At 40.9% G+C, this 71,183-nt stretch overlaps 1 protein-coding gene and 3 pseudogenes across 1 annotated transcript; 3 read left to right on the plus strand and 1 right to left on the minus strand.

The window, feature by feature from the left end:
- Nucleotides 1-2,595: 2,595 nt before the first annotated feature.
- On the plus strand, nt 2,596-29,143 carry LOC120592471 (zinc finger protein 345-like). The gene is made up of 5 exons (XM_039850176.1): nt 2,596-3,982; nt 4,086-4,212; nt 5,509-6,724; nt 27,549-27,644; nt 27,852-29,143. Exons 1-5 carry the CDS (start codon nt 3,842-3,844, stop codon nt 28,609-28,611), a joined length of 2,340 nt encoding a protein of 779 aa, XP_039706110.1. The 5' UTR covers nt 2,596-3,841; the 3' UTR covers nt 28,612-29,143.
- Nucleotides 16,766-20,054, plus strand: LOC120592467 (vomeronasal type-1 receptor 1-like; annotated as a pseudogene).
- Nucleotides 29,144-36,940: 7,797 nt separating the features above from the next.
- On the plus strand, nt 36,941-41,478 carry LOC120592468 (vomeronasal type-1 receptor 1-like; annotated as a pseudogene).
- Nucleotides 41,479-42,243: 765 nt separating this feature from the next.
- Nucleotides 42,244-42,362, minus strand: LOC120592506 (uncharacterized; annotated as a pseudogene).
- Between the last annotated feature and the right edge of the window lie 28,821 nt (nt 42,363-71,183).

The raw sequence follows: 71,183 nt of genomic DNA on the forward strand, positions 1-71,183 counted from the left end.
TGTGTGTGTGTGGTGTTTTGTCTCAGAGACTACGTTGTGCTTCGGATGTCTATGATAGTATGTCTCCATAAAGTGTTAAGGGTGAAACTGAAAACTTCTGTCTTCTTTCCCTTTTGTCTGTGGATGTAGGGTTCCTTTTATTGAGTCTGTAACATTCCATCTGTAGTGAATATCTGTGGCCAGTGCAAAGGTTAAACTTCATCTCCTTCTTAGAGAAATTGAAGTTGTGTTAAATAGAAAAGTGATAAAAAGTTTGTACAAATTGGAGAGCAGGAATGACCAGGAATTGTAGATAGGTTACTGTCTAAATGTGGTCCATAACCAGATGGAAAAGTGCTTTGTTAGATCCTGAAATTAGCACCTGCTTTGGATCTATTGAATTTGCTGAAATTTCTAAAGTTATCGCATCTTCTTAGAGAGCTTTTGATCAGTGATCATTTCGAGTGTTTGAACTGCTTAAATCCCAGCCAGAAAAACCGTGGGGTGGGGATTTTCCTATTACTGTCCTTTAAAGAAAAGTATACCTAACTTAGTCCTTAATCCTCCATGGTAACTACTTTGATCAAAGAAATGAGATGGGACTTTATTTGTCCACGAATGACTGCTGTCCTAATGGACTTGTTCATTTCGGTTTCACAGGGATTCACAGAACTTTCATGGAGTCAATTCACCTTTTTATATTTTAATTCTTTGGTGTCTTTCATCTTACATAAATTGTATATTTTTAAATACTCTCATTTGATTAAATTATTTTAACTTATTTTTTGCATTGCTTATTATTTGCATTAACTCTTGTGAGAAATGTTCTGTATAGTTTTTTATGTGATCAAAAAAATTTGTAGAGCAGCAAATAAACATGACACCTCAGATTTCCTCTTTATATTTACCCTTCCAGCTACTCTAAATGTCCTCTTTACCTCTTTCTCCAAGCTAGTATGCTCATTGTGCTCTTGAATGAAAAAGAATCACGTTTTGGAGACAATAAATATCCTCAGAGTGACCAAGGTTCAAGCATAGTCACATGTTCAATTGGATTCTAGCTTTTCTCAGGCAAGCAAATTCTCAAATTTTACTGAGATCTTTCAATTTTTTTCTCTTTTCACTGATGTTTCCCCAGAGCTTTCCACCACTATCTTGAAAGAAATATATACACTTTATTTAAAACTTTCTGCAATTTCCATTTCACAACTGTCTTTCTCAGACAATCCGAATCCTCCCACACAATGCTACGCCTTCAAAAATAGGAGAAATGACCATCATTTCCCTGCAAGGTGATGCCATCATACGTTCAGATGCCTCCTTTGCACATGTGCCATGACTATGAACACTGCAGCCTCTGTCCCATACCTAATCAGCATTTAGTTGCTCTTCATTTGCAATACATGTCAGATTCCTGAAAAGAATTAAATATATATATTAGAATATGGAGGGAAAAATGTTATATGGATAAAACTGTTTCTCAATTGGTAGGACACATCACTGAATATACAGGCAGGAGAGACATATTCAATGGAAACTAGAAGAAGAACTTCACCCTATCCACCTGCTTCAGCATGGCCCAACGTCCTTCTTTTACCTTCCTGTCATGGCTCTGTCCAGAATCTTTTCTCTTGTTCTTGACCCAACATAGAGAAACTCACAAAACTGACTCTAGTGATTCAGATTACATGCATGTGAATAACAGTCAGATGATGTTTACATGTTCATCTCCAGCTGGATGACTATGGATGGCAGGTCCATTTGTATCGGTAGCCTCTGGGAGACTGCTGAATTTCGTGGGGTCTGAAATAATGTTTTGGTGATCACTTGCAGACAACACTCTCCAGAAATATGCCGTGAAGCCCCTTTAAGAAGTAGCAAAGTTCTCCACAATCTTGTTAGACTCCTTGGCGGTGCCTCTGGGCCTTTAGGATGGGTCCTGGTGGGGGACACCTGCTGCCTTGTCTTCTAGATCGCTGAGAACTGCATTACCTAGAGGCCTCTGCGCCGAGACACAGTGAGCGCGCCTCCTGTTGGGGCGGGGCTTCCGACCTCTGCCTTAGGGCGGCCATTTTGGCTCCTGTAGAGTCTGTTCAGTCTCTTGAGCGTTGGGTCGGATCGAGGTGCTGGATCGGGAAGGCGCGAAGGGGGCAGTCATCTGTTTGAGGCTCAGCGGCGCCTCTTGGGTGACCAGGGCCGGGACCAGGGCCAGGACTCGGACCGCGATGTCCGGCGCCCCCGCCCCGCCACACAGTCCGATGGCGGCAGTTGCGCCAAGGTGCCCGGCTCAGGTGAGTGCGCGTCCCCGGACCTCACCGCCCTCAGCTCCCCGAACCCTAAAGCCCCGCATGAGGGCGCTGCTCCCGTCCTGCAGCCCAGGCCCAGGCGTCCGGGATGATGAGGTGCTTGTGGGTGACGTCAAGGGTAATGGGGTGTGGGAGAGTCACAGGCAGAGGGGCCCGCGGTATAAACACGTGGAGGGGCGAGTAACTTGGATGGACTCGGGAACCTTGGATCTTTCTTGTATCTGCATGGAACAGTGTTCGGCAGAGTCACGTCTGGGCTGTCAGGCTGAAGACGGGAGATGGGCGGGGCGGGGGGGGCTGTTGGAAGGGTGGTGTGCCTCCCTGCTGAGGACCCTGGGAGCGGTGTATAATCAAGAAGAGAAGAGGAACACGGTCTGATTTAGGGTTTTGAAAGTTTCCCAAGAGCTACGCAGAGCGGGAACGGATTGGAATGGGAGTGATGAGGACAGTGAGGCACAGGGAGGTTGAGTCCTCGTCAGAGATCACAGAGCTGGTGAGGGGCAGCACTGCACACTGAAGCACGGAGTTTAGTCATTCAGCCCAAAGTCACTTGTCCCTCAGGGCTGGGCAGAAGTCCAGAGGAGGTGTTAGCCCATTGAAACACATCATGGTCCCCAGCTTCTATTGCATGTTGTACCTAAAGCTGAAGAAGCACTTATGGAACCTACACATGGAAGTGGAGGGTGTTCCAGGCCCCCGCTGATTCCAACCCCACCCATGTGAACTTTGGGGTTGTGGTGTCCTGGGGCCTTTGCCTGCCTTTCTCCCAGCTATTGGTTTTGGGGACCTGGGAGAAATCCCCTGGACTCCTTCCGAGTCCTAGCTGAAGGTCGTATTGAGGGATTTCTATTCTGGCCACCAATCGAAATGGTATAGAAGGTTATCCCAGGAACAAGGAAGAGTAAGCATGAAACCAATGCAGAGGCATAAGACTGACTGAAATAAGATGGGTTTACTAAAATTTTGTGGTGAGCTTTGGTGGAATGTGGGCTGTTGCAGTCTTGTTGGTGGATCAGGTCACAGCAATTGTGGTCATTTGTGAGAATCACTACGCTTGGTATGGTATCAGTGTGTCTGGGCTTTTAACAAGGGTTTGGTGGAGAGGAGGGTTGTGGTACTGAGGGGACAAGTGCAGCATAGAAATGGAAGAGGGCCATGGGTATCTGAAATTCACATCTAGTTCTGTGTCACTAATGTTGAAGCAAAGAGTTAGAGACATGGGAGAGGCCTTCAAAGCAGCATCCAGGGCTACCCCTGGTGTTGGGATCCATTGGAGGGCTTGGGTAGTACTGGGTCCTGTTTGAATTTGCCAGGCCCTCTCTAGATGCCATATACTCGGAAATATTGGCTGAGTCTAGGGAGATGGCCATGGTGTGAGGCAGGGAGGTGGTGGTGGCTGTGGGGTCTGAAGATATGAGAGAGATGCATGTAGAGAGAGGGAGTATGAATTGATGGCTCCTAAGTCTTGATACTGGAGAATTAAGGGTGATAGGTGACTCCAAATTTTATTGTGTTATGAAGCATAAGAACCTAAAGGAAATTGCCTAGTGGAAGGCATGGGACCCTGCAGCCTACTTCCTGACCTTAGATGGTGTCTATTTGCCTGCTTACCTGTAGTTGCTGAGGGCCGAGCACAGGAATGGAACCATGAGGAAAGAGCAGCACCAATCACATCGAGTCCTGGTATTTCCTCTAAGGTGGGGAATGTGGAGGAAGGAATGGTGTAGGGTAGGTCTGTGGGGAATGGATTGTGGGTCCTCAGGAGAAAGGCCGTGGTTTCATCTGTCTCCATCATGACAGGGCAATGTGACTTTCGAGGATGTGGCTTTGTACTTCTCCCAGGAGGAATGGCTCCTCCTTGAAGAGCAACAGAGACGCCTGTACCACGATGTGATGCTGGAGAACTTTGTACTTATATCCTCTCTGGGTAAGACCTTCATGCTCCCCTGTGAGCTGGACTAGATTTTGCCTTTCCACTTTTTCCTAGGTGTTGCTCTGTCCTTTTTATGTCCTGACCATGGACACTGTCTCCTTTCTCAGTTCCCTGGGTAGGTGCTTTCCTTGCTAGGGTTGTCTGCACTGCCCTCTTTTTGCCCTTGCAGCCCAAATGCTGCTGCCCCAAAGCCTGGTAGAGGAGGATTCTGGGTAAGTAGTCTTACAGTCATCTAAATGGATCCCACCTTGCTTGTCCTCTCCCTGGCTGGGGGACTTTCCAAATCCAGTACCTACGTACCCCAGGTTTTGCTCCCTTCTCCTAACTGACAGTTCTCCATGTCTGCATTTGTCCAGAATTGCCATCACCAGTGTGGGCACTACTTCCTTGCACCATTAGCTGTTGTGAGATCTTCATCCGAGTTTCTTTTAATAACATTTAGTTTTCTTTTTGTAGTCCGTTATGTGATAAGTTGCTCTGGGCTGGTATTGGCCACTGACCTCTCCTGCCTTTCCCTTAGGACTTGCATTATCCAAGTCCCATGTAGTTGCTCACCTCTTGCTGGAGGAGAGAGTCCTGAGTGCCTCACAGAGTGGATATCACTCCCGCCATGGCAGGATGGGCTACAGGGGGCCTGGCTCTGCTGAGCGGCAGCTGAGAGAGGACATGACCTCAGGGCTATGTTTACATGATACAAGGAACCTTTCAAGCTAGTGTTTTGGTTCCATTGCCAGTGGCCATATTCATTTCTACTTTTTTCTTCCCCATTCTTCATTCTTGGCCAGCCTGACATTTTTACTGACTTTTAACCCCTGGCTGCTCCAGCTTTCCTGCCTCCACCTATTAACCCATTCCTCTTCACTGCTGCCTTTGCAGTGTTCTCCAACACTAGGTCACATTTCTAACTGGTGTGCATATATCCTTTATAGCCCTTGAACACCAGCTACCCATTTATAGTCAGATTTTTTTGTTCCTGGGCAAAAACTTCTGTGCAACACTCACATGTCAGCAGCAGCCAAGGTCATTCTCAGAGGTATAGTTTGGAAACTGCTACCCCTCCATTGCGCTGCATCCAATCCTTTCATCTTTCGTCTTATAAGGCCACTCTGTGTCTATGTCCTTTTAGAATCCAGTACTCTAAAGCAGCTCCTTCCTCATTCTGACCCCAAATCCCTCATCCTGAAAACAACCACATGTATTTATTCTTTGGTGTGTCAGATAAATATTTGTGATGTGACTCCCACCTGTCCCCAAAGACAACATGTACTTCACTAGCATTTCTGTTTTCAGGTTGTTTATGTGGTATAGAGAATGAGAAGGCACCTTCTGGACAGAGTGTTTCTCTGGAGAGAATGCCACAAATGAGGACTCCAAAGCCAGATCCATCAATCCAGAAGGCTCATCACTGTGAGATGTGTGTTCCCATCAGGGAAGGTATTTTGTACCTGACCAAGTATCAAGGAATGAATACTGGGCAGAAATCGAACACTCGTGTGGCATCTGCAAAACAGTTCTGTTTTTATGCATGTCTTCACCTACACCAGAAGGAGCACAGTATGAAGAAACTTGACAGCGAGGATGTGGACAAGGCCTCCTTTATGAAGAGCTATGAAAGTCATTCGTTGTGGAAGCCTTTCACCTGCAGGGAGGTTGGAAAGGATGTCTTGGCCAGTGTGGGTCTTCTCCAGGCCACTCCCAAAGTGGCACTGAGTGTACTCAGCAGTGCTGAGTGTACAGAGGCCTTGCACCATGGAAAAAGTCTTTACAAATGTGATCACTGTGGGAAAGCTTTTCGCCACAAACGTACACTTACTCAGCACCGGAGAATTCACACTGGAGAAGGACTATATGAGTGCAGTGAATGTGGGAAAAGCTTCGGCTACAAGCACACATTTGTTCAGCACAAGACAATCCACACTGGAGAAAAGCCTTTTGAGTGCAGTGAATGTGGGAAGGCCTTCAGGTTCAAATATAAACTTGTTCAGCACCAACGTGTTCACACTGGAGAAAGACCTTATGAGTGCAGTGAATGTGGGAAAGCTTTTGGATGCAAATCTAAACTTTCTCGGCACCAGAGAATCCACACCGGGGCAAAGCCTTACAAGTGTGCCGAATGTGGGAAATTCTTTAGACAAAGCTCCAGCCTCGTTCAACACCAGAGAATTCACACTGGAGCAAGGCCTTATGAGTGTGGCGAATGTGGGAAATCTTTTAGCCAGAGCTCTATCCTCATTCAGCATCGGAGAATTCACACTGGAGAAAGGCCATTTGAATGTGGTGAATGTGGCAAATCCTTTAGACAAAGGTCCAGCCTCATTCAGCACCAGAAAATTCACACAAGAGCAAGGCCTTATGAGTGCACCGAGTGTGGGAAGTCCTTTAGCCAGAGCTTCAGCCTCATCCTACATCGGAGAGTTCACACTGGAGAAAGGCCTTATGAATGCAGTGAATGTGGAAAATCCTTTAGCCAAAACTACAGCTTCATTCAACACCATAAACTCCACACTAGAGAAAGACTTTGAGAGAACAGCCAACATGAGAAAGCCTTTGGTTAACATTCTGCTCTGAATCAACACCCAAAAGTTCACAGTCCAGCTAAGTTTTATGGCTTTAGCAAATATGGAAAAGGCTTCAGCAAAAATCTAAGCTTATTCAGTATGGAAATTCCACATAAGGTAATTAATGGCTTTAAATCTTAAGAAATGTGCTGTCTCTGTTCATTGTGACAGGATTAAAGAATCTCTATGAGAAGCCATCTGCCATGAGTTCCAGATATGTGAGAAGTTTGTGGGGGCTGCATTTCATATTCTCACCTGCTCAGGACCCTTGTTAGAATTATGCCAGGTTCTGAGGTGGAAGTCATTTTCCATCTACTACCTGGTAGATCTTTGTGGCTTGTATCAGTCACCACAACATGCTCAGAGGAGACAGATGTTTGTGCCCGCTCCCATTCTCTAGAGGAAATTGGACCGAGCCCCTGGGGTTTCCCATTCACTTCTCTCTGACTAGTTATGGTGTGGACTTGCCTCACTTTGGACCCTAGGGGCCCAGTCTGAGAACTGCTGGTAGTTTGTAAAGTATTCCCTTCTTTATGGCATTGTTGGTCTTATGTGATATTTCTGATGGGTTTTCTAGCCTCCAAGACCAACCTGGGAACTGCCTCACATTCCCCTGGAATGTGCAATAATAAATCTTAGTTATTTAAGTCACCTTTAATTTTAGTGATATTCATTGTGCAATAAGCTGAAAACAGTTGGGTTCTGCCCCTGTGAAGGGGTGGAGCGCTTTTGTGCAGGCATGAGAGGGAACAGTATGCTCTCACTACAATTTTTGCCTAATCTTCATTCCTTTTGTGATAAAGTAAAAAATATATGGTGTTTGTCAGTTCCTGGCACGGAGCTTCAGAAACCCTTGATATTTCCTGAGTAATGAGAGCATCTTTGATAATGGAATAACTCAAAGAGCAGGCCAGTAAAGAACTTCAGGAAGGGTGCTGGCTGCCAGATTAGAAGGTTAGAACTTTAAGCCCCACTCCTGACATCTGGGATGGAGCTGGAGATTGACTGTAATCACCAATGGCCAATGATGTAGTCAATCAGGACTTTTTAATAATACCTTGATAAAAACAAACAAAAAACCCTAGGGTTTGGGGAACAGCTGAGTTGGTAAACACATCCAGTCCTAAGGGAGGTGCACCCTGACTCCACTAGGATAGAGGCTCCTGTACTTGAGATGCTCTGGACTTTACCCTGTGTGCTTCTTCATCTGGCTGTTGGCTTGTGTTTTTATAATAAACTAATAGTAAATGCTGGATTTTCCTGAGTTCTGTGAATCATTCTAGTAAACTTGAGGGGTAGGAGCATGGGAACTCCAAATTTGTAATTGGCCTGACAGAAGCGTGGGTAGCCGAGGGACCCCATTTGTGGCTGGCATGAAGTGGTGATGGTCTTGTGGGACTGAGTTCTTAACCTGTATGGTCTGCACTAATTGCAAAGAATATCACAATTAAATTGAATTGTGGGACACCCAGTTGGTATTGGAGAATTGGTGCTGGAATGATATACTTGGTGTCAGAAAAAGCTACACACTACACAAGGCCTTCCAGGAAAGACTATAGGCTTCTGTGGCCTGAATGCCAGGATGTTTTGTAGACCCAAAGATGCTGAGGAGGGTACAGTCATGACAACCCACAATGTTTTTGGAAGTGCAATATGTAGAGCACAGTCATTTCTCCCAGTTATAGTGAATGAAATCAGAAGCACTTGAATTATGAGACATGAGATTATTAAAGTCTGATTATCTAAAATGAGTTAGGAAAATATAAAATGCTTAATCTTTCTCTGGCTCTGAAATTATTGTGAGATAACTAAAATATTAAAACCCGTTTTAAAAATTCTCATATCAGTAATTATCATTAAACTTGGAGGTAAAGTGTGGATGATCTCTGCATGGAAAAGTTATCGAGACCATAGATAGTGACTTCCTCATTGCACAACGTCCACTTACACTTTTACCAGCCCAGAGAACCTTTGCTCAGTCTCTATCTCTTAGAGCCTCACCAGTTCTGTTTGTTTTAAGGAAGACACATTGCAAAGTTGAGCTACAGTTCTAAGGTTTTTAAAAAATTCTAGGACTTTTTTTTTTTTTTACCTCATATCTGCAGTCTTTGATCTGACATCCAGAATGCTAAGGGCTTCTTGAAATCTTATTTTTGCTTTGTACAGTAACCACACTTCGATTCTTAGGTGGATGCAGTAGCATCTCCATGGTGTGGCATAGGCTGTAGTGTAATACATAATTCCTATTTATGGTTTGAATGCGAAATTTCTTTTCAGCACAACACTAGATTTCAAGCACCAGGGAAGTGTACTTGCACCCGACCCCAAAAACCCTGAGCCCAGTTGCATGTGCCAGCAGCCACTTGCAGCATGGAGCATAAACTGGCTGCAGATACAGGGGAAGGCCAGACCCACCACCATCTGGGGTCACAAACACACTCTATTCTTTAGAACCAGCTTGCTTCCTGGGCTCAACAATCACTGCTGTAACATTTCACTACTCCCACTGGCTAAAAAGACTTCATATTTTGGTTACTTACTGCCTCACATGACTTAGTTTGGGAAATACCCAGATAATCTAGGACCTCTCTTCTAGCCTGAATTATCCTAATTATCTGTAAATGTTCAATTCACCTACTCCAAGAGCTGTCATTACAAAGCTTCCCAAATCCTAGTCAAGGACTTTACCCTAATCCTCCAGCTGTTGTCTATTCTAGCAGCCCCTCGTCCTCTTGTGTTACTTGCCTGTATTAAACTTAGTGTTCAACACCTCCTGCCTCCTAAATCTAATATCTTTTATGGGCTCTTGTGTTAAAATGGAAATGATGTCTCTCCTCAGTTTTGGGTTGATTTCTCCATTAATGCCACCTAAGGATGACTTCATATCTTACCTTCTGAAGGTTTTTTTCTTCCCCTTTGGTTTATCAGATTTCTTGACTAGTAAATCATCACTGATCTTCAGTCCCTTTTAATCTTTTTTACAAATAACCTCAATAACGTTTGTGTCCTTCATAAAATAACTACCCTTGTATGTTTTCTGTTCTACCATTTAGCTCCTTCACCCATTATGGCTAAACTTTTATAATCATTTTCTTTCTCTGACCACTTTCCACCACCATGCTTTCCCTCAGCCTGATTAGACTCACCATCTGCTACCCGTTTCTAAAATGTGCATCTCACATCTTTATCCTATCTAAAATGTTCATCTAACATCTTTATCCTTTTGCAGTCTACTCTCAACTCTCCAGCCAACATGACTCTTTCTATGTATGAATCAGGTAATGTTCATCTTTGATCAAAACCCTGGAAGGGCCCCTCATTTAACTTAGAGAATGTTCAAAATTCTTAAAAGATTCTGAGGAGTTTCACAGATCTTTAGCCCATGTTTCTTCTGACTTCCTCTTTTAAACTCTATTTCACCTATCTGGTTCCATGGACATTGGCACCTGGCTTTTCTTGGGACATGACACTAGCCGATAACCTGTGCTTGGATGGAATGCACAGAAGTGCCACCTAGCTTAATTTTTTGTCCTTTTCCAAGTCTTGCCTGAAGTATCCACTTGTCTATGAGGTTTCCCATTACTACCCTATTTAATATTGTACTCTCTTATTCCTTGCTTAGCCCCCAAATCCAACTCCCCTCACCAAGGTGCCTATCATCATATAGTATATTGTATAACTTATTATTGTCTAATATCTGTCTAAACTTCAATATAGGCAGGTTCTTTGCTAGCTCCCCCTGTCCCCATACATTGTATACACCAAGAATAATGTGTGACGTACTTTAGGTGCTTAGCATATATTAATCGAAGCATTGAATAAAAGTTTATATTCGTTTTTAACAATTTAACAACTTTTACTTAATTCATTATTTCCCTCTGCCTTCCAGTTGCAATTGGGCAGGGTCCTCAGAAATTAAAAAGAATCATATTTGGGAGGCAAAATCATCAGGTTGGCCAGAAACAGCCCAGTCTTGAGCAAAGCTTCCTTCTTTCACTTCATACACCTTAGTGTCCTTGTCTGTCATTCCCACCGATGCTTTTCAGACAACTTTACTTTGTTTTTTCCTGGCTGTTTCTGCTTCTCTTTCTTTCTGAATGCATGAATTAATCACTACTAATAGCTTCTAGGAATTTGTATATTTCACAATTTTTTTTTTTTTTCAGAGACAGTCTCCACCCCCATGCAAACACTGTCACTACAATTATAGGTGACACTTTCCAGCAAGGAGATGAGATCATGGTGTCCCAAACCTTTATCTCAGGGATAAAATGCCCCCTTTGCACATATACTCCAAATATGACCACAACATCTGCTGTCCCAGCAGGGAATGATATTTGGTAAGTGGAGCTGCCTTTTATTTAGATAAAGAAAATCTTAAAGTAATATGATATTGCTTAGAAAACATTTTTAGATACTTTGTGTGTGTATAAGAAACAAAAAGAACAAACTAATCAAAAACAGACTCACAAATATAGAGGACAATTAGGTGATGGACAGAGGGGAGAGGGGTCAGCGGGGATGGGAGAATGGGGTGAAGGGTTAAAGAAGTACAAATTAGTAGTTGTTAAATGGTCATGGGGATGGGGAGCATGGCATTGGGAATGCAGTTAGCATTAATGTATTGGCTAGGTGGAGAGCCAGAGGAGAGAAGGAGCAATTAGGGGGATCATTTTATAAACTGTATAAATGTCTAACCAATGTACTGTATACTTGAAACTAATAAAATAAAAGTAAAAAGAAAATAATGTCTGGGTCAGGAAAAAAAGAAACACGTGTGTAAATATAATCTTATTTTCCTGGGGTGATAACATGGACACAATACATGCAGGAGGGATATTTTCTGAATGCTCCTAAGAAGTAGAAACCTGACATTCCTATCCCTAAGCCTGTCTGCCATATGTCCTCTGCCGTCTCAGTCATGGCCTTCTGAATTTCTAGGGTTTGGGAGCCGAAATCATCAGGTAATATTACTGCGTTAAAACCTTGACCTTTAACTAGGTGTAAAGGTCCTTTGATATTCCTCGAACTTTAGCAGTTGCTTTGAATCCATTGTGGATTCTAAAGCCATCACCCTGGCTTAACCTCACAAGCAGTAACAATTAGGTGTGTTCAAACCACCACGATCCCAGAAAGAGGAGCTCTTGGTAAGGATTGTCCTGCCACTTTCCCAAGAAGTAAGATGTGCCCAATATATTTCCTACTTGTGCCTCCATAGAAAGCAATTTGACCAAAGAAATAAGATGGGGCTTTATTTGTACATGAATGTCTGTATTTCTTAAAGGACACGTGGAACCAGAATTCACAGAATTATTGTGGCTATATTATTTCCCAACTCTCACTCCTGTTCAATTGACATACCTAATTATTATTCAAATTAATTTTTATGATTTATCTTTATTTTAATTATGATTCATGAGCAAGCCTCATATTTTCTTTTCTCATTTGGATTTGTTAATCAATTTTTTAAAAATTTACCAGTGATTTCATAAATTTTTTAATTGGCATTATAAACTCTGTACCTTTTTCCTAAAACATACTTGAACACAGGTATATGCACATACATAAAATAAATGTTTTTTTCTCGTTCATGCTCCCATTTCCCTAAACTCCCATGACACTGGGTTTGTGATCTGTTATTGATTACTGTATATCCTCCTAGAAGTGTTTTGATTCATTAGCATTTACTTAATCTGTACTTTACCAAGATTCCAGTGTTTCCAAATTTTAATACCAATTGCACAATTTATTATAACTTATTGCTTATTAATGTAAACAAGTGAAATTTTATAAAAATGAAGGCAGTTCGAACCCTGATTTAATACTCTGGAAAGCCTCTAACATTGAGGTGGTTATACAAAGTTGCTATCTATACTACAAAGCGACAATAATCAAAACGGCATGGTATTGGCAGAAAAACAGACACATGGAATAGAGGAACAATTGAGAGTCCAGAAGTAAACCCATATTTATATGGGCAAATAATTTTTGCCAAAAACATACAATGGAGAAAGGAAAACTTAGGAATACCTAGGAATAAATCTATGGAAACATGTAAAGGATCTATATAATGAAAACTATAAGACCCTGTTTTAAAAAATCAAAGATACAAAGAAATGGAAAGATATTTCGTGTTCTTGGATTGGAAGAATCAACATAGTTAAAATGACCATATTACCTAAAGCATTATACAGATTTAATGCAATCCCCATCAAAATCCCATTGGTATTTTTTAAAGAAATAGAACAAAAAATCATTAGATTTGTATGGAAGCACAAAAGATCCCGAATTGCCAAAGCCATCCTGAGAAAAAAACAAGGCTGGAGGCATCACTCTGCCCGACTTCAAATTATACTACAAAGTGACAGTAATCAAAACGGCATGGTATTGGCAGCAAAACAGACATACGGACCAGTGGAACAGAATCGAGAGTTCAGAAGTAAACCTATATTTATATGGGCAAATAATTTTCGACAAAAGAGCCAAAAACATACAATAGAGAAAGGAAAACCTCTTCAATAAATGATGCTGGGAAAACTGGAAAGCCATCTGCAAAAGAATGAAACTAGACTGTTGTCTATCATCACACACCAAAATTAACTCAAAATTGATTAAGGACCTGAATATAAGACCTGAAACAATAAAATGCATAGAAGAAAACATATGAACTAAACTCTAGGACCTTGGACTGAAAGAAGATTTTATGAATTTGACATCAAAGGCAAAGGAAGTAAAAGCAAAAATAAGTGAATGGGACTACATCAAACTAAAAAGCTTCTGGTCAGCAAAAGAAACCATCGACAAGATAAAGAGACAACCATCGGAATGGGAAAATATATTTTCAAGCAATGCCTCCCATAAGGGCCTAATATCCAAAATATACAAAAAACTCATATAACTCAATAACAACAACAACAAAACGACCCAGTCAAAAAATGGACAGAGGACCCGAGAGGACATACAAATGGCCAACAAATATATGAAAAGATGCTCAACATCGCTAGCTATTAGGGAAATGCAAATCAAAACCACAATGAGATACCATCTCACACCTGTTAGAATAGCTATAATTAACAGGACAAGTAATAACAAATGTTGGAGAGGATACAGAGAAAAAACCCTCATACACTACTGGTAGGGCTGCAAATTGGTTCAGCCACTATGGAAAACGGTATGGAATTTCCTCAAAAAACTAAGAATTGATCTACGATATGATCCAGCAATCCCACTACTGGGTATTTACCCCAAAGACTTGAAAACCCATATCCAAAAAGATATTTGCACACCAATGTTCATAGCAGCATTATTCACAGTGGCTAGGACATGGAAGCAACCAAAGTGTCCTACGATAGATGACTGGCTAAAGAAGCTGTGATACATATATACAATGGAATATTACTCAGCCATAAGAAGAGATGAAATACTGCCATTTGCAACATCATGGATGGACCTTGAGATGACCATGCTAAGTGAAATAAGCCAGACAGAAAAAGTTGAAAATCAAATGATATCACTTATACATGGGCTATAAACCTAAAATCAACAAACAGGACAAACAGAGACTCATGGACATGGACAGTAGATTAATGGTTACCAGAAGGTAGGGGGAGGGAGGTAGACAGGGTAAAGGGGGTCAAATATGTGGTGACAGAAAGAAATCTAACTATGGGAGATGAACACACAGTGTGTGTGTGTGTATGTATATATATATATATATATATATATGTATATATATGTATGTAGGTATGTATATATGCCTTACTGTTAAAGTGTATGTATATATGCCTTACTGTTAAAGTTTATGGTGACATTGGTTAACAAAATCCAATCAAAATGATTGGATTTTGTTAACCAATGTCACCATAAAAAAATTAATTAAAAAAAATTAAGAATAAAACTACCATATAATTCAGCAATTCATCTTTGAGTATTTATCCAATGAATATGAAAACACTAATTGAAAAGATAAGTGAACCCCTATGTTCCTTGCAGCATTATTTATAATAGCCAAGATATGGAAGCAGCCCAAGTGTCCACTGATAGGTGAATGGATAAAGAAAATGTGGTATATATGAACAATACTACTTAGCCACAAAAAAGATGAAATATTACCATTTGTGACAACATGGATGGATCTTGGGATATGCCAAGTGAAATAAGTCAGATGGAAAAGGATGGAAACCATATGATTTCACTCATATGTGGAATATAAAACAAATGAACAAACATAATAAAACCACACCGAACTCATAGGTATAGACAACAGAATGGTGGGTACCAGAGGAGAAGGAGGATGTGGGTAAAGGGGGTCAAATATGTGGTAATGGATGGAAACTAGACTTTTGGTGGTGAGCATACAATAGAGTAAACATATTGAATTATAATGTACACTTGAAATTTATATAATATTAACCAATGTTACCTCAATAAAAATTAATAAAAAATGAAAAAATATTGCTATCTAATTAAATGTGAATAATGGAACTGAATATTTTTAACTAATAATATTTTATAAATCTAGAAAGATCCTACTCTTATACCATTATAAAGATTTTCAAATGGAGAAACCAGAATTAATTCAATTCACTTTATATTTGTCTAGATAGTCATGTGAGATTCCAATAAAATTTATTATTTTAAGTGAAGATGTGAACCTGAATTAAATATTTGGCAAATGAGTGTATTTTTACATATAAATGGTGTCTCATTTAAAATTTTTTATGCATTTGCCTGTTAGTTTCTGAGAAAAATCATATTTTATATTTGGTATTTTTTTCTCTTCAGAAATGTTTACTTATATAACTTTCAATGTTAGAAAATATACAATCATTTATCTGATTAAGAAAATCAGATAAATGGTTACTTAGAATATAATTAATTGCATCCCCTTTCCATTGTTCTTATGTAAATTTTTTTCTGTTATTCTGTTATATCTTTGTTTTAATTTTTTCATGCCTTTCATTTTATATAAATTGTACATTTTCACACACGTCTGTTTTATATAGTGCTTACTAAGTACTCATTACAAGTCATGTTTTCAAAAAATATGTATATTCCTTCCCATATGGTTTATCTGATAGGTTTAGATTTTTCCATTTATATGCTGGTATATAAGTGGTTTTATTTGTCTAAATGATTTGCAGTAGAAATTTAGCTTTATTTTTCAGATAAGTGCAAGTATTTTTATAATATGTATTGAATAAACATTTATTTCCCAACCAATGTTAAATTCCTTTAGTCACACTAAATTTCTACTATTTTTCATGCCTGTAAATCTTTATCTATTTCATATACAAAAATATCTGATTTTATGCCCATATATTTATCTGCCTACCTCCCTACATAGTCAATACTTTGCAGCATTTTATGGATTCTCTATTCATAGTCTGTTTCATAGCCTGTGCACCCTTCCTTTATGACATTCATCACAGACCTGTCCCTTGTAGGGTCCTATAGTCGTTAATGATTATTGCCTCAATTTAGGTGATGTTCCACTTCTGTTCTCTTTTTCTCTATTTAAGTAGAAACTTAAGAGAAAGTTTCTTGGAAAAAGTTTAAGTAGGAAAAAAGATATTAATTCCCTCTTTATTTTCCCTTTTTCAATATTTTGATTTGGTCTTCTATCATCCACCAAATATAAAGTTTTTTTTTTTTTAAGTAAAATTGTTTTTTGAAAACATTTGTTTTAATTCATTAAAATTACTATTTGATGCTGAAAATGTCTCACACTTTGCCATTATGAATCTTTCACGTTAACTGCTGGGTCCTGTTGACATAACCCAAGTGGTTTGAGGTGGCTCCTTCGTTTTCTTATACAATAAGGAGTTCTGAGGTCATTTTCTATACCCCAGATGTGGGTTTATTTATTTCTTCAGGAAGCTGATTTCTTTTAATAAAACGGTGTGTATGTGTGTGTGTATATATAGACATATATGTGTTTGTGTTTGTATATATAGAACATCACAGAATTAAAATACCAATTTTTTACTCAATATTGTAACTGCAATAACTTGCTCTTATTTTGTTCACATTTATTGTGATAGAATATATGTTCAAATCATAATGTTTAAAAGTAATTTCTTTTGGTTAAACCCCAACTTGGCACACATTTAGGTTTATTTCTTTATATTTTGTTTATATGTTTGAGTTGTTTTCTATTTTTGCTACCATATATTAGAATAAATATGTAAAAAATTTTAAACCAAAGCCACAAACCAGATATATTGAAAGTAGTCTAACTTCATACTTACTTCTCTACTCTGTCTCCACTATCACCTACACGTACTCATTTTTATAATTTTTAAATACGTTCTATTTAAAATATAACCGTATGCACATAGATAAATGGATAAAAATTAGGACAGTAAAGTTAACTGCACACAATATTCTGACACTTTTTATTTTTTACTTCATTGTATATCCTGGAAGTGCAGCAGTAGAGAAAACTTTCCTCATCAAGCTGACTGGTACTCCATTGTGAAAATGTACCATGATTCATTCAATCAGTCTCCCCTTGCTTGAGAGTGGGTTAGTTCCAATCTTTGTTATTACAAATAATCCACAAGGTTTTATTTTGCATACATGAAAGGCATGTCTAAATATTTACATTGAATTGAAAATTTATGTGATCAAAGAAATTTTCTTGGTATAACAAGAGTAAACAAATTTTCTATTTTGGTCTCCAGATTCCTGTGATTCAAATAAGATCAGCTATCAATATCCTCCTTTTAAACTGATGAAATGGTTTCTACTAACTTAAATTTGAGTATTATTTTCTTCACTCAGACTGGAGTTGGGGTCCTTGAAAATTCCTCACTTCTTTGTCTTTATATTTTTACTTTGCTCACTAGGCACATGTTGAGACCCACTGACTTGATTCTCATCCACCTAGTCATAGCCAACAACTTGGTTCTTTTTAACAAAGGAACTCCTCAGAGAATGGCAACATTTGGGTAGAAATATTTTCTGGGTGATGTTGGATGTAAATTTGTCTTCTATTTACACAGAGTGGGCGTTTCCCTTGGCACTGCCTGCCTCAGTGGTTTCAGCCCATTAAGCTCAACCTTAATACATCTAAGTGGATAGAATTTAAAGATTAGATTCCTAATGTGCATTGGCTTCTGCCTGTTTCCTCTGCTGGATCCTGCATCTCCTGTTAAATATCTTTATTGCCGTGAATGTTACTGGACCAAGAAAGAACAGAAACATGAGTATGGAGAAAACTTATAGATACTGTAATTCACCCATTCCAGACAAACTTGTTGTCTCACTACATCCAGTCATCTCCTTCATTGATTTTTATATATTTCTGCCTCATGGCCTGGTCTAGTGGTTTTATGGTCTTCATCCTGCACAGGCATCAGCAGCGAGTACAGCACATTCACAGCAACAGCCATGCCCCTAGAACTCCCCATGAGGCCAGAACCACGTGCACCATCTTGGTCCTGGTGAGCATATTCCTCTCCTTTTATTTTCTCTCTTCTATTTTGTCTTTTTAGGTAGCCCTGATTGTGAACCCAAGCCAATGGCTGTTGAAAACCTCTGCACTGGTATCTTCAGGCTTCCCAGTGTTCAGCCCCTTCATGCTCCTTGACAGTGACACCCATCTCTCAGTTTGCTCTGCCTTCTGGTGAAGAAAAATAATTTTTTGAAGTATGGTTTCTGGATAGTAAGTTCCCTCTAAAACATCTTATCATTTATTTAATCACTTATTTGTGTCCGTAGGCTCATGTCTTATGCCAGATAATATGCCACCACATTGAGATTCAGTATAGAAAGAATAACAAAAATAATCCTGGCTTCATACTTATAAGATTGCCAAAAAATGAACATAGTATAAATTGTGACTCAAAGATGACTTTCTAAAATTATGTAATGCTATTTATTGGAGAAAATCAGGCAATAATGATGACATATGAGAGTAGAAAGAAACACACTTCAAACTTTGAAGTGACATCTAGAAGATTTATTTGCATTGCCAAAGCATATTGAGCAAACGGTGTTTCAAGGAGAAACAAAATGACCTGGGAATACTTTGTTGGGATGGCACAGGTGGACTTCACAGAATTGAAGGAGGCTCATGGTGTTTGGCAAAGAAGTTTTGATATACAGTGTGTTGAGAAAGGAAGGAAGTAAAGTAGGTGGTAGCTTCTTCTTGCAGGTGTTGGAGGTCATTGTAATGATTAAAACTTTTCATAAGAGAGGCCATGGGTTTCTGAGAACTTCTGTCCAGTCAGTAAAATAATCAAAATGGCTTGTGATAAAAAAGAACAAATAATTCAATAGAAGTAAATTTATTTTAGTACACAGTCTAGCTTACCACTTTTTACCTTAGGTTACAATATTTTTTCATTAAAAAAATAAGTAGTAAAATAATGCATTTCTAATTTACTGATGTTTAGAGGTCAGATATGAGTCTCTCCTTGACCTATCTTTAGTCAGGCTTCTTTGAATCCTCTGCCTCACTAGGCCTTGACTTTTGGACTTCTGTGCCAATCTTTGCATTGACCAATTTTAGCAAGAGTCCTATTTAGTTGATTTAGCCAGAATCCTCTTCTCCTCAATATCACTCTCGATATCTGATTAGGTTCCTCATCCCCATCATCTCCCAGGCACCTTGGCCTGCCTTCTCCAAGAATCCTGTCAAGTCAGTTTAGCAAGAATCCTCTCTTACCCCTGATGTTTCTTCTTAGTAATTTCCATCTGCTGATTTGGCTATAAACCCCTACTTGTTCATGTTGTATTCGCAATTGAGCCCAGTTCAATGTGGAGGTCTCTTTTCCCCCATTGCCATCTGATTAAAGTCTGCTTTTATTACTTTAACTACTGTCCAGTTCTGTTTTTTTAAACAGATCTTGAAAATTATCATTTTTTATGGAATAAAATGAATCTTTAGAACATTTTGCCTGTCATCGGTGCTTAAAGAAAAATTTAAAGAATCTTATTTTCATTTCATGTTTATTTTCCATCTTTAAATAATCATTTGACTTTTATTACCATTAAATTTACAAACATTGGTCATTAAATATCTTACATGTGGCTAAATGTAAAATTCTGCATTTCTATGATGTCTAGCTAAAATTATACTGAAAAATTAATCGTTATTTTTTTGAAGTTATGTAAAATAGTTTAATGTACATAATGTACCTAAATATAAAATCTGTACCTAAATTATCTAAATATCACTCTAATCCAATATATTTAAGCAATATGGCTGTTATGAATGACAAATCACAATGAAATAAATTTCTGGCCTCTAATAAATTCAAGAACATTTTATCTCTTAGAGCTGTTTCTTCATTAGCCTGATGTCCCCTAATCAATTGAAAATCTGCACATTTTGTTTAAGGAGTTTAATTTGTGTTAATATTTTTCACAGGCTTATGGTTTTACATAAAGACTCAGTGGTTACCCTGAATGGGGCTCCATTACCTAAGAGTATAGAATCATTTAAAAGAACAAAATTATGTGTCCTAAATTATCCCAGGGTTAAGTAACTGGCAATTAGAAACCAGTCTTATAACCCAGAGTCCATTGGAATTATTCTAACTAGCCAGTCTTCAGCTGTTTACTCTACCCTGCCTTGCCTTTCTGACAGAAAACACAATAAAGGCTCTGGCCTATGCTTTCTCCTGGGTCCTGCTTCTGCCTCCTAACCAAAACATGGTGTTCCTTCTGTGGCTTTGCGTGGTATGTTATGCCTCTCATTTCTAGGGGAATTGTAATAGTAAACTTTTCTTTCAATGGCATTGGCCTATCCATGTTGTCACTTAACAACTTTCATAAATCAAAACTTGGGCGCAGATCAGCCTCCTTTGGCTGTATATTGCATCTCATTGCCCTGCTTCTTGGTGCCCTTCTCTCTTTTCCATTGTACCTACCACATTCTAACATTCTATGTAATCCAGTTTCTTTTTTTCTCATCTCTTCCTCTGTCTTTCTTAAATGCAGTGTGAGCTCCTCAATGGCTGGGGTCTTTGTTTCTTGTTTTCAGATTTGTTCCATGCACTTAAGGCACCAACACAGCCATGTGTTCAATTTCATTCTCTCACTTCTAAGATTTCAGTGTTCCCAGTTCAAATTTTGCTGGTTTTCCCCTGTCATAGATATATATGTTCCTCAGAGCCACTCCTGCACATATCTGTGAATAACTTCACAATTATTAACTTTCAGTAACTCGAACAATTCAAGGATGTTTGTTTTTCTTCCTTTTCTTTTTCTCCTCCCCTTGCCTCCCCTCGCCCCAGTTTGTCATAAATAATCTCAACTCCCAACCTATAATTGCAAGTGAAATGAGAATCACTTCCCAGAAAAGAAATGAGATCATAGTGTTCTAAATCTTTATTTTTGTGTTCAGATGTCACCTCTGCACATTTGCTGCCACTAGGACCATGTCAGCTACTGTCCTGACACACAAGAGCACTTACAATGGTTCTTTTCAGATAGGTGGCATATTCCTAAAAGGAAATAAATATATCTCAGCTTTTGGGCCAAAAAATATCTTTTGGATTAAAGAGTGCATCTCCCTAGGTTGGACACCATTGGTGACTATACAGGCAGGAAAGGTGCCTTCCTTGACCTCCTATTTCAAAGTGGCCCCCTCTCTGTCTTCCTTTCCATAGCCCTGTCAGGAATCATTTCTGAGGAAACCAGAGTGTCAAAAAAACAACAGAGCCAGTTTAACATGGAGCCAGAGATGCCACCCCAGAGGAACTGCCTTACACTCTCATGCTTCAAAGCTTTGGAATGTTAAAACAAAATAACCTTGTGTTCCAAAGAACTGTTTACAAAGATAACAAGAAAACAGGTATTATGACTGCTGGTTTGATGATACTGGACTGAAATTTTAAAATATTGTTTAGAATTAACATCACTATGTTATCTGCACCAGTAGAAACGCCTTCCTTCTATTGATATAATTATTCCCCTTCCCTGTCTCATAAGTACTCCTTGCCTTGGTCTTCTAATCAGAACATTATTTGGGTTTCTGCCTGAATCATTGATTAGAGTAACTATTACTGATCTCAAATAAATGCTTGCAGTCCCTCACTTTGAAAGGCCTTTAATTTTTAGGTTAACAACAGGAGGCATTCCAGTTAGTCACTTGCTTCAGGGACCCCCAACCTCCGGCCTCCTTCTTCCGCTCCACAGCCCTATCTGCAGATTATTCTCTTACTCCTGACCCAAGTGAAGCTCACAAAAACTACTTAAAGATTTGATCTACACGTATTTTTTAAAAAAGGCAAATAAGAATGCACTCGCGAGTACATGCAGAGTGACATTTCAGGTGGCACGTCCATTTATTTTATCCTGTAGCTTTGGGGAATATCTGAAAGAATATTTGTAAACATTCTTACATCCCTGCAGACGACACTGCGCCGTAACCCGAGTGCGGACTCTTGAAAGAGGTCCGAAGCCCGCCGCGTCCTCGGAGTCTCGTGACGCCATTTCCGATCGCCGCTCGCGGTACCACGCGGCCTCCTCCCGCGAGTTAAGGCGGTCTGTACGGAGCTACACCCCAGGGGGCACTACATTACCCAGAAACCTCTGCGCCACGCGGTGGCGGACTGTTACGGGAGTTTCTGTCATGCGGTAAAAATCTGGGCGGGACTTCCGGCGTCTTCCTCACGGTAGACATCTTGTCGGCTTTTGGAAAGGCCGTGGGAGGGGAGGTTTGTGAGCTCTGGTTTGGTTCTGAGGTGACAGAAGCGAGAAAGCGCGAGAGGACATCCGGCCCCACTGCAAAGAGGCCGACCGGTGGCAGCGCCCGCGAAGGCCTGAGTCTGGGATTCTCACGGCTTCGCACGGTCCCGACCGTGATGGCGGCGACCGTGATGGCGGCCGCGGGGATGAGCCCGGCGTAGGTAGGTGTTGTGTTCCCTGGACCTTGACGCGGCCCGACCCTCACCTCCGAATCCTGAGGCTCCGAATGAGGGTGCCTGATGACGGCACTGAAGCTCAGGTTCCAAGGCATTTGTGGGTGGAGCCTCCGTTTCCAGTACGGTCGTTGCAAGGACGTTGGGAACGGTGGAGAGACAGGATCTAATTAAGGGTTTTAAAAGTATCTCAACGTTTGCTCGGGGAAAACGGACTAGGGTGAGGTGGGGATGATGAAGGTGGAGTCTAGGAGACTGGGGAGGAGTCAACGGACTCCATGAGTATGGTGGTGTGGTGGCTGTAGCAGATCAGTGGCAGGAGGGCTTGCGGATGGAGAACTCATTAAATTCTGGAGTAATTGTGCAGATAGAACTAACAAGATTTGATTGTGTCATTTACCGCTGTGAGTGAAAGTAAAGAATGAAAAGCTATTCCAAAAATAGCCCTCCACTCCCTCGACCACCTGAAAGAATGGAAATTGTAACTTGGAGCAGGGAGCACCCTAAAGGAGGATCAGGAGTTGGATTTTGGACATGGTAAATCTGAGGTGTCTCACAGTAGAGATGTCACATGGGCAGTTGGACATGCAGATTTAAGGGAAGAATATTAAGGACATTATGTGGTTCCCAAGGTGAGAGATTGGAGAGCAGGGGAGAAGGGGTGAATACCCCAGAGATTACCTCCAGAAAGGAGTGAACTTGGCATATGAAAGGGTTCTAGCAGATGTCAGCAGGAGGAGAGGGCTATAGGGTATTAGGAGCCTCTCCTGGGTTGGAGAGCATGTTGTGTGTGGTGCTGTAGATTTGCCACATTGTGTACTCTGCTTGCCCCCATGGGTGCTGCCTGTGGAGCAGAGGAAAAGTCAGCCAGACTAGTGGAAGAGCCTCAGAACAGTATAGGGTGCCAGTACATCAGTTCCCCAGTTCCTCAGGTGAAGAGAGATATACATCTCTGATGAAGGGCCACCAGTAGGCTCACTTTAAGAGGAGGCTGGTTTGGTGAAAGGACTTGTGAACACTTGACATAAGCAGGCAGGCAGTTAAAAATTAAAAATACGTAGATAAGATAAATCAGATTTATGTTCATGCTTAATAATTGAAGTGCTTGCCTCAAGGCATTTGGTTACAATAGACAGTCTTAAATGTCAAATTTTCTTAAAAGCTTTAAAAGCATACTCAGAATTTCAAAAACCTGTCACTTCATTTTCACCAAAAACATTTGCAAAGTGTTAAGTTCATGGACAGTAAGAGCTAAATCAAAGGTATTTGATGTGTATTAACATGTCTATTAGAAATAGCAGTCCTATTAGATGGGTGCCACTATTATCGTCGCTTTTGCAGATGAGGACATTGAGATACATCTTTGTTCATGGTCACAGCTGATACGAGACAGCACTGAAGTGTGAGCCACTGAGGTTAGATGATCAGAAATCATCCTTGCCAAAGAGCAGGACAGAAGTTAGGGGAACAGTTAAGTCTATGAGACCCCAGTGTTGTAACCTATCACTCTTGGTTCCCTCTTCCTGCACGGTTGCTGTGGTTGCAGAAGTGCTTATGATCCTGTATAGGTGACTCCAGAGTGTGCTAGTCCTCGTACAACTTACCCCCACCCTCATGATCTTGGCAACCCAGTATGGTGAATGGCAGTGTCTTGGGACTCAAGCTACTATCTACCTGCCATTGTGTTTGAATGTCACCAAAGGTCTTGTACCCTGACTTCTATTCTCAAATTATATAGAAGGGTTTCCATTTCTGGTAAGCAATGGGATGAAGTATGGAACAGTGTCCCAGGCACAGGAATCACCATGTACAAATGCATCACTTGAGACTGCACTGGGAGTATTCAGGAAACCTCAAGTTTCCATATGTCTGGTGTGATCAGAGAGCAGGGGACAGGATTCAACTTTGGAATGGCAGCCTTGGAGCTAGATTTCTATTCTGAGAGTAGTGGGAGCTATGGAAGGTTTGGAGCAAAGGAGGGAGTGATTTTCTGATGTGGAGGGTGAGAGAAAGAAGGGGAGGAATCAGGGATGACCCTACAGTTTTTGGCCTGAGAAGGTATAAGGATGGAAAAATCCTGAGTTGAGATAGTGAACAAGTTGGTGATGGGACTAATATCAGGAGTTAGGTTTTGGCAGTGTTGAATTTGTGATACTCCAAAGACATCTAAGTGGCAGTATCAACCAGGACAGCTGGACACAGGTTTGGAGTTCAGAAGAGGGATTCAAGTTGTAGACATCCACAAGGTGGAGCCAGTATGTGGAGTAGAGCAGAGCTGTATGTCAGAATTAGAGAGCCTGTATGTTATTGTGGCAGTGCCATTTAGGGGTCTGCTAAGGGAGTGAGACACAGCAGAGTGGGAGTAAAAGTTACCTGAAAGGCAAGAAAAGGGAAGTTGGTGTCTGGTTGGCAGAGAAGAATAGGATCTAGCAGGCAAAGTCTTCTAGGGAGAGAGTGGATATGAAATGGCTGCTGGGGTGTAGCAGTAATAGAGATGAGATGAAAGTGAGGCCAAAGCTGGTGCTTATTTTCCTCTTCGTGCTTTCTTGGCTTTTGTGGTGACCTTTGGTGTGATGTGGGGAGTTTCAGTCAAGCTTGTATATTAGCTCAGGGACAGTTGGGTCATTTGGCAGAGTCACAATAAAAGGCCAGTGGATGTGGGCTTTGAATGAGAGTTTGGTGTTAAGCCTATGACTGATGAGGCTATAGTGTCCTCAATGTGCAATAGCGCAGTGGAAAAAGGCTGGGTTTATCTAATATCTGTATGTGGTTCTGGATTGCTGAAGTTGAATCAAGGAAGAGAGGATTTAAAAGCTGGGTTCAGAGATACCCATGGAAGTGGGGCCATCAGCTGGGGCCACATGTGATCCTGGATGCATTAACCAAGCATTCTCTAGATGCTGTGTGCAGATTTGCATGTGGGAGGTGCTTGTGTTGTGGGTATCCATAGATAAGAGGGAGCTGTGGTCTAAAGAGTGATACATATGTGGAGATAGAATCTTAACTCATGGTCTGATGGCTCTGGTATTGAGGGCTTTAAGGAGAGTGCTGACCTCAAATTTGTGTATGAGAGGCATAATTTCTGGACTCCAGGGAGACTAGCTGACAGGAGAAGGATTGGGCCCTGCATGCCAGGCCCCAACTCTAATGTCTGGCTACCTGTCCACCTGCCTGTTGTTCTGGGCTGTACAAAATGAATGGAAAATGAAAAGAGTATGCACCAGTCACACAAGGGCCTGGTATCTTGTCTGAGCTGTGGAGTTGGGGAGAAAAGTAAGTATATGGTGACTAGACCAGGAGTTCTGGGGAGAGAGGCAGCCTCTGTGCTTAGCCGTCTTCTTAATGCATGTCATGTAACTTTTGAGGATATGTTTGTGTTTTTCTCCTTGAAGGAGTACAGCCTACTTGATAAGGCTCAGAGACTCTTAGATCACAATGCAGTGCTTTCTGTGTTTTGCATTTACAGCCGTCCTGGGTAAGGCCCCATGTATTCCAGTTTTCTGGGCTGTGCTCAGCTTTCTTTTTTCCCCCAGAGGCTGCCATTTCCTTCTCATAACTGGACATAGGCAGTGCTGTTTTTTCTTTCCTTCACATATGTTCTCTGGGTGCCAGGGCTCAGTTGTGTGTACTGTTTCCTCCACTCCATTTCCTCTGCCCAAAACCTCTGCTAGGAAGGGTTTTGGGGTAAGGAGTCTTGTGGTCGGCCTATGGATACTGCCCTGCTTTGCCTCTCCCTGGCTGGATGTCTCTGTTCACCACATTCAGTGTGACACCCCTGTGACACCCAGATTCTGCCCCTTTCCTTTAATTGATATTTTCTTGGGCCAACCTGTGTAATGAATTACAATTATGGTCATTGCTTGTGGGACTCATTGGGTTGTTCCTGCAAGACATTTCTGATGCTCATTTTGTAATGTTTTTCTTTTAATCGCTCCTTGGGGCAGAACTGACTCACTTGCCATCTTTCCTCTGACTGGTATTTTCCAGATGCTCTGTGGTTGCTGAACTATAGCAGGGGAAAGGACTCTGAGCGCCTGACCAAGAGGTCATGACTAGCCACAGCTGGAGGGACTCAGACAGGCCCTAGTAAGAGCTCGCGGAGAATGACTTCAAGACTGGGTTCAGATAGCACCAGAAACCTGCCCTGTGCCCACTACTGTTTGGTGCTTAGGCTATAGGCCGTAACTTATTTCTATTTTTTCCTCCTTGTTCTGGACACCTTACACACTAGTCATTTCTCTTCTGACCTCTGACCCCCAGGGCTGTCCATTCCACTCACCAGTGCTCTCTACTCCTCCCTCAACAGTGCTTTCCTATATTGGATGATGCTAATGTATTGTGAGACATACATATATCCTTAAATAGTTCTTCAGTACTTGCTAATTTTAAATTGGATTTTTCTGGGCCTGGACATAGATTTTTATGTAGCACTCACTTGTTAACAATAGCCAAGGCTCTTTTAAAAGTCATTTGCAAGGAGTGAATTGGAGATCCTGCCTGCGTCTTCTTCCTGAGCTACATCCCCCATGAGGCCTTCCTCATTCTGTGACCCTTAGAGCCTAGTAAGTCATGGCTGCCCTTTTCATTAACCTGATCACAAGTCTATCATCCTGCCACTAACCCCATGGATTCAGTCTTGGGTGTGTTAGACACACATTCGTGATGGGGTTGCCTCTCTCACCAGAAGTCAACGTACATTTCAGTAGCATTTTTCTGTCTTCAGGTTGTTGGTGTGGAGTGGAGGATGAGGAGGCACCTGAGCAGAGCATTTCTGTAGAAGTATCACATGGTCATACTGCAAAGCAGGTTCATCAATTCAGATGGCTCACTCTTGTGACATATGTGGCCCCATCTTGAAAGGTATTTTGCACCCAGATGAACATCAGGAAACGCATCATGGACTAAAACCTTATACATGTGAGGCATGTGGAAGACAATTCTTTTTCTGTACAAACTTTCACCAGCACCAGAAGCAGTACAATGCAGAAAAACCCTTAAGAAGAGACAAAGGCAAAACCTCACTTATAAAGAACTGTAGAGTTCGTGAAGAACCTCATCTGTCAGAGAAGCCTTTTATATGTGAAGAGGAGCAGAATAACTTCCAGACAGGTTTGGGTAGTCATCAGCAAAAGGCCACCCACAGCAGGAGGAAGACAAGGAGCATTGAGAGTGTGGAGGCCTTTCACATCGGACAGATGCATTACAACTGCAGTGAATGTGGGAAGGCCTTCAGCCGCAAAGACACACTTGTGCAGCATCAGAGAATCCACACTGGAGAGAGGCCTTATGAGTGCAGCGAGTGTGGGAAAGCTTTCAGCCGCAAAGCCACACTTGTGCAGCACCAGAGAATCCACACTGGAGAGAGGCCTTATGAGTGCAGCGAGTGTGGGAAATCCTTTAGCCGTAAGGATAACCTTACTCAACACAAAAGAATTCACACTGGAGAAATGCCTTATAAGTGTGGTGAATGTGGAAAATACTTTAGCCATCACTCCAATCTAATTGTACATCAGAGAGTTCACAATGGAGCAAGGCCTTATAAGTGCAACGATTGTGGGAAAGTCTTCAGACACAAATCCACACTTGTTCAGCACGAGAGCATCCACACTGGAGAAAATCCTTATGTTTGCAGTGAATGTGGGAAATCCTTTGGCCACAAATATACTCTCTTTAAACACCAGAGAATTCACACTGAGGCAAGGCCTTTTGAGTGCATTGAATGTGGGAAATTCTTTAGTCGAAGCTCTGACTTTCTTGCACACCAGAGAGTTCACACAGGTGAAAGGCCTTTTGTGTGCAGCAAATGTGGGAAAGATTTCATCAGAACCTCCCACCTTGTTCGGCACCAAAAGGTTCACACTGGAGAAAGGCCATATGAGTGTAATGAATGTGGGAAAGCCTATAGCTTAAGCTCCCACCTCATTCGGCACCAGAAAGTTCACACTGCAGGAAGGCTTTAGGAGTGCTTTCAACACAACAGGAGCTTGGTCATTACCCTTTGAGAGGGAGACATCAATCAGATGTTGAACTTCGTATACCTAAACATTAACATTGGGGAGGTACCTTATGAATGCCGGGTACAGGGGAAGCTTTCAGGGGCTGTATTGCACTGTCAGACGTGCTCAGGTTCCTTGCCTGATTTGTGTCAATACCTATGGCTGAAACCATCTCAACTCTACGAGCTTAGTCACCCTAATATCCTCAGAGAAGGCAGAACTTTGTATTCTCTTTTCAATTCTTGGAGGAAATTCTAATAAACAGTTAAATGGGGGGTCCTCATTCCCTCCCCACTGACTGTTAAAGGTGTGGACATGACCCAAGTTGTGTTCTGGTAGCCAAAAAAAAAAAAAAAAGGTTTGCTTTCTTCATGGCTATTGTTCGTCTCGTGATAGTTGTGACAGATTTTTCCAGCCTCCAAGTTACCAAGCCTAGACTTGCCTAATGTTGCTCTGGTATGTGTGATAATAAAGATGTTATTTATGCCATCTTTAATCTTGGAGATTCTTTGATTCTTTTTACTGTTTGAAGTTTTTTGAAAACAACTAGGACCTGCCAAACCTAAAGAGGTAAACTTTGTGGGGGACTCCAACTCTCCATGCCTCAAATGAACAGTAAGTTGGCAGAGAACAATTCTCAGTCCAACTTTGGTGTTCATTTCCATTGCTGACAAAAGCATCTTGGGTTAGATTTCAGGGCTTGGTGGGGCCAACTTTGTCTATTTCAGTTATTTGAAGGTCCAGATGTCACCTTGCAGAGGGTGCTATTGTAATGACCTATACTGTGTTTGGGAACAACATGAATTAAGTATCTTGTTCCTAGCATATGTCCCATATTCTCTAGCACTGTTGAGGGGTGATGAATTCCACATGCCCCAAAGGCCAGAATCTAGTACACAACTCACTGGCTGTAAGACCTACTGTGTCAAGGAAGGACAAGAGTAATACAGAAACTCTAGGTGTGAATAATAGGGATTGGAAAGACTACAACAAATAGAGTGATTGTGCCATTGTGAAAACATATTCATAAACATTCCAGCCTCTGGGGCTATATGAGATCTAGGTGTATGGAAAATAGATTCTCCAGGGCTATCATATGACCCAGGTCAGTGTCACAACAAAGAATGTAGTTTTCCTTGATTCCTGTTCCTCTCTGGGCTCTTTACCTGTTGTCTCTGCTGCATGGGCAAGTGCCCCAGGACTGACAAGAGATAACTATGGTCCAAGGATGTAGATTTTTGTGACTAGCCAGTTCCTGGTGACTCAGGGCAATAGCCTTCATTCCTTTCCAGTCTTTCTTGCTACTCTGGAAGAGTTTTTGACATGGCATTAGGAGTGAAGTAGTAGAGTCAGTATACTGATGCCCAAATCTGGTTTTCCAATAGAAGTAGGAGACCCAGACATTTAGGTACAGTCATAGTTTCATTGAGGTATAGTTAACATGCAATATGCCACACATTCGTTAAGCCTTAGTATGTGTGTACACATGAAACCACCCAAGCCATGATACTGGACATATCTATCACCCCCAGAATTACCTCATGCCCCTTCATAATCTCTCAATGTTCTTCCAAATACTTCCCATCTCTAGGCAATCATTGATTTACTTTTGATATACATAAAGTTGCCTCTTCTGAAATTTTAAGTGGAACCTTAAAAGCTTATTTTTGTCGTCTTTCACATAATTATTTTGAGAGTCATCTATTGTGTGTACAAATAGCTCATTATAAAGCTGGGTAGTCTGTATGTACCACAATTTATCCATTTATCTTAACATTTTTTTTCCAGATTCTAAATATTAAAAATAAATCTGCAAATATTCATGTAGAAGTCTTTTTATGGACATGTAGTTGAGGTTTCTAATCAAAAGTGTTGAAAGTGGCCTAGTTTCTTACTAATTATTGTAAAATGTGATAGGGAAGAGATAAGTGTAGGGAAGAACTTAAATAGAAAAGACCCAAGACTTGATTTGGGAAATTCTTAACCCGTTAATTGCAAAAGACATTGAAATTAAGAGATTCATGGTCAGGAAAGCATGTTCTAAAGAAATAGCTGAGGCTATATACCTTTTGTAATATCTAAGCAAGATCAAAAATCAATTGAGTCACACTATGAGGTCCCCTCAATATAAACAGCGAGCATCTAGGAAGCTTAAATGTCACTCAGCCATCTCAGCAAAAGCCCAAAATGGGATTTTCTGGGCGGGGTGGAAATCTGTGGACCAAACTTTTGCCTAGTGGAGTGAATCTTTGACATATACAGGAGACCCACAAAGTTCTTGAAATTTTTATTCTAATAGAAACACTTTGGATCTAAAAGGACAATATGAAATTGAAGGTTACAGACCTTAGGTGTTACACACAGATGAAACTGGCTGAGGAAGCTATGCTGCAAACCTGTTACTTTAATGAAAAATGAAGTGTGACTCGGAATAGAACCCAGAGCTGAGAGCTTCGAGCCCAGTAGGCAGATCTCAGAGCCACAGATAATATTGCCAGGCCTTGATCCTTATGAAGTTCACCTAGCTTGGTTTCAAAATGTTTTGAGACTGATGGCTTTTTTCCCTTCCATTTTCTCCCCTTTTGAAACAATGTGTATAACTATTATCCTAGGTCTGTTCCACCATTTTATTTGGGGGAGAAGATGCCATGTTTCTTAGTTTTACAGACCCACAGAAAGAGAGGATATGCACTACAGGGTAGATTATACCCAGAACCTCACCCACACCTGATTTGGCCAGTTCAGATGATGAGATTTGGGGTTTTTGAGCCAATGAGACTTAGATGAGATCTGGATGCTGAGTCAACAATGGAATGAGATCTATGTATATCTTTGGATGGGTTCAATATATTTTGCAAACAGGACAGATAACCAGAGGTTAAACTGTCCTAGCAGAATAATTGCTTCCGACGATGTCCATGCCCTAATCCTGAGAACCTGTGAATGTTAGTAGGGATGGTCAGTGGGATTTGCATATATAATCAATGTTAGGCACTTTGCAAGGAGACATCTCAGGTGGGCTCAATCTAATCACATGGGTCTTTATAAATGTGGTGAACCTTTCTCAGCTGCAGGGAGAAAGTTGTAGACAGAACAGTGAAATGTATGGCAGAAAACAAAATAGCCGTCCAATATCCCATTGCTGTTTCTGAAATACAGCTGTGCACCAGACTGAAGAGGAATGCTAGGAGCTAAGGACAGTACCGCAACCTCCGTCCTGGCTCAGCAAGATCAAGAGGTTAGAGTTCAGTCAAATAAAATAAGGAAAGTGTCTTCACAGATCCCCTCAGTACAGCCTGAGAGCATCCAGGGAGCGTAGAGAGACCCAGTCCTACAACCACATGGAACTGGATTCTGCCCACCCAAACAAGCAGGAACCTGCTTTCCCAGAGCCTCCAGGAAGGGACACAATCTGCCACCATCCAAGGATCTCTGGAGCCCAGGGCCTGGGGGAACCCTGCCTCCGGGCTCAAGGCAGCAAAGATATGAAGAAGCTGGGTGGGACTGGGGCAGAACTTGCCTAGAGAGGCTTTAGTTCCAAGGAGAAGGAAGCCAGAGCCTTGAAATCTCAAACTGCTGGCTTAGGGGCTGAGGGGTCAAGGAGGCGGGTGCCCAGGCGGAGTTTAGAGAGAGCTCTGGGCTAACCGGCTGTACCTTCCTGGGCTTTCTGGCCTACAGATGCCAGGTTCTGCTGCCTTTGACCTCTGCAGTCCCCAGCAGCCCAGCCTTTGGGAATTCCTCCTCACCTAAAGGCTAGTGAGGGGTGACTTCCCCGCCCTCCCCTGTTGTCCAGCTGTGCCTGCCCTGGCGGCTCCCCAGGCTCTTCCTATGTCGTGGCAGCCAGCTCCTTCCATAGCTTGGCATCCAGGGCCCAGCCTCCACACCGACTTCTGACTCTGCCCTCCCCTCACCTTCCTCCCATACCTGCCACCTGCATCTTCAGGACTGCTAATTGTGCCCACTCCTGCACGGATGCCCACTCCACCTCGGGCCCCAATGACGCGCTTGGCATTTCCTATCACCTGTTCTCCATATCAACTCAATTCCCAGGCCCCTTTGCCCTAGTCCCCAGCACCTCAAGGTTTTAGCTTCTCTTTGCCTCCCGGCCCTGCTGCAAAGTCGCCCCCTCACCCCACAAAAAACACCATAATAAGAGCTGGAGCTCTAGGTCTGGAGTGAAGGAAGCTGGTCCAAGTGGACCAGGATGTCGCGGACATCCTCTGGGTGACGATCTCACATGGGGTGTTTGTGGGCTGTCCCAGAGTATGCGGTACCAACGTGAATAAGAGGCCACTTCTCATTCAAGGGTCGTAGGGGCTTTTTCCATCACAGGTTGACTTGACTGCAGGTTCTAGGGAAGGTACGTTACTGGTCATTATAAATGAGCCCCTAGGAACAAGTGGAAGCCACATCGGGCAAAGGCCCAGGTCTTTCTATTGGGAAAAAAGACTGCTCTCAGATTGTGACAGTTTTATTTTTTGGTGTTTTTTCTCTGCCTGGCAAAGATCTTGTTTATTTTATTTCCTGTTTTCTGATCAATTCTTTTGGTTTTTGTTTCCTGTTGTACCACAAGTCTTAAGAAATTCAGAAGTAGCCATTGAGATATTTTGCTTCCCAGAAAGGAAACAAAAGAGTGTGGCCCTGTGATTTCCCCCACTTAGAGCCTGGAGACAAAAATCAGGGTACAAGAAGGCTAATGTGACCGGAATTCAGGTGGCATAGCATGGGAGGGTAGGAACCTAAAGATGGAGGACACAGGGAAAGATGAGAGGCAAATTGCTGAGGAAAGATCCACTGAAATTGTTGGCTATGCCCCGATCTGTACAAACATAACTGGAATGAATTATCTGAGGTTTAGGAAAGTACCACTAAAGGGCAGATAATTCCTGGAGTTCACGCGGGACTGGGGAAGGTTTATGTGATCATCTGCCAGAGTGGAAACACCTGTTAGTTATACAAGTAGAGCTCTCAGAAATATTTCACCCAGATAGTGGGACTTAATTAAACAAACTAAAATCTGCTCTGGATCCACCCTGAAAATAATTAAAAGCAAGTGTTCAAAGGGAAAACTGCTGAAAGCCATGTCAAAATCTGACGCTATTTAAAGAGATTAACTAATGCAATGCCCAATGTGCAGTTTATCTTGTCTAGTACCCAATAAATAATTAGTGGGAACACAAAGAAGCAGGAATATAAGAGATAACATATTAGCACAAGAAAAAATCAATAGAAACAAGTGCAAAAGTGACAAATGATAAAATTAGCAGATAAGTATGTTGGATCGCTTTTATAAATATCCTACTTTTGTCCTGGAAGTATGGGAAAGTGGCCAATGGGAACCTGACCTTGTGGTTGATCAGATCTCTTGTTTGATTTGAGCCACTGATGCTCTTTTTTTCTTTTACAACTGGCATAGTAAATACTATCTTCTCTGTAAGTAATAGCCTGCCTGCCCGCTCACTCCTTGGCCAAATATGCTCCTTGCTTCTTCCATGTCTCCTACTTTTGGGCAGCAGTTTCACAAGAATATTTTCAGCACTCTCTGTTTTCATATCTTGAACTTTTATTTCACTTCTCTGGGATCTCACCCTGTCCTATGTTGGATATACCATCCACAAGCCAACAGTTCTCAAACTTATGGGTTCAGCTCAGTTTCTTCTCCCAAATTTTGGGCTTGTAGCTGAGTCTCTGCTTGACATTACTCTTAGACATGCAGTAGGCACCTGAAACTGAACTAGGTGTATATCTAAACTCCTAATTTTCCCTAAAAACCTACCCTACCTTCAGCCTTCCCCATCCCTTTAATAGCATTTCATATTCCAGGTGTCTAGGCAAAAATTCTCAGACTTATCCTTGAATCTTCTTTCTCTCACTTCTCATATGTATTCCATATGATTTCTGTTGGCTTCTCCTTCAAAATGTACCAGGGTTTGGGCTGCTTTCCATCATCAACCCCGCTCCCTCTAAGTCAGAACCACCATCATCTCACATCCAGAATCTTGTAAGTGGTTTCTGTGCTTCCACCCAGACCCTTCTATAGTGTAATCTCAACAGCAGTCATGAACCACTTCTGATCAAGATCTCGTATGGCCTCTGACCTCTCATTGAGTTAATCCCCACAGTAATTGCACAATGTACCTATGGTTGCCTCTCTAACTTTGCCTCTCAAACCTCTCCTTCTGAAGGGCCTCTGGGCTTTTGTAGTGGCTGATTATTTGGCCTGAAGCAAGATATACACATGAGTCAACCTCCACCTTCCATAGGTCCTTATCCCAATAGCCCCTGATTTGTAAGACTTCTCCCCCTACTATTTTGTTACATCACCACATACCATCACCACATATCTCCACCACCTTCAGCAGCTGCCACTCACACTCTCTACTCATTGTGCATAGTAACAAGATTATCTGCTTTTGTTGGTCTTCCTGAGCTAGAATACAAGCTCTATGAGGGCACAATTCTTTGCCTGGTTGGTTTCCTGATATATCTCGATCACTTAGAAAAGTACTTGGCCTAGAGTAGGTGCTTACTACATGTGTGCTAAAGCAAAATGAGAGTGGTTTTTACCCTGTGAAAACTTTTCCTGCTGCTTTCTCTCTCATTGGCCTGAAGGCTCCTATTGTGTAGATTTCTTGGGAGTGAAAAAGAATAATTTGGGGGAATGGAATAAATACACTTTGGATAGGCAGCAATCAAGCATGGAGTTGTATTCTGCTTCACTCTTATGCTTCTTAGACTTAATGTCTTCCACTGATCTTCCCATGACACCTTATTTTTTTTAGACATCCAAAGTAAGACTTTTCTCTGGTTATTTCTGTTCTCCTCGCCTTCTTGGATAACTTCACTAATAAACAGTAAGAGCTGTCAGTGTTACGCACAAATCAAATTATTTTCAGAGATAATTTCAAGTCTCCATGCTGATACTATCAGTGCAAATACAGGTGAAATGATAATCCCTTCCCAGGAAGGAGATGAGCTCACTGAATCTCAAGCCTTTATCTTATTGTCCTTGATGACCCCTTCCCACACCTGCACAGATGCTGCCTCTGCTATCACTGTCCTGGCATCAAACATGAATTTGGTGAGTAGCTATTTTTTTCAAATAACTGTTAGACACTCAGAAGAAATAGAATCTATCTCATCATCTCACATTCCCATCAGGAAACACTTTACGGATGACACAGTTCGAATGTGCTATATATGTGTAACATTAGAGTGGACTTTCCTCTCTGAAGCCTCTGGACTCCTCCATGCCCTCTTGTACATCCAGATAGTAAGCACTCTCGTCCTCAGTTTGGACTCTTTCAGAAACATTTGGTTTCTTTGGAAATAAACAGTTCCTTCTCTCTTAATTGGCCCTTCCCTCCATTCCCTCTGTAAAATCTACTCAGTGAAGTCCTTAGAAAGTAAATCATTATTGCTTGGATGATGTGTTCTCTCCCTCCCTCTGTTACCACTCAGAGGGTCTTATGTTTATCGAGTCAGTTGATTTCGCCCCCAAAGTCTTCATTCCAGTTTCACTTTTTAATTTTAATTATATCATTTATTCAATACAATGTATATCAGTGGAATGTGATTGCAAGTAAAAGTTTTTACTTAGAAGATTCTTCATTTCGGTGCTCTGGAAAACTTAAAAAATTTAGATCCTTACAATAAAATTCCATATGAGTTAAAACTGTAAATAATTAGGATGTGATATATAAACATATTAAAATGTGTTATACACACACACACACACACACACACACACACACACACACTCTGTACTCAGAAGATCTGAAACGTTTTGAAGTTTTTTGTCCACTTAATCTTAAAATAGTAATTAATTAATTATTGTTTTTATAGATAGAAAGGATGATACAAAATATTTATCAGGGATCCATAATTAAATATTGAGTATATAAGAAATTATGAAAAAATATGTCCCTTAATACCTGTAAATACCTATTTATGAATTTGCTAGAATTTTTGTCTTTTATTAAACTGATTAATATGGATACTAAATATTGTCAGGATAGCTTCCTCTATTAATAGAATTTATTATTTTAATTAGGTTACATTAAAAATATCTTTTAGTATCTTTTTTTAATATGTTTTTTATGAACTTAGATCTATCAAAATTATATTTTGGGAAGACTGGGCTCAAGAAGCCATCAGGTAGAATTCTATGAAGAAGGATATTCCCTCATTAGTTGCCCAGAAAGAGTCAGTGCAGAAAAAGCAAAATAAATGCTTGATACCATCCCCCTTATTTATTAGTCTTCAGAATTTTTTTTTCCTTGAAATACTTTAAGGTTATCTAATGTTGGATTATTATTTTTATAAGATCATTAGGGACATATGGATTTTTAACTTACTGATGTGTTTCGGTTCATTCATAAAGTACTTAACTCGTCTTATCTTTGGCAGTGAGAACCTTCCTCTTCAAATTGGTGCCAGGGTCCTTTCAACATGACCATGAGTTTTGTTATCCTTGTTATCTTCTCTGCTGTCTTGTTCAAAAATATATTTCAGCTTCATCTTGTAAATTTCCTGTCCCAGGCTTGAGATCAAGGTTCTTTTTCAAAAAGCTCTCTCTTTTTTCACAAAAGGAAATTGCATAGAGAGCTGATAGTCTGGGGCACCTTGCAACTAGACCCTTTCTGTGAAAAGGGAATAGAAAAAATAGATTTGTAAAATATGCCACTATAATACATACTTTAGCAAAATTGGAACAAACAATAGCAGTGTATTATATATTGTTGTTTAAACAATACTTTTGGGCCCCTAATGAAATTCCTGATTTTAATATAGTACTCTGATTATATGTAAGAAAATCTCTGTGCTTTCAGGAATAGTACATTGAAGTATTCCCTGTAAATAGGAAATACATTTCCAAATTATATACCAATTATTCAGAATGCATTTTATATCTATGTTTCTGTGTATATAAACATACATGTATGTCACATGTTTATGTGGGGACAGAGAGTGAGAAAAAAATAAATTGGAGCAAAAGATTTAAAATGTTACATTTGGAGTTTACAAGTGTATCTTTTAAAATTCTTGCAGCTGTTCTATAAGTTTGAAATTATATCAAATTTTTAAAATACAAAAATGATTTCATGTGTTTGCCTAGTAGGAAACCAGATCTATCATGAAATCAACTCAAATGAATCAAATAGTTTTATGTAATTTCAACCCTTCTTGACATTTTAAAACAAATAGAAGAGATCTTCCTTAAACTTTTCATAAATATCGACAACAAAAAAACCCTACCAGAAACACCACACATAGCATCCATTATTAAAATATTTCATCTAAGTTCAGGAATCAAAGAACTATTACTTTATTTATTGACCTTTAACATTAGACCATATGACTATTCAGTAGATGACAGGAAAAATATACATATATATGAATTGGAAAAGAAATAATCCTTTTCTCATCTCAAAGAGCATTTTCTAAAATAGTATAATCACTGTGAGTCCTACCACGAACATCCCATTCAATTTTGTAACCATTTATGCTCCCACATTTTATGATATCTATCACCTGTTTTTCTCTCTTTTCCATGGAACCCATGAGTTAATAACAAACTGCATAACTTAATAATGAGAGCATCATTTACTATCTGTAAAAGTTCTATGGTGGTGAAATTATTGTAATGTTTTGTGTGTTAATATATCTACTGTACCCAGAAACATGTGTGACTCACATAAACTATAAAATTAATCTTTCTTGAAGCACTGAAAACATATGTCACTGTAATACTCCTGTCTTTTTGAACCACTCTGGCTACTTCTAACTTTTCATTCACTGTCCTCCCTTCACTATGAGTTCCCACAGAGACTCAAGAATTTAAAAAGAATTATATTTGGAAGAGAAACCACCAAGGTGTTTAAAACTCCAGCAGAGTTTGTGCTTGACATCTCTCACTCAGTAGATCTCAGAGTCCTCTACTGAATTTCCATTGAGATTATTGTTGATTTCAAATGTGGGGTCTGCCCCATCTGTTTCTGCCACTTCCATTTGATATTTTTATTATTCACTATAATTGCTTTTGACAATTTGCACAATTAAATGATCTTCACAGACACACTCCATTCTCATTGCAGACATTGTCAGTGCAATTATAGATGAAATGACAATCACTTCCCGACAAAGAGATGAGATGGAAACCCAAAGCTTTAATGCTGGGTTCAGAGGCCCTTTCCACACCTGCACAGGTGCTGTCTGGGCATCTACTACCCCAACAGCAAGTGCCCACTAGATAAGTAGCGGTTCTTTTCAGATATGTATCAGATTCTGAGATGGACTTCATTAGAAAATTCACTCATACATGTTTCTTGGGATTGGAACAGAAAACTATCACACACTTACAAACACTTGCATGTCTATTCAGCACAGATTTGATTTTAGGAAACCCTTGGCATATTGCCAGTCTCATTGACCTGTGCTGAGACTGCCTGACCTCTCTCCTCTCCTTCCTGTTACAGCCCTCTCCGAAGTCATCTCTCCCATGTCCCTGACTGCACACAGGGACCCTCAAGTTTTTACTCTCCAGGCTTTATGCTCAGGCAAGTGACAAGAAGAGAATATGGGAGCCCAGCCACTGAGCAGACATCCATTGTCTGTACGTTTTGTTTGCGGGGGAGTATATTGGGCTAAATGGAGTCTAATAATGTGTCTCTAACATTTCTGTCTTTATTAGAAGAATGTTAACTTTTAGAGAAAAGCAAGGGTCATTCTGTCTCCCATGTCAGGGGAAAAAGCTTATTTAATGAAATGTGTAATTAACTATGTTCGATAACATGTTTTAGGGACATCTTGGATGTTTTCAGCCCCACCCCAGCGGTGTCACTTATCTTCAAGTTTTGTTTTCTTTTGGTGAGGAATGGCATTTAGGTATCACCATTAACCACATTAGTTAATTTAGATGGTCATTACTATGCACTTGCTTATGTCTAGACTTTTTCTAATGAAAATAGAAAATACATATATGTTTTAATTACATGCATTATTTCTGCTTTAATGTAGATTGTGAGTGATATTGAAAATTTTATTTCATGCATATAATTTTTTGTCTTATACTAAAAGGCTTGTTTAGCAATTATATTAATAGATTTTTATATGTTTCAAATTGTTGATGCTAGTATAATTTGCAAAATATTGTTTCTATAGAAATAGTTTACTATTTCTTTTCAGGCATTTCTGCCTTCATCCATGCCTGTTTTCCAGGAACTTGACATTTTCTTACAAGTATCCATAGAATATCATGCTGATAGACAATCAGGGTAATCTTTTCATTTAACTTTGAATTTTATGGACTCTGGTATCTGAATTTTATTAATTTTTTGATAACTATGTGATATATTTATATTTCTACATGTCAAATATGTAACTCAGACTACTTCAGAAAACCTAGTTTACATTTCTATCCTTTTATCCCATTCAGTCTCTGCCCCTATATTTACATTTTTATATTCTTAAAAAATACCCTTACACATGTTCTAAATCTTGTCTTTTCCATGTAAGAATATATCATGGAGAGAAGTCCATATGTGTGTACAGAGATCTTACAGCTGTAAAAATCTCATTGTGCAGTTGTGCCGCCTCCATTGAGCCTGGAGCTGCATACAAAGACTGTTTAAAATCCAGGTCTTTATTGACTTACCTTTGCACACGTGAGCAAAAATTCTAACTACCCACTTACAGTGAGAATATATGGAAGAGGCTAAATTTTAAAAATCGAAGGATATGGTGATGGTGACATTTATTTTCCTTTATTTAACGGCTTATTCCTCTGATATCAGTTGCAACCCATGCCCTCGAGGTACTAATGTGATGCTTTCTGCCAGCTGGGATATGGGGGACTATGTTCCTCACTCAGACAGGAATTGGTCTCATGGAAAATCTCTCCCTCCTTGGTCTTTATAACTTCACTTTGCTCACTTGACATAATTTGAGACCCACAGACCTGATTCTCATGCAGCTGGTCTCAGCCAACTGTGTGGTTCTTTTCTCTAAAGGTATCCCTCAGACAATGGCAGCTTTTGGATGGAGGTATTTTCTGGATGATACTGGATGTAAACTTGTCTTCCATTTTCACCAAGTGACCACAGGTGTTTCCTTCAGCACCATCTGCCTCATCAGTGGCTTCCTGGTCATTAAGCTGAACCCCAGTATTCGGAGTTGATGGAGCTCAAGATTAGACCCATAAAGTTCATTGCCTTCTGCTGTTCCCTCTGCTGGATCCTGCATCTCATGATAAATTTATTTGTTCCTACAACAGTAAATGGTCTGTTGAACGGAAGAATGTTAGTGTGAAAGGTAATTATGGATACTGTTCTTGGCATATGAAAGAGGGTTTTGTTGACTCATTAATTACAGTGATATATTTTCCCCCTCACTTTATGAGTTTGGGCTTTATGGTCTGGGCTAGTTGCTCCCTAGTTCTTGACCTACGCAGACACAAGCAGCGAGTCCAACACATTTGCAGGAATAGACCCTCCCATGAGGCCAGAGCCACACGCACCATCCTGATCCTGATCCTGATCCTGATCCTTTGGTACATTTTATTCAGCCAGCAGCATTTTGACAATTTGGATGACTCTAGCTGTAAATTGAGGCCAGTGGATGGTGAACATCTCGGTGTTTGTGGCACCATCTTTTCCAACATTCTTCCCCTTTCTGCTCATCATCAGTGACACCCGTGTCTCTCATCTCTGCTTGGCCTGCAGGGCAAGGAAATCAGTTTCCTAATCTGGTTGTAGTTCCATGAGTCTGTTCTCCATCATCCAGATATTCATTTCACTCTGGTCACTACTAAACTGTTGTCTGTGTCTATGAGTTTTTGTCTGTCTTATTCATTTTTGTTGCTCTCAGTTTTATATCCCACATGTGAGTGAGGGAAAGGGGAGAGGGGGGTAGGTAGAAAACAGTAAAAGGGGTCAAATATATGGTGATGAATGAGATTTGGCTTTGGTGGTGAACACACAATGCAATATATAGATGATGTATTATATATAATTATTCATCGATATAATTTTATTGACCCAATGTCATCCCAATAAATTTAATTTTAAAAATATTCATTTCAACATTTGTTAATATTTGGGAACATCTTAAATGTCAGGAATGTGTGATGCTATTGCAAATAAGGACAGTAATGTCCTTGTCTGTATCAATCTTAATGTAGATCTAAAAATGAACATCATGTATATACCGAAAAAAAAATTCCTCATTCCAACTGTTAAGTTCTTCAGTGGAGAAGATCAGGACATTGAAAAATAGTGTAATGGAGAGAAATTCTTAAGTTTAAGGCCCTAGGTAAGTCTAGTACTTTGAACCTTATAGAGATTCCAGGGAAGTTTTTGGTTAGTTTGTTCAGTTTTATTTGAATGTATTTCAAAGCACTGTTGAATTCATCTTTTTGACTGAAGGCAAATCACCTGGAAAGACCCAGGTAAAAAAAGAAGATACATGCAGTCTCACGGGAGGGAGAGGAATCCTGCATGCTGGAAGTATTATTGAGAGATGGGAGCACAGCACAGACAAAGGGGATGGTTGTCCTGAGTAACTGCTTAGCACAGGCCAAGAAATTTTTTTTTTTAATGCCTACAGCACCCGGTATTCCTAGGTGGTCTCCTATCCAAGTACTAACCAGGCCCAACCCTGTTTAGCTTCTGAGATCAGACGAGATCGGGCGTATTGGGGGTGGCATGGCCGTAGGCATGGGCCAAGAAATTTGAACTTTTGTTTGAGGAAAATGACAGTGAAGGGATTCAATCTGGCGAGTGAAAATAGCAGGGTTCCTTATTACAAGTTATTTATAAAATATTTCATTTAAAAATTTTTACTTGTTTTTACTAATGATACTCTAACACTTTATTGTTATAATTTGAATTGAAAAATGAATGATCTAGCAAAATAATGATGTCAAACAACAATAAAAAACAAGATCTGAATCAAAAGGGATATAATACCTTTATTGAAAATATCAACGGCCTTATGAATTTTTGAGTGCTTGCTCTATTTTACACTTTAATTTTCCTGTGCAGATGTAAGCTATGGGTCATAATCATCGCAAAAAAAAAAAGGTGTCAGATATTATTTAACCCTCAAGGAAAATGCATTATCAATTTCTGATGGCCAAGATTATCTAAATAATTTACAAATTGTTTTTCTCTGCTAGTTTCACCAAATTTAGTATTTCAAGAGACTTTAATTCCAAACACCAATAGCCAATTTTTTTAAAGGCCTATTTCTCTCTAGAAAATTGTACTTTTTCAATCTTTTATAATGAAATTCTACCAACTTTAGTCAAGTATGTGTTATTATATGTCCCTGTAATTATGTGTATTAAAATGCCAATAGTATTTATTTAATACCCAAATTATGAGTCTTTATATCACTGAATTCCAAAGTTATCAAAAAATTTCAAATTTACCTCTTTTGTTGTTTTTTAAGTAATTATACACATAGTCTCTGAATTTTTCTTGGTTATTTTAAAGAACTAGTCTGTGAGAGGGCTTTATCATTCATGTTATTTTAATTTTCAACAGATTTAAAATCAGTATAGGGATTCTTAATTTGCATATCACAGGTCCAAAGTATAAACAATGATTTCTATTGAATATTATGCTGGTAAAAAATAGATACAGTCGTTTTACTTTGACCATTGTTCTAGTGTAGGTGATTTAATCCTGTCTTGTGAGCGTTGGGTCATAACTGAGAATACGTAACCGAGGAGGCGCTTTTCCATCGAACAGACCATTGTGGGGCTCAGCGATGCTGTACAGGTAACCAGGGCTAGGACAGGGACTGCCTTGCCCGGGTGCCCGCTCCGCTTCCACCCCGCCCCCAGAGTCGGATGGCTGAGGTGAGGGCACATCCCTTGGGGCCTCACCGCCCTCAGCCACCCTGATCCCTAAAGCTCTGCATGTGGGCGCTACTACCGTTGTGCAGGCCCCTGTGTCCCGGACTGGTGAGCCGCTGGTGGGCGCCGTGTGGGGTGATGGAAGAGGGTCACAGGCGGAGGGACCGTTCGTGTGAAGAAGAGGGGGTGGCTGAGCCCGGAGGACCTGGGAACCTGGAGTTTGTTATGTTTGTCCAGGGAATAGACATGCTAATCTAAGAATAAAAGGCCACCCAAAGTGAGGGCAAGGGAGCATTTATTTCAGATTTTTAACAAAATAGGTATTCTGGAAGCTTTGATTCAGGCAAAAGTGCAAATAGCCTTCTGACAAGGAGACAAAGACAAAGGGTACTGAATAGAAGTGGAGACACTTCAATGGAGGGCACTTCTGTTGATGCAGGATGACCTAAGACAGTGATGCTGATTCTGGACAATGTTTTCAATTTTCAGTCCAATAGTCATAAAAATGTTTTCTTGTTATTTTTGCAAATAGTTCTTTTGGGGCTTAAGGTTGCTTTAGGCCCAGTCCAAAGGCTATTTTGTGTTTCAGAATGCCAGAGGTTTCAGGCGCAAGATGTGCAAGGCAGTTCCTCTGGCATGGCAGTTCCAGTTCCATTTTAAAGTGGCTGTGTTTATATTATTGTGACAAAATGTTAGGAGTGATGCCTGGAGTGGCAGGCTGAGCAGTTGGATGGACATTCTCAGGATGCTGAAAATCATGGAGGGTTGTGAAAGACGGAGTTAGAGTTTTAAAACTTTTCCAAAAGCTGCTTGGGGGAAGAACAGGCTGGATGGTAGGTAATAATAGTGTGACAGGAAGGTTTCTTTGCCCAAGGTCACACAGCTGGTAAGAGTCAGCACTGAGGACTGAGACCCAGAGATAATGCAGTCATCCCAGGTCACCTGGCTCCAGAGCTGAGGAGGGGTACAGGGAGGAAGAAGCCCAGGGATCTCCAATGATATCACATACCTCTAATTATCTCCTAGGTAATTTTCTGATGTTCAAAGTAAGCATTTCTTGGGTTATCTTGACAGTTTTACTCTTCCACGAACACTTACCAATGTAGTAGAGTTTTCTCTCTGTGGAAACCTTGTACAAATGGAAATGTATGATAAGGATTATTATCTGCTTAATTTCATTTGCACAGTATGGTATTCATGACTTTACCATTGTTCTTGTGTGTTTATCAAGTGCTTCTTTTTCATTTTTGTTTAGTATTCTATAGCACAGATCTGTGAATATGTATTTCTACAACCTTCTGTTGAAAGTTTCTTTGGAGAGGTTCTTTGTGCATGGTATTGGAAAATATAAATATCACTATTGCAAACATGCCACATTTTCTAGTTTATAAACGAACACTTATCTAGAGTATGTATCAAGGGTAGGAATTTCTTTTCCACAGGAGGCACAGATTTAAATTTATAATATTTACGAATGTCTTCAGTGTTACCAACACTTGACGATATCAGGCTTACTAAGTTTAATTAAACTGATGAGCTTTGTTTTAATAGCACAATCTTAGTCATTTTGTCTTGCAACACCATTAAGTACTCCAAGTTAAAATAATTAATACTGAGAATAATAGATGTCTGCTATCAACATTAAAAAATTTAGCCAAAAATGAAACATACCATGATTTGTTACTTTTACTTTCCATTTTATTCCAGAATCTATTGACTTGAATTACCTTATTTGATTATTCTCTCCAAGATTTTCACTGAGGTAGCCTTTATATAGAAAACAAAACTACATACTATAATATATATGTAAATAATATTTATTATATGCGTAATAAAAGAAAAAACGAAGGACTGTGCCAAGTCTGTCTTTTAACATTTTAAATGTAATGGTGCATCCACTTTTATGTTGAGAAACCCAAGTTAAATCTTGTTCTTTATAAGTGGTAGGCATTGCTGACTCTAGTTTTGATGTACTTTTTCTTGGTCTCCACTATACCACTTAGCCAATGCGCAGACGGTCAGGCTGGGGCGCTCCTCCAAACGGCCACCTGGGTAATGGGACTGCATTTCCCAGAACATGCGTCTTCCATCCTGGACCAATGAAAGCCCAGAGAGGGGCCTTTCCGTGAGTGCGTACCAAATCGGGGCAGGACTTCCAGAATGTTCCACGTGGTGATCATTTTGGTTCTTGGTGCCGTTCACTGGTGGTAATAAGCTCGAGGTCACTGGGTTGGACCGAGGTATCGAGCGGGGGGAGTAAGAAGAAATGTCATCACTGCAGTGTCATGTTTAGGGTTTGATGTGAGTGCTGCCAGGGTGACCTGCTTCCAGGATGCCCACCCAGGTCCCCATTATATCGCACGGCCTCCCGGCAGTGCTACGCCCACAGGTTCTTCCAGCATGGCTATGTTACTGCATCCCGCCTGAGTGAGTGTTGTGTTCTCTGGACCCTCACTTGGCCTAAAGCACACTCAAATCCTAAAGCCCCCAATCAGGGTCTCCTGCCGACGTCACTGCCGTTCCAGGCCGTCTCCAGAGCAGTGGGTGTTCGTGGATGGGGGACCCCATTTCTGAAAGGCACCATGAGGAAGAGTGTTACAGGTTGTGGCACCAGCATGTCTAAAGCCTTGGACGTACGCTTGAGCAGGAGGCGTTCAGGAAACCGGGGGTCCAACTCATGTTTGCAAGGAGCAGAGTTTAGGGAGACACGCCTGTGATGGCAGCCTGAGCAGCTGGGCCGTCAGTCTGGGGCTCCTGGGAGCCTTGGAGGTTGGAACAGAGGATGGACACTGAGTTTAAAACTATTCCAAATATTGCTCAGGGAGAACTGTCTGAGAGGGAAGAGATATGATAAGGGCGGAGAGAAAGAGACCAGTGAGGAGGGCTCAAAAAGTTTTGGTTTTGGCTGGACCAGAGAGGTGGGAGTAGAGTGGTCATACATAGGTGCAGATTCTTCATGGAGCTTAAAGACAGAACTGATAGATTTTCCTGCTACATCAGATGTGGCCATGATAGGAAGTAAATAACCACCCCAGATTTTTTGCCCGAACATGTAAAGAATGGAAATGGGGAAAGTTGTGGTAGGAACCGGATTCAGGGGTAAGATTGGGAGTTGGATTTTGGACATGGTAATTCTGAGATGTCCTAAAGTGGAGGTGGCACATGGGCAACTGGATTTGCAGGTCTGGAATTCTGAGGAGAGGCCCCGAGTCCTGGTCCAGGACCAACACTGGTGCTCAGATTGGGAGAGTAGGGAATCAGGTTTTACTTTCAGATGGATCCTGAAATGAGGGAGGATAGGAATGGAACCGAAAGGCAGACAAGAGTGAGTGGGCCTCAAAAGGGGACGAATTTTGTGGTACAAGGGGAGTCTGTCAGAAGGGAAAGCAGTAGAGAGCAAGGAGTCATGCCTGGGATGGAGATAATCGTAGAAAGTGGTGTGTGTTTGCCTTTTTGAAGTCTCAGCGGACCCTCATGTCCACGTGAAAAGGGACATGGTAGTCAGCCAGGCTAGTGGAGCTGCCCAGGCCCAGTCATGGATAGAGGAGCCTCAGTTTTCTCAGGAAATTTTAAATTTAAAACTGTATGGACTTAAATTTATATGGGCACTTTTAATAGTCAAAATTATAATGAACATTTTTGTGTTTGGTTTACATATGTTTTCTTACATGCTTAAAAGGCAGGTAAGAAACACTCAAACTTTGAAAAACTCATCACTTCATTTACACTAAAATCATTTGCATAAGTATTAATCCTGTGGCAAGTAATATGACTTATTTTTGTAAAATTTACTTAACAGAATTTGTGATTTTAGCCATTTCTAAGCACATATAGTTCAGATTCACATTGTTATGCAGCTGATCACCACCATCCATCTCCAGAACTTTTTCTTCTCAAGCTAAAACTGTATACCCATTAAACAATAATTTCCATTTCTGCTCCTGCCGACCTGTGGCAACCACCATTTTATTTTCTGTTAGTATATTTTGACTCATCTAGATACCTCATATAAGTGGAATCATACACTGTTTGGTCCCTTCGTGTCTGGCTTATTTCACTTGGCATAACTATCTCCAAGGTTCATCCATGTTGTGGCATGTACAGGATTTTTTTTTTTTTTAAAGATGAGTAATATATTCCACTCTATATATACATTTTTTAAAATTCATTCGGTGGTCAATGGACATTTCTGTTGTTTCTACCTGTTGGCTATTGTGAGGAATGTTGTTATGAACATGGGCGTACAAATGTCTCATTATGCCCCTACTTTAAATTATTTTAGGTATGTTCATAGAAGTGAAATTATTGGAACCTATGGTAAATCTGTGTTTGTTTTATAAGATTCTGTCATACTTTTTTCCACCATTGCTGCCCCATTTTACATTTCTACCAGCAATATACAAGAGTTCCAAATTCTCCACATCCTAGTCAACTCTTTTTGGGGGAGGGTTTTTGTTTTTTGTTTTTTGGTTTTTTTTAATAATAGCCATCATAGTGTACTGGGTATGAAGTGGTAGGTATTGTGGCTTTGATTTGCATTCCCCTAATGATAGTGATGTTGAGCATTTTTACATCTGCTTTTGCTTGTTTGTATATCCTCTTCGGAGAAGTGTGCATTGAAGTTCTTTGCCTATGTTGTAGTCAGGTTGTTTTGGTTGTTGGATTGATTGTAGGAGTTCTTTATGTATTCTAGTTGTTAATCCTTTATCAGGTTATGATTTGCAAATAGTTTCTTCTATTTTATGAGTTGCCTTTTTTTAATACATAGTTTTTTTAGAGCAGTTTTAGGTTCACAGCAAAATTAAGAGGAGAGTACACAGAAATTTCTCACATACACGTCCTCACACATGCATAGCCTCGCCATTTATTACAATCGATGAATATACCTTGATTGCTTTTAATCACCTGAAGTCCATAGTTGACCTCAGGGTTCACTCTTGGTGTTGTACATTGTCGTATGGGTTTGGACAAATGTGTATAATGATATATATATCCATCATTATAGTGTCATACAGAATATTTCTGAACGACATCTTGGTTGCTTTTAAGTTTGCACATTTATGATAAATAAAGCTACTATAAATACCATGTGCTGGTTTTTGTATGGACATGTGTTTTCAACTATTTGGATAAATGCCAAGGAATGCAAATGCTGAAACTTAGGAGTATGTAAAGTAGTTTTGTAAGAAACTGCCAAACTGCATCTCACCACAGTCCCTGTTGCTCTGCATCCTCCCTAGCATTTGGTATTTATTTGCCAGTGTTCCCTTCTAATAGATGTGTAGTGGTATTTCACTGTTTAATTTGCATTTCCCTGATGATGTGGAGCATCTTTTCATATGCTTATTTGCCATCTGTATTTTGGCCCATTTTTAAATTGGGTTGTTTTCTTATTATTTTGAGTTTTTAAGATGTCTTTGTAAATATTGGATAATATAATACTTTATCAGATGTGTCTTTTGCAAATATTTTCTACCAGTCTGTGTGGTGGATTACCTTTTCACCGTTGGTACTTTCCTTTGATGCACAAAGATTTTAATTTTCATATAGTTCAGTTTACCTATTTTTTTTTTGGTGGTGTCATCACCAAGTAATCATTACCAAATTCAATTTTATGAAGCATTTCCCCTGTGTTTATGCAGGACTTCTTATAACCCTTTATTTTTGTAAAACCAGTAGTAATCCTCCCACTTTCATTTCTAATTTTAATGTCATGTCTTTTTTCCTTAGTTTAGCTAATTTTGTTGCTGTCTTTTTAAAGAACCAATCTTTGGCTTTATTTGTTTCCTTTATTGTTTTTGTTGTTGTTGTTAAACTTTTGTATTTTTCAATTATAGTTTACATACAATATATTAGATTGGTTTAAGTCTAGTGCACATGTGGCACCATCCAAGACTATTTCCTATGCTGTTGTAATTTTACATCCCCTGTGACTATTTTATTTCTGGCAAGTTGTACATCTTAACCCCTCCCCTTTTTAACCCACCCACATCTGGCAACCATCAAAATGTTCTCTTTATTTATGAGTTTGTTCTTCTTTTGTTTTCTAGATTCTATATACACGTAAGTGAAATCACATAGTATGTGGTCTTTCTCTCATTTGGTATAATGCCCTCTAGGTTTATTCATGTTGTCACAAATGGCAAGATTTCATTCTTTTTTTTTTGGCTAAGTAATATTCCATTGTATGGTATTCTTTATCTATTTGTCTGTGGACACTTAGGTTGTTTCCATGTGGCTATTATAAATAATGCTACAGTGTACGCAGGGGTGCATATATCTTTTTGAGTTAGTGTTTTCAATTTCTTCAGATAATACCCAGAAGTGGAATTGCTGGGTCATGTGGTAGTCCAATTCTTAATTTTTTTGAGGAATCTCCATGCTGTTTTCATGGTGGCTGCACCAACTCGTAGTGCCACCAAGAGTGCACAGAGGTTTCCTTTTCTCCACATCCTCTCCAACATGTTGTTGATATGTTGATGATAGCCATTCTGACAGGTGGGAGGTTATATATCCATATCTCATTGTGGTTTTACACTTTTTCCCTGCTGATTGGTGATGTTGAGCATCATCTGTCTTCTTTGAAGAAATGTGTGTTCGGGGCCTGCTCATTTTTTAATGGGTGTTATGAGCTCTATATACTTTGGATATTAACCCATTATCAAATGAATTGGCAATTATCTTCTTTCAGTAGTTGTCTTTTCATTTTGCTGATGGTTTTTCCTTTGCTGTGCAAAAACGTTTTAGTTCGATGTAGTCCCATTTGTTTATCTTTTGTTCCCTTCCCTGGGGACATATCCAAAAAAATTGTTAAGGGGAATGTCAAAGAGTACTTGCCTGTATTTAAGGAGTTTATAGTTTTGGGTCTTCTTAAGTCTTTTAATCCATTTTGAGTGTATTCTTTCTTGTATATTGGTATAAGATATTAGTATCCAAAGATACCATCTTTATCCCCATTGTATATTCTTGCCTCCCTTTTCATAAATTGACCATATATATATAATGGATTTATTTTGTGGGGGGGGGGTTCTCTATTCTGTTCCATTGACCTATGTGTTTGCTTTTTATACTGGTACCATGCTCCACTTTTGTTCTAGTTCTGTGAAAAGTACCATTGGTGTCTTTTTGATAAGGATTGCATTGAACCTATACATCGCTCTGGGTAGTGGACCCTTTAACAATGTTAAGTTTTCCTATCTTTGAATAAGGTCTTAATTAATATACTTCTGTTTATTTGTATCTTCTTCTGTTTCTTTCTTCAGTGGCTTATATAATTTTCTGAGTATACACATCTTTTTTACTTCCTTGGTTAAATTTGTTCCTGGGCATTTTTAATGCAAGTGTAAATGGTGTTTTCATAATTTTTTGTTACTTACTGGTATATAGCCTTTGTATCTTTTGCATTTTTGTATCCTTTGAGTCTTCTCTCTTTTTAGTGAGTCTAGCCAACCATAGGTTTGTCAGTGTTGTTTCTTTTCAACGAATCAGGCTCTTTATGTCTGTTGTTACAGTTCTGTTGATGATTATCGCTATTATTTTCCTGTTCTCCACCTTCCTTCTCTGACTTCGAGCTAGTTTCTTTTCTTTCTGCTTTTTCTCCTTTCTTTAAGGTGTCATATAAGAGATTTTCGTATTTCTTCAGTCGGCCTATAATGCTGGGTTGCTCCCTTATTACTGCTTTTTCTGCATCCCCCCAATTTGGGGATGTCATCCTTTTGTCTCTGGATCTTTGACCCTTTGTTATTTAATCTCCCTATCTTTGTGGGTTTTTACTTTCTTCCTCGTTGATTTCCAGTTTCATACCATCGTAGTTAGAAAATATTGTTTGGCATGAGGAGTATGTCGTTTATAGTGTCCCTGATGTACTTGCAAAGAACGCCATGAAGGGCAGTCTTTCTGTGTGGGTGACCTGTCTTCTGCCATATTTGTACTTTCATCATTCAGTACTAATATTTTCTTGGTTTATCTTTTGGGGCTCCCAGATCAGGACATATCTAGTGATAAATGTTATTTACGTCTTAGTATGTGTCTCCTTCATAATCATAAAATTTCCATTTTTGTCTCTAGTTGTGCCTTTGGTCTTGAAACCTATCTTGTCTGACAGATAAGCTACACTTGCTTTTCCCTGGATGCTATCTGCTGGACTAGTTTAACACATTCACTTTGAGCTGAGAGGGGTCTCCTGGCACCATCGTATGGCTCTTGTTTTAATCCATCTCGCTACTTACGCCTTTTGATTGGCGAGTTGGGTCCATTACTGATCTCTGAGGACTTACAGCACCAGAAAACAAATGTTAATTATTCCCTTGTTTTTTTCCTCCTTGTGAAATTTGTCTGCTCTTTTATAGGTTTGGGGGTTTTCTGGGATTCTTCTCCCCTTGTATCTTTTGTTTTTTGTCTCAATCTCTGGATTCTTGCTGCATGGTTACTGTGAGTTGGTACTTGCCTCCACATCATCCTCTTTCTCCCTGCTCACTTGTCACCTTATTCAGCCTACACACATTTAACCCTTTTCCTCTGTTCCCTTTTCCCTCCAGGGATGGATCCAGTAGTCCTATATCTATGCTCTTTGTAGTGGAGCCAGCCCAGATTTTTTTAAAAATCTGGTTCTCTTCTACCTGTGTCAAGGCAAGCTCAGTAATTCTCTCTCCCTGCTCTCTTTCCATGCTTTCTAATATGCACGTCTCTATTGAGTTGTTTGGTTCTTTTTTAGAGTTTCAGTCAGTACCCGCTTTTGTTGATTCAGGGTCTCCCTGAGCTTTCTGGAACTCCTTGTTGAGTTTCTCTCTATAACTGCAATTAAATTCTGTCACCTAATTTGCATTCTTCTATAACTGGTTTCTCGAAACTTCCTTTTCTTTCTGTGTTCCTCTTACACGTTGGTGGTTCAGGGGTATTAAACCAGTCCTCTCTCCATGCATGGCACATGGCACTTTTTGATATTTTCTTCTAAACATAATATATCTGAACTTCATGCAGATTATTTGCACACCCAGTTGCTTCATTCCTTTTTACTGCTGAGTACTAACTGTTCCACTGTGTGGATGTAACAGCATTCATTCTTCTGGATGGATTTCACCTCTGGACGGAAGGAAAAACATGGGAGTTTCCTAGCATTGTGCTATAATGAAGAAAGTGCTATGTGAACTGATAATGTGAAAATACAGCTTTCATCTTCATGTTTCTGAGATGAGTGCCTGCCCCTGTGTTTTCCTACTGACTTTTTTAAACGTTTATATTAAACCAAAACAGAATCTCGATTGTAAGCTTTCTTTCATCCTGTTTTCTCTCTTAATATTACCATCTTATAGATTTTTAAATATGTTTTATATTACATAACTAAATTGTCTCTCTCACCTTGGTGGTAGGGAAATAGAGCCTACTCCATATGATAGTCCAATAACTTTTATTTTTGCAATGGAATGATTTTTATTTAGAGTCTTATTTTTTATAAAGTTCAAATAAATGGTAAAAGCAATAAGGTATATGCATCAGCATATAATATGTTGAGAGTTTAATTATATTTTATTTTATTTTTTATTATGATGACATTGGTTAACAAAATCCAGTAAGTTTCAGGCTTACAATTCAACAGTAAAGCATATATATACATTGTATTGTGTGTTCACTGCCCATAGTTAGATTTCTTTCTGTCACCACATATTTGACCCCTTTTACCCCATCTATCTCCCTCCTCCCCCCTTCCCCCTTCCCTCTGGTAACTGCTAGTCTATTGCTCATGTCCCTGAGTCTCTGTTTGTTTGTCCTGTTTATTTGTTGCTTTTAGGTTTATGTTCCACATACAAGTGAAACCATGTGGTAGTCAACTTTTTCTGTCTGGCTTATTTCGCTTAGCATGATTATTTCAAGATCCATCCATGTTGTTGCAAATGTCACTATGTCATCTTGTCTTATGGCTGAGTAATATTCCATTGTATATATGTACCACATCTTCTTTATCCATTCATCTATTGTAGGATACTTCAGTTGCTTCCATGTCTTGGCAACTGTGAATAATGCTGCTATGAACGTCAGTGTGCAAATATCTTTTTAGATATGGATTTTCAAGTCTTTGGAGTAAATACCCAGTAGAGGGATTTCTGGATCATATGGCATGTCAATTCTTAGTTTTTTGAGGACCCTCCATACTGTTTTCCGTAGTGGCTGTACCAATTTGCGTCCCACCAGCAGTATATGAGGGTTCCTTTTTCTCCGCATCTTCTCCAACATTTGTTGTTATTTGTCCTGTCGATAACAACTATTCTAACAGGTGTGAGATGGTATCTCATTGTAGCTTTGATTTGCATTTCCCTAATAGCTAGCAATGATGAGCATCTTTTCATATGTTTTTTGGCTATTTGGGAGAAGTATCTGTTCAGGTCCTCTGCCCATTTTTTGATTGGATCATTTGATTTTTGTTGTTATTGAGTTGTACGAGTTCTTTGTATATTTTGGATATTAGGCCCTTATTGGAGGCATTGCTTGCAAATATATTTTCCCATTCTGATGGTTGTCTCTTTACCTTGTCGACGGTTTCTTTTGCTGTGTAGTTTGTAGTTTGATGTAGTCTCGTTCATTTATTTTTGCTTTTACTTCCCTTGCCTTGGAGGTCAAATTCATAAAATCCTTTTTAAGTCCAAGGTCCTTGAGTTTAGTTCCTATGCTTTCTTCTATGCACTTTATTGTTTCACGTCTTATATTCAGGTCCTCAAACCATTTTGAGTTAATTTTGGTGTGCGGTGATAGACAATAGTCGTTTCATTCTTTCGCAGATGGTTTTCCAATTTTCCCAGCCCCATTCATTGAAGAGGCTTTCCTTTCTCCACTCTATGTTTTTGGCTTTTTGGTCAAAAATTATTTGCCCATATACATATGGGTTTGCTTCTGGACTCTCGATTCTGTTTCACTGGTCTGTGTGTGTGTTTTTCTGCCAATACCATGCCGCTTTGATTATTGTTGCTTTGTAGTATAATTTGAAGTTGGGCAGAGTGATGCCTTCAGTTTCATTCTTTTTTCTCAGGATGGCTTTGTCAATTCGGGATCTTTTGTGCTTCCATACAAATCTGATGATTTTGTGTTCTATTTCTTTACGAAATGTTGATGGGATTTTGATGGGGATTGCATTAAATCTGTATAATGCTTTAAGTAATAAGGTCGTGTTAACTATGTTGATTCTTCTAATCCAAGAACATAGAATATCTTTCCATTTCTTTGTATCTTCTTCGATTTCTTCTAATAGGGTCTTATAGTTTTCATCATATAGTTCCTTCACATATTTCGTTAGATTTATTCCTAAGTATTTTATTCTTTTTGTTGTGATTGCAAAAGGAATTATTTTTCCACTTCTTTTTCTGACACTTCATTATTAGAGTATAGGAATGCTATGGATTTTTGAACATTGATTTTTGTATCCAGAAACTTTACTGTATTTGCTTATTGTTTCCAGTAGTGTTCTTGTGGAGTCTTTAGGGTTTTCTATATAGAGAATCATGTCATCCACAAATAGTGAGAGTTTGATTTCTTCGTTTCCTATTTGGATGCCTTTTACTTCTTTCTCTTGCCTGATTGCACTCGCTTGGACCTCCAATATTATATTGAATAACAGTGGCAATAGTGGACAGCCTTGCCTTGTTCCTGATTTTAGAGGAAAGGTTTTTAGTTTGTCGCTACTCAGTATAATGTTGGCTGAGGGTTTGTCATATGTGGCTTTTATTATGTTAAGGTACTTTCCTTCTATACCAATTTTGTTAAATGTTTTGATCATAAATGGGTACTGTATTTTGTCAAAGGCTTTCTGCATCTATTGATATGATTATATGTTTCTTATTTTCTAATTTATGTGGTATATCACAATGAATTTGTGTATGTTGAACCATGCCTGTGCCTCTGGGATGAAGCCCACTTGATTATAGTGTATAATCTTTTTAATATATTGCTGCTGTATTCAGTTTGCTAGTATCTTATTTAGGATTTTTGCGTCTGTGTTCATGAGAGATATTGGTCTGTAATTTTCTTTTTTTGTGTTATCTTTACCAGGTTTCGGTATCAGAGTAATATTGGCCTCATAAAATGAGTTGGGAAGTATTGCCTCCTCTTTGATTTTTTTTGGAAGAGTTTGAGGAGAATAGTATTAAATCTTCTTTGAATGTTTAGTAGAATTCACTGGTGAAGCCATCTGGTCCTGGCTACTTGAATGTCTTCTTGGGAGAAGTATCTGTTCAGGTTGATGATTGCTTCAATTTCCATACTGCTGATTGGTCTATTTAGATTTTCCAGTTCTTCTTGATTCAGTCTAGGACAGGTTATTAAATTTGGTGTTATCTTCTTTTTCATAGTATTCTTGTAAGATCCTTTGTATTTCTGCAGTATCTGTCACAATTTCCCCTCTTTCATCCCTGATTTTTCTATTTATGTCCTTTCTCTTTTTTCTTTAGTGAGTCTAGCTAGGGGTTTGTCAATTTTATTAACCTTCTCAAAGAACCAGCTCTTTGTTGCATTAATTTTTCTATTGTTTTTGTTTGGTTGTTTTCAATTTCATTTGTTTCTGCTCTAATTTTGATTATTTCTTTCCTTTTGCTGACTTCAGGCTTCATTTGTTCTTCTTTTTCTAATTTTTTAAGATGAAGCGTTAGGTTGTTTATCTGTGTTCGTTCTTGTTTTTGTACATAAGCCTGTAATGATACAAACTTTCCTCTTATGATTGCTTTTGCTGTGTCTATCATTATCATTTGTTTCTATGTATCTCTTGATCTCTTTTTATTTCTTCTCTGACTCAGTTATTCTTCAGTAGCATGTTGTTTAATCCCCATATATTTGTTGTTCTTCCTGCTTTCTTTTTGCAGTTGATCTCTAGTTTCAAAGCATTATGATTAGAGAATATGGTTGGTATGATTTCAACCCTCTTATATTTGTTGAGGCTAACTCTGTGTCCCAGTATATGGTCAGTCCTTGAGAATGTTCCATGTGCACTAGAGAAGAATGTATAAGCAGCTGTTTTGGTATGGAAGGCTCTGCAAATGTCAATTATGTCCAGTTGGTCTAATGTATCCTTTAAGGATGTTATTTCCTTATTGATTTTCTGTTTGGATAATCTGTCCATATTGGACAGTGGGGTATTTAGGTCCCTTACTACAATAATGTTTTGGTCTGTTTCTCCCTTTAGTTCTTTTACTGATTGCTTTATATATTTCGGGGCTCCCTGATGGGAAGCACAGATATTACAAGTGTTATGTCTTCTTGGTGTATGATTCCCTTTATCATTATGAAGTGTCCCTCAATGTCTATCTTTCTTTACTTTTTTTATTTTGAAGTCTGTTTCGTCTGATGTTAGTACCGCTACTCCCACTTTTCTCTGAATGCCATTTGCTTGAAATATCGTTTTCCACTCTTTTACTTTGAGTCTATATTTGTCTTTGGAGCTGAGATATATCACCTTGAGGCAGCTTATGGTTGAATTCTGTTTTTTGAGCCAATCTGCAACTCTGTGCCTTTTTATTGGTGAGTTCAGTCCATTTACATTTAGGGTGATTATTGAAATATGAGGTTTTCCTATAGCTATTTTATCTTTTGTTTTCTGTTAGCTCATTGTTTCCATTGCTTACTTGTCCTTGTGTGTCTGGTTTTTTTTGCGAGGGGGTGTTGAGTTTTGTGGATTTTACTTCTGGTCCTTCTTAATTTATGTTATATACTTCAGTTCTGAATCTGGCATGTGGTTATTACCATTACAAATTTGTAAAGGATAGTTATATATACATAGTAATACATTTTCTTCTGCATGTGCCTAATCTCCATTCCCATTTGCGGATTTGGATCTTTGAAATCTTCCCGTTTCGGTTATTGTTTTTTCAGTTTGTCCCTATGTATGCTGAATGTTCATTACTATCTTGTAAAAGCAAATCTCTTTTTATTGTTTAAGCTTATAATGCTCTGTTCTTAGTAAGGTTTGCAGTCCTCTGCTTCTATCTGCCTGCTAGTCACCTTACTCATAGTTATGTAATTTTTTGTCATTTTGTTTTAGGTTAGCTGACCCCTTTCAGTATTTCCTGTAATGCAGGCCTTGTAGTGGAAAATTCCCTCAAGTTTTGTATGTCTGGAAAGGTCTTTATTTTTCCATCATATCTAAAAGAGAGCTTTGCTGGACACATTATTCTTGGCTGGTAGTTCCTTTCATTTAATAGTTCGAATATTTGATTCCACTCCTTTTTGGCTTGTAAGGTTTGTGCTGAGAAGTCCAATGATAATCTAATGGGTTTTCCTTTCTAGGTTACTGTCTTCTTTTTCCTGGCTGCCCTGAGAATTCTTTGTCGTTGATTTTTGATAATTTTAATACAAGGTGTCTTGGAGAAGGCCTTTTGGGTTAAGATAATTTGATGTTCTTTTGACTTCTTGAATTCCAAGCCCAGCTCATTCCTTAGATTTGGGAAATTCTCGTCAACTATTTGTCTGAAAAATGCTTTCTAATCTCTGCTCCTTTTCTTCCCCTTAGAGAATTCCCATTATTCTTATGTTTAATTTCCTGATGGTGTCAGCTAGTTCTTGTATTTCTTACATTATTTTTCATTCTTCAGTTTCTCTCTTCTTCCTTCTAATTTATTCTAGATTTTTGTCTTCGATATCACTGATCCTTTCCTCCATTTGGGAGACTCTATTTCCCAAGCTTGCTATTTCATTTTTCATCTCTTGCAGTGTGTTTTTCATCTCCAAATGTTCTATTTGGTTCTTCTGGAGGGTTTCAATCTCCTTGCTAAAAAAACTCATTCTGCTCATCTAGTTTTTTTTTTTTTTTCAATTCCTGGAATTGTTGATATGTATTATTTTAAACCTCACTGAGTTTTTTCAGCAGTACCATCCTGAATTCTGTCATTTAAGTCACATATTTATAGGTCTTTAAGCTTATTTTTTGAAGATTTTTCTCTTTCTTTCTGAGACACCGTGTCACCTTGGTTGTTCGTGGTATTTAATGGACTATTTCTCCACCTAGGCATTAATGGAAATATATTCTGCTTTTTAAAATTTTTCCCAGAAAGATTTCTTATATATTGGTCTCTTTTTAGCCTGTTGCTAAGAAGGCGTTTTTCATTTGGTTTCCAGTAGGTGGCATCTATGCCTCTTGGATCCCTGCTTTATATAAAGTCAATAATGCCCTTCCTTTTTCTGATAAATATTCAATCATGCTCACTACCCTCAATCTCAGTCCTGTCAGTGTTAGCGATGGTTTCAGTAGCACTTGTTTAGATTACTTTGGGGCTCCGCATTGTTTGGTCATAGAGGATATTGGGTGGGGGGTGGGCCTCTGTGTTGTGGGGGTAGGGCTGCGGCTTAGCCTCACATTTTGCAACCGCAGCTGGTAATAATCAACTGTTGCTTCTCTGCCATCCCCACTTCTCTGCTTTCTGCCCTGATCCCTGGGCACTGCTGCTGCGTGGAACTCAGAGCTCTCTCAGGTAGGGCTGTTCAGGGAACTCGCTGACACTTCTCCCATCCCCCTCCTCTGGCAGGTACTCTGGTTGCGAGGAAAGTCAGGTTTTTTATTTCTCCCAGTCTAGCGCCTTACTACTATGGTTCTTTCCTGTGGTAGCTCTTATTCTCAGGTCCCATGCTCAAATGTGCTGGTGTGCAGGTTGGGTGTTTTTTGTTGAGTTTTAGCTGTTCAGCTTATTGTTATTATAAGGGGAGAGATCTGTGGACATCTCTCACTCTGCCATATTTCTGACATCATTCCCCAATAACTTTTTAATGTAACATGAGCAGTAGGTTCAGCCTCAGTCCCTGAACTTAGATTGCCAGGTATCTGGGCCTCCTCCTGAGGAGAGAGTGACGGCAGCACCAGAGCCTGATCCTCTCTGAGTTGGATGATCATGTGGCATGTGCGTGGGACAGATGTTTGTGTTTTCATCTCTCCCCTCCTGGCAGGTCATCTCACCTTGAAAGATGATCATGGACAGAGAAGTGGGGGCCCCAACAAAGCTCAGGGATGCCTCTCCCACACTATAAGCTGGAGAACTTTGTACTTATGGCCTCACTGGGTAAGAACCCTCACCCCACCAAAGCCCCAGGCTAGAGTCTCTTTGCTCTCCCTTCCAGGGCTGCTGCACTGTTCTCCCCTTTGGACTCAAGCTACTGTTTGGTTTCCCATCAGCTAGGGCTGATGTGGGTGACTGAGCACCACCCTCTTCTCTAACCTGCAGCCCCAAAATGTGCAGCCCCAGTGAGCCTCATGGGCCACAGTTACCTCACATGCCTGCCTGCCTCCCCTCGGCTGGGTAGGTAAGGGTCCAGACACGGCACACCTCAGCCCCAGTTTTCTTCCTCCTTCACTACCTTTGGGGACCACGTTCTCATAAGATGCTCCTCTTGTTTCTGTTGTCTGTTACGTGAACCAGCACTAGTCCTTCACCTTGTCCCTCATTTGTCTTATTTCCTTAGGATTGGTAGCATCATGTGCAGTTTTTGGTGCTTCCACAGGATTCCATGACACCAGCCCAAACAGTGTGGGCTCAAAGGCTGCTAGACCCTGGGGCGGGCAGGACAGGAGGGCTGTGATAATGTCAGTGCCTATACCTCATGTCCACCTATCCTTCCTAATGTGGTACTTCCCTCCTCTCTAATAATTAGGGCATGATTTCAGCCAAGACACTCTAGGTAATGCTAGCAGCTTGAAAAGGTTGACCTGCTTCCCAGTGCCAGTCTAACTCACATTGTGACCACAGCCTCCTAGGAAAGACCACAGGGCTTCGTGGCCCTCATTTGCACCCTGCATATCAGCCCAGAGGACTACGTAGACTTGTGACAATCTCCAGTGCTTTTGCAAGAAGTATATAGTGGTCCCCTTTCCCCAAGGAGGTCATATCATGCCAAGCTCTGTTGTGGGGTATCTGTTTGCCAGCTGCTACAAAGGAATCATGTGCTGCCTTAGTGTCTGGTATTGGTTGTTATGATGCCAGGGCCCAGGCCAAACACTGGCAAACGAATGATTAAGAACATATTTGCAGGGCTGCACTTCCCAAATCATCATTCAATATTTCTAAACCTCTTAGGAAAGTAAGTGTGGTAAGAGGGGAATCCACACTTCTGTGCTATGGAACTGCAGCTTTAAGTCAGTTAGTTTTGGCATAAGGTATGCACCCAATTAAAATGATCAAAACCATCATGAACACACCTAAAAACTCTTAGTTGTGCTCTTTTTAAGACCTCTCTGCTCTTTGTGGCAACTAGAATTTACTTTTAAGTTAGTTCCTTCATACTGATAATTGCTTTCAGATCCAGAGATGTCAGTCATGTGAAACACTTCATTCTTTTTATTGCTGAGGACTATGCTGCTTTATGGATGTACACACCACAGTTTGTTTACATGGAAACCTGATGATGAAGGGGGTGTTCATTTTTTGGCTATGTTGGCATCACCAAGAAGTTCTTGATTATTCCAGACACTGACCAATGAGAAACAGTTGCCAGCCTAAATTCTCACTTTTCTCTAAAACGCCTCTCAGTGTCCTTTTTCCTCCATAACCTTTGTTTCCTTGGTTGGACTTCATGATTCTCACATTGCAACACACTTTTGCAGGTTAAAAGAAATGACTTACTTTTTTAATGAGGATAAATCACTTTTATTTACTTTCAATAAGTTTACGGTCTCGAGGTTATAGCATGACACAGCTTCTGTGTCCAATGGCCTTAGCAGAAAGGTTGCTTTGGAATTTGGCACAAGGTGCCATTGTTTCCATGAGTAGGATTTACCTATCCCCAGAGTACTCTGGTTTTCTTTGTCACCAGGAAGCACATTGCCATTCTTTTGCTTTGTATACAAGCACATCTCTTGCCCAGAGTTCAGTTTCATCTCAAGCATAAACACCTCCAACTTTAAGAAAAGCTGTGCTCCCTCTGGTTTTGCAGGCCCCGCTAATAGCCAGCAAAAATGGCCTCAGATCACAGACTTCCAGGCGTGTCATTTTAGAAGCCCTTTCCCCACAGGCTTCCAAAATGTTCCAAGCTGGCAGAACTAAGGCTGTCTTATTTAATGTCAGCATTAGAGTAGACAACAGAAGCCCTTGGTAGCAGAGGATTGCTGGAACTGTGAATTGCCCAGTTAATACTTCCTACTAGTCCCCTGGGATTTGTAGATGACAAACAGGGCACTTTCCAGAGTGTAGAAATAACGCCTGCACACTCTTGTTCACCAACATTCGAGAGCCACTTCCTCCCAGCGAGTGATAATGGAACTTCCACAGTTGCTGGCAACCAGACTTGCCCTCAGGTGGATCTGTCTTAAGGGACATAAAAGTGGACTCATTCCTTTGACAGGACAACAGAAGTCCTGTATTACTTTCACCACTCCCTTTCTCTGGTTCAGAGGGGCAAGTTGCATGCCCACTGCCTTCTTTGGATGTGGTGGCCATTCCTCAAGGCAGTCCTTCCTCTGGAATTGAACCTTAATGCCTTGTCACCTGTGGTCACCATGGTTGGTACCATCACTACCAATGAAAGGGGGTAGAGCAGACGTTCCAATGGCTGGCTTGTGGCCACCAGGAGGGGCTACAACTAGCAAGGTTCTACAGAGTCTCCAAAGCCACCAGTGAGGGAAAGCCGATGGGGTGGCATTTTGATCTGAAAAAGGCAAGCATCTCCCACAAGGGCGGGTCATCACTTTTAGGTGTGTATTAGCACTAGAACTACATCATCCAAGTTAAAGCCAAGTGACCAAAGGACCCATAACTGACTTAATGAGCTACCTGCAGTCTCACTGTCCCAGCTGTACATACATACAGCTTCATCTTTGAGATGCCAGCCGATGGTCATGGAGTGCCAATTCATCACCAACATGTCTCTCCAGTTTGAGTCAGGGAAGGGAATTTGATTCAGTACTTAGCTCAGTTGTGATGCAGCACAGCTGTGAAAATAGCTCAAGTGTTACATTAGGAGAACATGGCTGTGAGGCGCACCTGGGCCACACAGCCCCTTCCCCAGCTAGACAGCTCTGCTCCAGCTGCTTCACCTGCTGAGGTCCATCCACTCCTCTCTACCCTGTGCAGGCTGCCCCTGGCAAAACTGCAGTGTTTCAGCACCACTGGGGATATAGTCTTCAGTGCAAGAGTGAAAGTGCACTCTCCAAGCTGCCTCACATAGAAGTCCTGATTGCTCAATGAAATTGCTGATTGGAATATAGTTGCATAGCTGTGATTGGACAGTCAGTACTATTGGTTGAAATAAGATTCCAGGAACTCCTTTATAATTGGCTGGTTGGGCGGGCAGGCAGGCACCTAAGCTTAGTTCAGGTTTCTCCCAGAAGCACAGTTTGCATGAGAATCTCTTGTTCAGCCATGGCTGCTAGGTACTGCTTTTTAAGTTTGAGCCAAATTAGCCACCAGGAGCCCTTGTTAGTTGGTACGGTCCTTCTCAGGGTCTACAGAGAAGCAGGTGCTGCTGGTAGGATCAGTGAGGTAGGAGTGAGAGAGCAACATTGGCTGGTGATGTCCTGGTGGCCCAGGCACAGTGAGGGGGTCACACATAGCGGTAGTCCCCCCACACAAAGTGGGAAATGCATTGGACAGCTCTCCCTGCTCCTGTGGTGAGGCTGAGATGCCAGTCTGCTAAGGGTGCACAGGCATCTGCCACCAAGGCCAGCATGCTCAGGTAGGAAGTCCCAGCTGAGTCACACGGTTGATCAGACCCTGACAGGTCAAAAGCTCAGCCCCGGGCCCACAGCTGGATGGAGAACCTTGATGCCAGGAAACTCGGACTTCACCTTGAGATGCCTCAGTACAAAGCAGCCCCATGGCACCTGAACAGCAACTGGTCACTGGGAGGGCACATCTCAGGGGCTTGGCCCAGCTCTATTCAACTCCTAGACTGTCGCACACACAATGACACCCCATGCTACTGATTGGCCACATGAGGCCCCATCCAGTCTTGGACACCGCCAAGGACAGGATTCAGGAGGGATGCCCCCCAGGCACCTCATGGAATCACACACCCAGCCCTGAGCACCAACCTGGTGGAGGGGAGGCATGGCTGTGGAAGACAAAGACCTGCCGGCCCCACCCCTGGTCCCACTATGGGGGCTCTGTGCATGCGCAATGGGAACAGCACCAGGGGCTACCACCAGAGCAGGGGAATCTAAGTGTGCCTCCTAAGGCTACTATCTCCAATCAGAAGCCTCACTGGGGTGTCGCCCCAGACACTGGCCTACCAGGCACAGCGGTGTCATTGCAGGGAGCACAGGGAGGCTTGAGAGCCCACATTGCGGGCAAGAGCCCATGCTACCTCTGGCTTGTTGCGCTACAGAGCCTCTGTGTTGCTCTGATTACTGTTTTCATCATAAAACTAGTGAAGTTAACACGCCTGTATGAAGTGGCAACATGACAGTTTCCCAAGGTGCTGGTGCCCCACGCCCCCCACGGCTTAACCAGCACACTCATCCCTGCTCACGGGAAGCAAAGAACACTGGAAATGCCTCTCTCACCAATGGGGCCCCACTCCTCAGACACTGCTGCGGGCAGTCTCCCTACTGCGAGGAGGGGCCAGTATGTCACGGGACTCTGGGTGCTGACACTGGGAGGCCAATCTCCAGACACCAAGGTGGTCTGGGGTCTGCACCCCCGCTTTCCAAGGGCAAGGAGGAGGGGTAAGGGGCCACGGACAGAGCACCTGGCACCCCACAAACACCCACTGATTTGGACCAAGGGAGAGCAAACACCACATGGATCGGTACTGAAAGCTCTCGGGAGAGCCTAGGGAGACAGCACATGGACATGCTGCCTCAAGCGAGGGCAGCAGACAACCCCAGATGGAGGACACCTGACACATGACACAGCCCTACAGGGTGAGGTCCCCATAACCACACCAGGTTTGGGGCATAGAGCACACATGCGTGGGGGGCACTGGAGCTGTAGATGGCACCATGGTCAGGCCAAGGAGCACGAGAGCCAGTGCACAGACCCAGCCAAGCAAAGGCTTCAGAAGCACAAACAGAGCTGGGCATCAGATTGTGGTCAAGCCCAGAAAACCAACCTCCTCAGCCACAACTACCAAAGCAAAGAGTAACCAGTTACCCAGCAGCAGAAAATACCAATTTGGGGTGAAAAAATTACTGTGCTTGTTGATGGGGCCAAAGCACAGGTCATGGAAGCATGCTGACCCATGGCTGAGCCACAGTTCATGAACGTCACCCCATGGTCATCGCCTGGAGTTCCCCGGGGCCATCTGGTCGACCTCTGGGCATGGTAGCAGAGTAGACTGGAGCTGAGTAGGGCCCGCCCGGTCCTTCCATCTCCGATAGAGACTTAGAAAATATTCCACAGAGGCGCCTCCGATGAGGAGGTCTGACGAGGGATCGCAGACCACCTGTGGCCACCCTCCCTGGGGCTTCCCGTAAAGCCTGGACCGGTCACCACCTTCAGAGCGGACCGCTATCTAGGCGTGGGACATCCTCTCACATTCCACGCGAAGCCCCACTTGTGGCGAATGTTGCAGCGAACGTCACTCTTATTTCTGTGTGGTACAGTCTCTGGCGAACAAATGCCAGGTTGTGGCCGGGACAATCCAACCAGTGCTGCAGGCCTCCTGGAACTCGCCTCGTTCACGGCGAATCTCATCCCTTCCAATTACCCCAGGGCCTCTGAGGGAGGAAACTATAAAAACCACCACCAGATGGCGCCCAACAGCCAGCGCAAACGTCAGCGGCACAGATCCGGATGCAGGAAGGCGACCCCGACGGCCACCAGGACACCCAATCTTATCTCGGTCCACCTCGGAGAGCTTCTCTCCCCCAGCCCAGAGAGGGGAGGAGAGGCCATGGGCACAGCAAGCAGAGCGCCCTCCCTCGTCTGCGCAGGTTAGTCCAGAGGGGAGAGCGAGGGCCACGTGCATCGCTACGCGAAGCGCAAGGGGAGTCCGCAGGACAGCAACTGGAGGGGCTGTGTCAGCATCACCACCTTTCACAGGAGACGGCAGGCGAAAACCCCGAAAGGAGTCCGCGACAGGAAGGCTGGGGTCGCCGTGTCCACCGGGCTCCAGTGGCGGTGTGCAAGTGACGTGAGGGCCTCTGCAGCCCTTGGGCACTGGAGCCCGGAGACCATACCGCCGCCAGGGCCCCGTGTGCATGAGAGACGGCTTTGAGAACCTGGCAGGTGGTCTCAGCAGTAGAGACAGAGCCTGGCGGGGATCATGGTCATGCCCGGAGCCCGCGTGCCTAGAGCGCCAACCTATTTGGCCTCAACCATCGCAGAGCGGGTCTTTGCCTACATGGCAGCAGAAAATACCGATTTGGGGCATCGCCGCTGGTCCGCAGATCATGGTGGCCTCCTGGAACCGCGGCCCTTACAGAGAGCCACCCAGAGCTCCCAGGGACTATCATCTGGTCTCCCCAGGCATGGTGGCAGACGGGGTGTGAGCTGGTCGGTGGGTTCGCCCTCCCTGGTTCACCCACATGGGCAGGCACCGGACTAGATGCAGACTTAGAAAAAATTCAGCGGAGGGGACTCACGAAAGGTCCCGGCCGGGCCATGGCCTTCTATCTCCAGCTCCGTGTACCACAAAAGCTATTTCTCACCCCAGCAGCGAGACCCGGAAATTTTGAGAAAAACCCAATTTGATGATCAGGATGTACACATTCCTGTCACGCCCTCCATGAGTTCTCTAAAATTGGGTTCTCTAAAAGGGGGCCAGCCATGTGATAGTACTGGAATTTTAAAACATTTATTGGTTTCTTTAGAGCAATTTTGGGTTCAGAGCAAAACTAAGCAGGGTAGATTTTCCATATGCCCCCTGCTCTGCCTTTGCTATTCTCCTATCACCCCCCCCAGCCAACACACACACACACACACACACACACACCTCAGAGCCTCCCCTTCCCCACTATCCTGTCAACATCTTACACTGAGTGGTGTGGTGGTTAGAATGAATGAATCTACACTGACATATCATCATCACTCAGAGTCCAGAGTTTACATCAGGGTTTAACCTTGGCCTTGCACATTCCAATGGGTTCGGACACACGAATCTCACAATTACAGCATCACACAGAATGGTTTCTGCCTTAAACATTCTATGCTCTACCTATTTACCACTCCTCCCCTATACCCCACTGGGCTTTTTCCCTCCCCAGACTGCTGCCTTTTCCAGAATGTCATATTAGTTGGAACCATAACATATGTAACCTATTCAGATTGGCTTCTTTCAAGTAGTAATACACCAGTCTCCTCATTTCTTTTAAGCACCAAATAACATTCAGTACCTGGATGCATGCAAGTACATGTGTCTGTTTACCTCCTGAAGGACATCTTGGTTATCTTCATGTTCTGGCAGTTAAGAATAAAGCCATGGTAAATATTTGCGTGCAGGTTTCTGTGTAAATGTCCATTTTCAACTCATCTGGATCAATACCAAGGAACATGATTACTAAGTTTTATGTGACATGGGAGCCCTGCTAAGAAAACAAAGACTCAAAAGGGTGGCAAAACCTAAATGATTTGATACTAGATTGAACAAAGAGAGGTGATTATGGAAAAGTAACTAAACTATGTGGAGATGCTAAAGGAAGAACCAAATTACTTTTAACACGGTGTGTTTGTGGAGAGTTCTCTCTCAAGTTACCCTCCTTGATATCACTCTCCCTTTGGCATAGGGAATACATCTTCCATGAGGGTGGGGGGTGGTAATCTCTTCAAAAAAAGAAGGCTTGGGTCAGCTTGCCCTTGTACCTGCTGTTTGTTGGAGGGTATTGTTTTAAAGAGTCTGTAGCTCAAAATAGTTTTCCTTACATTTAAGTCTTTTACCTCGGGTTTGGCTTTTGACAGGAGGGACACGTTTTTCTGAGGGACACATTTTCAGACACGATGGGGGAAGTAAAGAATAATATGGGTGTGGGCCTGTGCATTTCTCTTCTCAGTAGATGAGAAGATGATTTGGCTTTTGCTGGATAGGATCTAATTTCTGTGAACAATTAGGCAATAATTTCTGTGAACAATTAGGCAAGATATCAGGCCAAAAGAGGAGAGTAAAGGGTAGAAGAACATGGGGGAGGTTGGTGACAGATGCCAGGGTTTCTGGAGCCACAATTTCATCAGGGGCATATGAACTTAAATGATTTCTGGACACATCTGGCCAACTTGGTATGTAGGTCATTTTGAATATATGGCGTTATCATCTGGCCACTTCGAGATTTCATATGCCAACTCCTTACCACTAGAGAAGAAGATAGACAAACATGATTGAACCCTATAGATGGCACATCTGAATGAGGGAGGCTCTCAATGGGTAAATTATAACTAACTTGTGAATCCAGGGCCTTTTTAAAAATCAAAGTAAGAGTTAACATGACGAGGGTAATGTGGATGTACTTAATACCACCAAACTGTATGCTTATAGATGTCTAAAATAATAAATTCCTCAAGACATGTAGTTTTACAATTTTTAAAAACTTAACAAAACACCACCTTTTTGAGTTAGAGTAAGGGAGGTCCTGGGTCTGTTGGAGACAGTCATTGGCAATGTGAAAAATCAGGGTTCAGCAATTTGGAGTATTTCCTTCCTCCCAAGGCAAATAAAAATCATAAATGACAGTAGGTATAGGTGCTGTAATTCTAAAGGAAAGGTGGGGAGAATTTTAGCATTTAAAAGTATAAGTCCACCTTTCACAGCATTTACACTGTGAATTATGTGTAATTTCTTTTAGGCACTTGGAAACACATTTTCAGACACAATGATGTATTCCAAAGAGAGAGAAAAGATGCTGTGAAAACTGGAGCTCAGGAAAGAAAGGGCTGAGACAAAATGAAGTATGCTTCATGTCCAGACACTGAGTAAGGAGACAGAATAATACATAAAAATAACTTAGCTGATAACCCCAATGTATGTAACTTATAAATTTTAAACATTACAAATGAAACCTTAGTCTTACATAAATTACAAAAGTGTGCTGATGTGTTTTACGGGGTCAAGTAAGGATCCTTTTTAGAGTTGCAGACTTCTTATGTCCTCGCATGGAAGGTGTTAGGGCTCTCAATGGAGTGTCTTTAGTAATACACTGGTCCCATTCATGAGGGCTCTATTCTAATGACAGAAGCAACTCCATAAGGCTTTTCCTATTACCATCACCTTTGTGGGTTAGATTTTCAACAGGTGAATTTTGGGGTTACACACTTAGACCTTAACAGTGTCACTGTAGCAGTACTTTCATTCGTTAGAAGGATGAAATAAAAAGGGCAGGAGGGTACTTCTGGTTTCCAGTCCAGCAGATAAGGAGATGGAAGTTACCACTCCAACCTAACAACTAAAAAGCTGAACAAACTGACAGAATAAACTTGTTAGATGCCTAAAAGTACAGTCATAGGGCAAACTACTGTCCCCAAGTTGGAGATCTCGAGAGGCAAATAAAGAGAATCACCACTTACCTAAGTACGAACCTCCAAGATGAAAGCACCACAGGAAGCAGCACCGGGGCTGGGAAACCTGAACTGCAATGGACAAGTGCCAAAGGCTCAGTGGGGACAAATCTGAGATAAAAATTCCAGGGAAATTCGGTCATGGGGAGAGCCCCTCACTCTTGTGGAGTTTTCCCTCCTGGACTCCCTCCTGGTTCTCACAGTGAATATGGGGCAAAAATCCCAGTGTGCTTTTAGCAGGGAGAGAGGAAAAGGAACTATTTTGAAATATGCCCAAGGATTTGTTCATTACAGTCTGCCCCCAGAAGAAACTAAGCAGAGCCTAAATGACCCGGGGAAAGGAAATACCCAACTCCAGCCCACTCTAGCCATCCTGTCTCACATGAGGCAGAGGGTAACTGAAAAGGCATGTGTGAAGTCCAGTCCAAAAGTACTAACTCACTAATAGACTAAGACCTATGTTATATGTCAATAGTTTTTTTATAAAAGCAAATAAAACTTTGAACTACTAACAAAACTTCCTAAGCTTACAAGCTTTAAAAATACACTTCCAAAGAACTCATGGGCTAAATAGGAAATTACAATGCAAAAAAAGATATAAGACCTAATCATAGGACCACAAAATACTTCTCCCCGCACCTTAACATCACAGAACGAAAGTACTAATTACAGCAGTTCCTTTTATTGAGTACATCATGCCTAACCATCGATAAAAAATTACGAAGCGTAATAAAATGTTTTAAAAATCAGAAGAGAAAGCAAGCATCAAAACCAGACTCAGATAAAGGCGGGATGTGGGATTATGAGAACAGGGAGTTAAAGTAATTATGATTAATATGCTAAGGGCTCTACTAGATAAAGGAGATAACATGCAAGAACAGATGAGGCAATGTAAACCAAGGTGGAAATTCTAAAACAGAACCAAAAAGAAATGCTAGAGATCAAAAACTTTGTAATGGAAATGAAGAATCCTTTTCATGAGCTTATTAGTAGACTGGACACAGCTAAGATAAGAATCTGACTTTAGACCATCTCAACAGAAACCTCCAAAACTAAAAACAATCAAACAGAAAAGACTGCAGAACAAAGAATGCCCAAGAACTGTTGGACAGCTACAAAAACTGTAAATTAGTAGTAACAAGAATAATAAAAAAGGAGAAATTGAATTAATAATAACATTCTGACACAAGAATGCACCCTACTCAAATGGGCTCACTGGTATATTCTACTAAACATTTAAGGAAAAAATTATACCAATTCTCTACAATCTCTTTCAAAAGATAGAAGCAGAGGGAATAATTCCTAATTCGTTCTAAGAGAACAGCATTACCCTGATACCCAAACCAAAAGATATTACAAGAAAACTTCAAACCAGTATCTCTCATGCAAAAATCCTTAATGAGATACCATGACACATCTATTAGAATGCTCCAAATCTGGAACACTGGAAACACCAAATGCTGGTGAGGATGTGGAGCAACAGGAACTCATTCACCGCTGGTGAGAATAGTTCAGACACTGTGGAAGACACTGGCAGTTTCTGACAAAACCAAACATACTTTATCATACAACCCAGCAACTGTGCTCCTTGGTATTTACCCAAGGAAGTTGAAAAATTACATTCACACAAAAACCTGCACGTGATTGTTTATAGTAGCTTTATTCATAATTGCCAAAACTTGGAAGCAACCAAGATGTCTTCTTTAGTAGGTGAATGGATTAACAGTGGTACATCCAGACAATGGAATATTATTCAGTTCTAAAAAGAAAGGCACTCTCAAGCCACGAAAATACAGGGAGAGTCTAAGGCCATGCTACCCTGAACAAGCCCAATCCCACCTGATCTTGGAAGCTAAGCAGGTCGGGCCTGTTTAGTACTTGGATGAGAGACCACCTAAAAAATAAAAATAAAAAATAAATAAATGAGAGGTGGTAAGCTGACAAGGTCCTTGCAATCTGTGAGGTCAACCAAGGGTTGCCTCATCTGAAAAAAAATAAAAGAAAAGGGAGAAACCTTAAGTGCATGTTAGTAAGTGAAAACAGCCAGTCTGAAGATGCTACATACTATATGATTCCAACTATATAGCATTCTGGAAAAGGTAAAACTATGGAGACAGTAAAAATATCACTGGTTCTCCCAGGTAAGGCAAGGACAAGGGAGGGATGGACAGAATACAGAAGAATTTCAAAGCAGTGAAGAAATTCTATGTGATACTCTAAAGGCAGATACATATCATTACACATTTGTTCAAACTCAGAATGTACATCACCAATAGTGAACCCTAATATGAACAATG

The sequence above is a fragment of the Pteropus medius genome, unplaced genomic scaffold (genome assembly GCF_902729225.1).
Source record: "Pteropus medius unplaced genomic scaffold, Ma_sr-lr_union100, whole genome shotgun sequence".
NCBI lineage: Eukaryota > Metazoa > Chordata > Mammalia > Chiroptera > Pteropodidae > Pteropus > Pteropus medius.

What these genes read in the sequence shown, in the direction of transcription:
- LOC120592471 (XM_039850176.1), top strand. Translation starts at nt 3,842, where the DNA reads ATGGGACCCTGCAGCCTACTTCCTGACCTTAGATGGTGTCTATTTGCC. An exon ending in TGTACTTATATCCTCTCTGG is followed by an intron (nt 4,213 to 5,508) that starts GTAAGACCTTCA and finishes TTCTGTTTTCAG; the next exon opens with GTTGTTTATGTGGTATAGAG. An exon ending in CAGTACAATGCAGAAAAACC is followed by an intron (nt 27,645 to 27,851) that starts CTTAAGAAGAGA and finishes CGGACAGATGCA; the next exon opens with TTACAACTGCAGTGAATGTG.